General features: G+C 29.5%; 6 protein-coding genes across 7 annotated transcripts; 4 read left to right on the forward strand and 2 right to left on the reverse strand.

Annotated features, from left to right (window-relative positions):
- Positions 1-17696: 17696 nt before the first annotated feature.
- Positions 17697-18474, forward strand: LOC129293448 (monothiol glutaredoxin-S2-like). Its single transcript, XM_054931429.1, has one exon. The coding sequence runs from the start codon at positions 17841-17843 to the stop codon at positions 18147-18149; it is 309 nt and encodes a 102-aa protein (XP_054787404.1). The 5' UTR covers positions 17697-17840; the 3' UTR covers positions 18150-18474.
- A 257-nt stretch (positions 18475-18731) lies between these two features.
- Positions 18732-21216, forward strand: LOC129292379 (uncharacterized). The gene is made up of 4 exons (XM_054929943.1): positions 18732-18855; positions 19057-19087; positions 19732-19767; positions 21031-21216. The coding sequence occupies exons 1-4, from the start codon at positions 18770-18772 to the stop codon at positions 21214-21216; spliced, it is 339 nt and encodes a 112-aa protein (XP_054785918.1). The 5' UTR covers positions 18732-18769.
- Positions 21196-23212, reverse strand: LOC129293447 (pentatricopeptide repeat-containing protein At4g22760). The gene has a single exon (XM_054931428.1). The coding sequence runs from the start codon at positions 23027-23029 to the stop codon at positions 21308-21310; it is 1722 nt and encodes a 573-aa protein (XP_054787403.1). The 5' UTR covers positions 23030-23212; the 3' UTR covers positions 21196-21307.
- Positions 23213-32320: 9108 nt separating this feature from the next.
- Positions 32321-39860, forward strand: LOC129293900 (acyl-CoA-binding domain-containing protein 4-like). 2 transcript variants are annotated; one of them, XM_054932022.1, is made up of 17 exons: positions 32321-32670; positions 32883-32951; positions 33044-33128; positions 33384-33536; positions 33642-33719; positions 33863-33967; positions 34407-34473; positions 34567-34628; positions 35094-35233; positions 35384-35510; positions 35665-35779; positions 36066-36154; positions 36771-36854; positions 36945-37295; positions 37978-38496; positions 38568-38627; positions 39577-39860. In XM_054932022.1, the coding sequence occupies exons 2-17, from the start codon at positions 32914-32916 to the stop codon at positions 39655-39657; spliced, it is 2154 nt and encodes a 717-aa protein (XP_054787997.1). In that variant the 5' UTR covers positions 32321-32670; positions 32883-32913; the 3' UTR covers positions 39658-39860. The 2 variants fall into 2 exon arrangements, with proteins under 2 accessions (XP_054787997.1, XP_054787998.1); XM_054932023.1 differs by lacking the exon at positions 33642-33719.
- Positions 39861-43454: 3594 nt separating this feature from the next.
- LOC129293528 (transcription termination factor MTERF5, chloroplastic-like) lies at positions 43455-45106 on the reverse strand. The gene is made up of 2 exons (XM_054931538.1): positions 44900-45106; positions 43455-44695 (listed from the first exon to the last, which is right to left on the reverse strand). The coding sequence occupies exon 2, from the start codon at positions 44400-44402 to the stop codon at positions 43470-43472; it is 933 nt and encodes a 310-aa protein (XP_054787513.1). The 5' UTR covers positions 44403-44695; positions 44900-45106; the 3' UTR covers positions 43455-43469.
- Positions 45107-69498: 24392 nt separating this feature from the next.
- LOC129292380 (ethylene-responsive transcription factor ERF086-like) lies at positions 69499-70458 on the forward strand. Its single transcript, XM_054929944.1, has one exon. The coding sequence runs from the start codon at positions 69499-69501 to the stop codon at positions 70456-70458; it is 960 nt and encodes a 319-aa protein (XP_054785919.1).
- The last annotated feature ends 1631 nt before the right edge of the window (positions 70459-72089 follow it).

The raw sequence follows: 72089 nt of genomic DNA on the forward strand, positions 1-72089 counted from the left end.
TGATAGTAAATGAAGACTTGTTCCCATCATTTGCCACTGTCAATATGGTAGAGATAGTAACAAATGAAAAATCAAGAAATATGATGGAAGGAAAATAAAATAAGGGAATGGACAGCCTTAGAATGTTTAGAATAGAAATGACCTAGAGGTAAGACAAAGGAAATAGAAAAATCAATGCGTACCAAATCAACATCTTGAGGAGGTCTAAGTAGGATATAAATAGTAACCAAATCTTTAGGAAAATTGATAGGGGCAATGGCTTGGGCATTCTGGGCAGAAACAATAGGATAGGCTATTGCTAAGAGATATGTACAAAGGAAAATGCAAAGAAAAGAGAGCAAAGATGCTTGAAGGGCAGGGAAGTTTGAAAGCACAAAGTATTAAAAAAAATGATTGACGTGAACAAGGAAGTTTACAGTCCTAAGAGGCTCGAGGGAAAAAATGATGCCTCCATTCTCATTCAAATGTGTTATGTGGCCTATGATAATCAGCCACTCACATAAGGGGTATTGTTTGGGCCTAAAGTTGAAACAATAGCCCGAGGGGAGAAACTAAGTTAAAAGACTTACTTGGCCTAACATAGCTCAATCCATAACTAGGAAAGGAGGACGTGTCATGTAATATCCTCCTCCTAAATATCTCATAATCAAAACCAAATTTCAAGTAATTAAGGAATGAGATTATAGTAATTATCAAAATATAAAGTTTTTAATGGTTAGCAAAATAGGAACCCTAAGTTTACAAAACTAAAATATTTTCAAGTCTTGTAACTAGACAAATCAGAGTTCACAAAAATGCGAAAGCATGGGACCATTACTTATGTGACTGCATTTGTTTAAGAATTTGAAATAAGAGAATTTCTGAAAAATTTTGAGGCGTGCGCCATGGCTCGTTGAACATGCACCGTGGTATGTTTGCCTCTGTGACAGGCACCATGACTCATAGCACAATTGCATGAATTTTGACAATAAATTCTGCTGTCAATTTGATAGCATTAGGGCCAACTTCTGACGCACCCCAAATCTCTGTCCGACCTTTGAATGATACGAACTAGGTGTCCACAAAAAGCTCTTTTCGAGATCTAATTAATGACATTAGTCTTAGACCCAAATTCTTTCTAAACAAATTGGACACCCTTTTCAAAACTTTTACTTTTACAGTAATTTTTGTAAAATCAAGTGTCCAAACCAAATACCATAGACTAATAGCCATCGACACCAATTTGACCACATTCAAATCATTAAGACTAACTTGTGCAATGTACCATATCACATGAAATACTCCCAAATTAAATTTTCACTATTCAACCCCTTAAAATCAAAAAACATAAAAAAGGGGAGTTTACCTTAATTTTCATCAAGTTTTCCAAATCATCTCATAATATGCTCTACTCTTACTTGTATTAATATTTTTAGCCCTGTTACAATAACACATATTCATCAACTTACTCCCTAGGGCCCAAAATACACTTATAATTTACAATTCACATAATGTAAATAAGGAACAAATGAGAATTCCTAATTGGCAATTGAAATTGTAATACACATATCATTACTTAAAATAAAGAGGCCTACTATAAAAGGATCATGGTCCTAAGCCTTTAGGTGTTTTCCTCTGTCCACACCTTTTGAACTATTCTCTATAATATTGAAGATAATAGGGTGAGTACAACTACTCAGTAACCAAGGTCCAACTAACCCATACTAATGCATATCAATTAGTTTAAATATAAATAGTAGTTAATGTCAATACTTTAGCCCATGTAAAACATTTAAAAATAGATATTCACAATTCCACTCACATAATAGCATTTACTTAAGAAACAATGCTTTTTAGCACTTTTCACATAAAGAAAGTTGGTCACACAAATCATTGACAAATACATTAGAAGAAATTAAGACTCAACTCGTGATATCATCATTAGGGACACAATATAGACAACAGGTACCCTTACTCACAATATGCATGATCACATCTCCTTTATATCTTCCTTATTCCTCTGACATGAAATCATGGGCTATAACTCAATGGGATAGTCTATATTCCATAACTTCCCTAGTCTAAAACTTGTGAGGGGATTACCCAGCCAAGGCACACCCAACTTACTTATAGAACACGGTTTCCCCTATTTCTTACACTATGGGGTGTCATACACCCTAGACTAGCCTCCTCATTGAATCGGTGGATAGCTAGCTAGGTTTGAGTCCCTCATTGAACAAGTGAAACAATATAAATATAATCAATCTAGCAAACCATCTCACGGATGGGCCTTACAACATTGATTTTATCATTTACTCCTCTTCCTAAGAGAACTCCTACCTCTCAAGATCTTGCAATGCACATTCATGCCATAATTCACACATATACTATTCATAAAACTTCACATTATTAATTTTCATTGAACTTCATCATTACACAAATCATTGAACTTCTTAAACACATTTTCATGAAACTTTAAACTAAATAAGTTATTGTATCCCAACTTCACAATCATTGTACATTCATACTTTCAAAATCATTGAACTCCACTATTTCAAACATCATTGAACTTCTCATAAATAAAGATTCATGTTACTTCTCAATTCACAAAATTATTAAACTCCTAATAAACATAATATGAAAATCCACCTATATTGTCCAAAAAAGTTTACATCACAAGGCATAAAACTCATAAATTTGATCTAGTAGATTTTCTAATAAATCAAGCCACACTTATATTTCTTGTTAATTTACACATTTCAATGATAAATTATAAATTCGTTAACTAATAGACACATAAAAGCATAAGATAAAATTCTCTCGGTTACTTCAAATCTTTAAAAGGTGATAAAGCCCTAAGTTGCTTTAGGCCATCAATAAAAACTAGAATGTAGTTAAGAGTATTCTAGGTCATCTCTCAAGAGAGTAATGCATACAAATTTTTAGTTTAAATGCTACAAATTAAAAGGATTCAAGTAATCAAATCTAAATCTAAGTGCAAGAATTAATGTTTGTGAATTTTCTTTTTAAAATGTGATTAAGTGAATGAATGAGATGATGAGCTCAAGTTAGAATCCCTTGTGATAATCCTTGAATTTCAGAATTACAACTACACATGTAATAACAATTAGCTTAATAAAGAATACTCTAAAACTTTTAAAGTGTTATGAGTAATTGAATCTCATGGTCATTAAAAAATTTAAGCTAAGTAAATTGAAATTAATAATGTGATTCAACCTTGTTCATAGCCACTAAATTCAGACCAAATTAAGTGGTAGAAAAACCTCTCAAACCAAATTCATATAAACATACATGGATCTAATTTGAAATATAAAGAAATCTGAACAAGAACATCAAGAACATATGAACACATTCAAGAACATTTAAATGAATTCATAAATTTCAGAACTAAAACATAATATTAAATCTCAATTCAACATCCACAACTTCAATCTAATAAGGAAATGGAATCAAAAATCACTAACATAACAGCCACTGAAATTCAAATCCATAAGAAGAGTAGAAGAAATTGTAGAATTGAAAATACAAGTAAGGAAAATAAATCTGAAAATTTCAAATCACAAGTTTATCTTCTTTGAAGCTCAATGAAAAATTAGCTACTCATGCTCCTCTCCATCACGTGATTGAGTTCTTGAGCTGAGAAGCTTCCATGGATGAATGAAGATGAAGCAGTTGCAATCTAAAATCTGGACAAGAGATGGATGAAAATGTAGGCTGGAATGGAGAAGAAAGTGGACAAAAATCTGAATAGAGAAGGAATGATGATCTGGACGAAGTGTTGATGATGGAAGATAAAGAAATGAAATCTAAAAAATGGATGAACAGTATTAGACAAAATTGAATGAAGAAAAAGAGAGAAAAATATGGAAAAATTAGACAAGTAAAGGTGAAGAATAAAGATGAGATGAAAAATGAAGGATTAAGTATGTGTAGAAAATTTGAGTGGTGATAAAATCAAAATGGATGGTGATAAAAACAAGGAAGGTCTAGAACTAAAATGAGCTGGAAAAATAGACAAAAATAAGTTAAAATAAGAATAAAAATGAGGTGGAAAATGTGGCAAGGGACATGTGAACATGTGTGAGAAATGTGACTCTTCCTTAGGCTCCCAATCAGCTGCCGAATGTCCTCCCATTAGATATGATTATGTCACACCTCCTATCCCTCTTCTTCACTTGATGATGTATCCCTCAATGCTTCCCATACTCCTTTGATTTGTTTTTATTTAATTAATTCTCCTTAATTAAATATGAATAATGGTCCCACATCATCCCTTAAATAATTTTGAAATTTGTGCCTAACAGCCCCTAAATTCTTCATCTTTATTTATTTTCTATCTCTTGAATTTCTCCAAGCTTGTTGACTAGCCTTTGATCCTTGATTTTAAAATTTCCCTCACAAAAATCTGAAAATAAAAACACAAGACTACATAAATTTAAAAAAAAAGAAATAAAAAGGAATAGAAGAGAATTAATACCTAAGATCTCAAATTAGGGTATGAAAGTGTTAATAATCATCAAATAGTGTTATTAGGGTCCATAAAGTCTACATGTAGAAGACAACTAAAAACTGAAAAATAGACCCTCATATGCATAATTTGATGCCAAAAACCAAGTGTTAAATATAAAAAATATGAGATAGATCAAGAGGTCAAAGGTTTCACTCCTCAATTACTCACTCTTAAAGCTTCTAAGAAGCTTGAATTATGCCAATGATAGTTACTCTACAAGCATTTATCATGTAAAACATCAATATCCATTTTTGAGCTATTTTTCACTAATATTTTATTATTTTTTAATACTCAAGATTTATTCTTGACTCATGTAAAAGTACCCATAAGGCTTCTTAGCTTCCTTTAACTCTCATTAATAACATTGAGCTCTTAAATGATCATTAATAAAATCACATTGTTCCCAACCACCACATTTTTGAGAATTTCGAACATTTAATGTCCGCCAACTACCATAAATACCAAGTTTACTTAGCTCAATCTACTCTCATTAAATCTACTTAAGTCAATGAGTTCAAACCTATAGCTTATATGGATCAAAAATCACCATTATCAATCAAATCTTAACCTCTACTATTAAGAAAATAAAAGAAGAGAGGAAGATTTAAGTAAAAAAACTTACCTTTGATATTTAGGAGCTCTAAAATACTCCAAATACTTAGCTTTCTCAAGCCCTAGCATTACTCTCTCACTGCTCTTTCATTTCTTCATTTCTTTTCTTCTCTGACGTATTAAATTTGTGACTTATTTTAGTAGAAAAATGATCATGTGCCACGACGGACGCACAATGCGCCACGACACATGGCACAGAAAGCTTCTTCCAGGCGTGTTATCACGCATGCGCCGCGACGGCCCATCCACAAGCTGCAGTGTGTGGCACAAAATTACTTTCTTCAAAAATTCTTCCTCTTCCATTCCCAAGTGACTTGATTTTCCTTTATACTCGCATTTAAAACTGAAATTGAGACCAAACACGCCCGTTAAGCCTCTATAGCCACATATCTCACTAATACACTTAATTATTCTATTTAAACTTAATTAATCTTAATTTAAAATTGAGGATGTTATATGTCACACTTAACGTAGCCCTCAAGACTCAAGATGACTACATGTACAAGACCATTGAAGGGATATGATGTATCATGCCACAAATCTCGCAGGTCGTGCTAGTAAATCCCTGATATCGCACAAACAAGCTTCAAATTTCATAAGGGTGACGGTCTCAGCTAAATCATTATAAAAGGAGAAGAAAGTCGCAGAAACAGGACAACACACATCAACGGCAATCAAGCCTCAACATTCACTAATAATTTTTAACATTTCACTCTGTATTTTCAAATAGTTTCTAAAATCATTTTTAGTTCTGTAACCTTTACAATTCTATATTTGACATATTTATTATTAATCAAGCACTCATTTCTCCAATTTCATTACATCTTTATATTTGAGTAAACTATAGTAAGAGAGTTCGAGAACCTTTTATTATCTTTTAAGACTCAACATTTTTAGCACACCTAATAATTTTTGCTATTTGTATAGAGAACACTCACCCACAGACATAGTAAAAAATAATCGATAAAGATAGTCATTTTTTTAGTAGTGAATCAGCTTCAATTTTTTTTTACCTCCTATCCGGACGCACGGTGTAGTTAATAAAGATCTATTTTAGTTGTAATCTTTATACCCTTCTCAGAACAACTTTAATTTATTTCTTATTTTTCTTTACCTTCTTCCAATGTTCACGGGGGCTAACTTTATTTTGATATGCTCCTTCATTTTCTTTAGAAAAAATTATATTAAAATTTCACATAAAAAAATTAATTACTACAATATCTATTGATAACTAAATTAAACTACATTAACAACACAATCAATTATCAATACAGTTTAATTTAGTTGTTAATAAATGTTACAGTAATTAATTTTTTTATATAAAACCTGATTGTAATTCTCCCTTTTCTTTATTTGATAGTTGTTTGATATCAAAAAAAATATGTGCGCCGTACATATGGTAAAGCATGTGACTAGTTTCGCTGTCCATTATCATGTTCATCTCTCGTAAGTAATCTCTCCGTTTCAGTTTTTAAAATATTTTTGGAAGCTAAGAAATTTGGTATTTTAAAATATATAAGACATTTTAATAAAAATAAAATCTTATTAATTATAACTGTTTTAATGTTACCCTTTCCTACTCCTTGTTATATTTTCTCTTTCTCTATATAATGCTTAAGGTTATATTATGTGAAGGGTATTTTTTTAAATTTTAAATTTTTGTTTTAAAATATTAAGATTGTAATGTGTATTTAATGAACTTTATTAATATATATAATTTTGTTAATACAGGATACAGCCTACAGGCTCTGCCTTGTTTAAATATATACTAAATTATCTTCTGTTTGTATTTTAATAGAAATATTTTTAAATTTGTTTGCACGAAAAATATTTTTATTTTTTATTCATTTATTTTTTTAATAAAAAGTAAAGTTCAAATCATTTAAATGTATGATGCAAAGATAACGTAGACGAGAATAAATACCAATTTGACAGTTGCGTTGAAAGTTGCGTGCATGGAGGAATTACAAGAGGGAAAAAAGGCAGAGATACATAGAGTTGGTGGGTCCAACCAACTTGAAATGTTGATGCAATTCATCTTTGAGATAAATTATAGATTCATGATTTAATATATCACCGAAAAGTGAACAACTGATTAGTATTAATTAATTTGACAAGGCAACATATTTTGTAATGCGATACTAATATCCCATTTGCTTGGTGGACCATTGGAAACTAGACTACTAGAACAAGTATCATTTTTACTTGTTGTGCATGTAAGAGTGTTCATTGATTCAGTTTCGATTCAATTCGGTACTGGACAAAAATTTAAAATTGTGTGAAGAAGTTTTGAGGTCTAATGTGTTGTCATTTACAGTGGCAGAGCTAGGATCTTAAATCAGGGACAAGATAATGCAATTTAAAAATTAATAATTAAAAAAATATTTTAATTTTTTAAAATTAATTACATTACATAAAAATATAATAACATAAATAAAATTATACATATTTTTATTTGAAAAAAATTTATTGAGATTTTTTTTACCAAAAGCATGTTGAGAAGGTTGATATAAAATTTAAATTTGGACCTCAAATATTTTTTATTGAGTTTAGAGAGTTTAAAATACTAAAAATATAAGGTATATAGTTATAAATTTTTCTTACTATATATGTAATTCTCCCCATGTGAGGAGGTGCATTCCCCCTCCCCAACATCAACATAGCTATGCCAGTGGTCATTTATTTATTTTTATACATTACTTTTAATTTCCAACTTTTTAAACAGCAAAATTAGATATTAAAATTTTATAATCAAGTAATCATAACATTTCACTTTTAATAAATAATATAACTAATATATTTAATATACTTTGTAACATGATTAATCTTAAATAAGATTTAAATAATTTTAATTTTGAAAAACATTTTTCAATGGTGGCAATAAATTTTTAATGGGACTACATAATTAATATTAATGTTTAATTAGAAAAATAATAATTGGTTACATAGAGTATAAACAAGCAATAATTAATGAAAATAAGTAATTAATATGCTTATTATGGGAAAAATAATTTATAATGACCGGTTATGTATGGTATAAGTAAATATTTTTTGAGGCCTAAGGCAACATCCTTAATGATCTAGTAGCTTACATGGCCTTGAACAAGATTTGAACCAAATTAAGCTGATCAGGTAACACTAAAACAATGAAACTTGATCAATTTTTTTTTATTAAAATTAGTTTGGTTTGATTTGGCTCAAGTGTAGATCAAGTTTTAATGAATTCATGGTAAGAAAAAAAAAAGGTTAAGTACTTGTTTTCTTTCCCCTCTTCCTCCTCTGTTTTTTTCTCCAATAATTGGGTATACTTGATTTCCAAATGGTCAAAATTTACTATTAATTAATTTCTTGAATTTAGTTTGTGAAAAAGAAAAATTTTTTGAATTTGGTATAGCAAGAAAGTTCTCTCCTAAGTTACAAAATTACCCATAACTTCAAATGACAGCATGCAGTAATAGGTATGAATATTCTCATAATAAAAATAAAAAAAATCAAATCTCTTTTACAAAAAAAAAAACATTAACACACACGCACAAGTAGCATGAGTTAGATTTCACAAAACCTTGTGTTAAATAAAATCAAATTCATTCTTAATTAATTAAAAAAAGTGGAAGTTTATATACGCAAAGTTATTCAAAAGAAAAGATTATTTTTATTAGGCTTTGGTTGATTGAGAATGAAAGTGTGAGTTTAATTAGCTACTTCTAAATATTAATACTAACTAAGCATGCTTAGATAAAAAAATATTAAAAATTACAAAAAGTGTGGTTCAAGTCTAACTCAAATATTAGAGGCTCAAATTCAAAACTTGAATCAAACCAATCAATTTGAAAATGTATAAACCAAAATTAAACCTTATCAATGATGAGTTTCAATAAATTTTTGATTGTTCAGTTTAGCATAATCAGTTTAATTTAGTTTTGAACACCTTTAAGGCCATCTCTGAGGAAGCCAATTAACAAAAGATTCCTAATTCAGAATAAGCATTAACTTTAATTTATCGATGGATTGACTTAACATCACAAGCAAATCTGTCACTAAGATTTTTTTTCTTAAAAAAAAATATTAAAGACATGACAATTGATAACGTGGAACATGCTAGAGATTTGAAGGTATATTTATTAAAGGTCATGGAGGGAGGAATATATATATGTATGTATGTATGTATGTATGTATGTATCTAATGTGATATTGAAGATGATGACGACAAAGGCGTGTGATATTCACATGCATGCGGGTGAAGTGAGCTAGCAACGTACGTAGAGAATTTCAACGTTTTCGGATAAGGCCGTTATTGTAACATAATTCAGAATAAGCATTCACTTTAATTTATACTTTTAATATTAATATATATTTTCAACTTAATTTTCCAACCATGTCATTAATTACATTATCCTTACGTCAAGCGAAGAATACTTGACCTCATTATTTGATCAGTTATAATATTCTTACTATCTTCCAAGCTATACTAATGATTAATATTTGATGTATTAGTTACTCCTTTCATGAAAAAATATAAAATATTTTTAGTTAAATTTTACTCTCTAATAAAGTAATTATTTTTTTTAAATTAACTCTATCTGTTTATATTTTTTTCTTATTTAATAGGGTATTTTACCCTAAAGAAAATATAAAGTCATCTATTTAATAGAGGACACTTGTAAAAAATAATTACATCTTAAAAGGTTAAAAATATCTTATATTTATTAACAAAGGGGTATATATATTTCAAAAAAAAAATATCATCTATATCTACTTCATTAAGCAAGTCCAATTTTGGATTAATAATTTTTGACACTAGCTAGCTAGTCTATTTATGATAACATGTTTCTTTGTAGTTTTTATACACCCAAAAAAAAGAAAGAAAAGAAATTGATACGAATTCTTGATAGGAGGCCATATATAGAGGCATCATCTAATCTAATTAGTTTGAAAGGCATGGTTAAAACACAAGATATGAGCACAGACAACGTCGTATATGATGTCCAACATGGCATCCAAGGTGGCATCCAGGATGATATCTTATGTGGCAATCAAGATTTTTTTTTTTTATGGCATATCAAAGATCCAATGACTAGAAGCCTAGTTAAGAGTGGGAGATTCAGGCCTAAATGTGTGCTTTTATATTCAATGGAAGTTGGAAAACGTGGCTAGACATGAAGATGCATGACAAAGTTGGCATAATATAAGCATGGAAGAGATCTCATAGCATGTTACGTTGGATCAAGTAACAAACCCATAATTAGAATCTACTTGGTTTAATTAATTCGAAATTTTTAATATTGTTAATGAATTTTCATATTTCTACTGAATTTTTAAATATTTATTATAATTATTTTTATAAGTTAAAATATATTGTCAAATGATAACTAAATTTAATACTTACTGTTTTTATTTAAATACGTAAATAAAAAAGGCGGTTGGTCCATATATAAATACACGATACACAAGGACCAATGTGGGTCCTCCTCTAATGTAGGATGACTTGAAATCTCAGTATTAAATTAATATAATCCTCTTTTTACATGCATGTGTTATCACATTAAAAACATATGATCAGGTATTAAATATAAATTTTTATATTAAAATTTTGTGATGTAACCATTTAAAAATAAAATCAAATAATGCAAATGATTAAAATGAATACATATATATATATATATATAGAATAAAATACATTGCCTTCATCCTAATTTATCTTATTTGTAGATACATCCCTTCTATTTTTTAAACATATATAAACCTCTCCTTGAATCAATAGTTTCAAAACATAAACATCTCTTCTATTTTAAAAATTTTATTCTCATTTACTTAATTATTAGTTCATTGTTAAGTCTTATATATTAGATCAAAATACCCTCTTTAAATATAAACGTTATCTAAAAGCTATTCAAGAAATCCAAAAAAAATTCAATGCATGTATTTTTTAAACTTTAATCATACTTTAATTTTTTAGTTTTGCAAAATTATTTATTTGGTAATTTAAAAAAATAAATACATAAGTTGTCAAAAATAATATTTCAAACACGTATGTACAAACAAATTTAATTAAATTAATCAATAAAATTTATATTTATTTTTCTTTAAACTTTATTAATTTGAAGTTTGAACACAATATTTTTAAATTATTTATTTTAATATTTTGATATTTAATTATTTAAAGTTCCTTAAGCTTAAAGGAAAGAGACTAAATAATTAGACTGTAAAGACAAATTAGTAACTTTGTTTTTCTATAAGAAGTAAGTTCTACCAATAGAAAATACATCTCCTTCAAAATATTGAGAGCAAATGAGTAAATCTAGTGGCAGAGCTACATATATGTGAAGCTACATACATGCTCCCCTTACTTTCAAAAATTACACATAATGAGCATAGAAATTTAATATTGTACCCAAATTTTTTAATATTTTGAACATTAAATCTATTTGATTCTTTCTCTACACTTGGAATCCAAATTTTTCAAATTTTTAACTCAAAGTCTAATAATATAGTAAATATATTTAATTGAGTTTTCAATTTTAAAATTGTTTTTAAAATTATTGATTTTAAAAAAATTGCCCCCTAGCCCCAGCTCCTAGCTCCATGAGGAGGTAGACGTTTTCTAACCACTTGCTTAAATGGCAAGAGTCTTTACCATTTATATTAATTTTAGTTAGTTAGTAATTTTAAGTTTTTAATATAATTAAAAATAAAAATTAAAGTATTTTAAAATCTTTATTGAAATATTCCTAACAATATTAAAAGTTAGACTAGAATGTCGGTTTTGAAAACATATGAAAGGTCTCTATAATTAAAGCAAAATTGAAAGGAAATTATTACATTTTAATTTTCTTTTATTTTTCACGAGTATATAGACGATTTTGTTCGAAACACAATCAAAATTAACAAGAATTTGAATATTTATTCATCATGTTAATTTTATATAGTAAAGATTTTTTTTTTTAACAGCATAAGAGTTTAAGATTTTGACATATCCACGAATGTCCAGAGAAAATGAAATTGAGATTCGGAGGACGCACAGTTGAGAGGATTAAGAGATGATTAAGTGCACGTGTTAAATGCGTGAGGATTAAGGTCGGCTAAATGATTATGTTGTTTCACCGCACAAGATGCCAAATGCTCCAAAACGAGAACGAGGATAACAATAAATATAAATAATGCGTCTGGGAATCACTTCACAAATCTGCACAATATCATCTTATGGGCAGGAATATTTACATATTTATACCATATTATAAACAACTAATAAATTAAATAGTGTTTTTAATAACTTTAGTCCTTTAAATTTATCTCAATTATTGATTCAATTTTTAAGTTTAATTTTTTATCAATCTAACCCCTAAAATTCTTTTAAATTATCTCATTAATTCTTTAAGTTTCAAAACACAAGTTAACCCTCAAATTAATCTTATGTAAGGTAAAGTATATTGATGATTTAGCTATATATATAGTTAAATGAAATAAATTAATATTTAAATTAGTTTAATTTTTATTAACATAATATCTTATGATGTGTTTTGTGCTTTGGTTTCTTAACATTTGAGTTTGTTTATTTGTCTATTTAAACAATCATGCTACTTTTTATTGATCTATATATATGGCCGCCGTTGATATCATTATATTTTAATAATAGTTACCTCTTCTTTAAACAACAAAGATCCAAATTGCTAATTGATCCAAATCTTAGAGGACCAAGTTGATAAAAAAAAATTTTATATACTTAAAGGATCAAACCAATATATAATTGAGACAAAGTGAAAAAAATAAAAGTTTAATAATAATTGAATATCAATAAATAAATGTATAAATTAAATATTCTGTTGTGAGAGCAAAATTGGGAGAATTTTTCTTTATAGGCCATGGCGCTTTCTTTTAGGGTTATCTGGATATTGAATAACAGAGAGGCTAAGAAATATATATATTCTATCTGTCTCGTATCTTAAAAAGCAATCCCAAAACATGACGCTGCATATATTATTATTACTATTATTATTATTATTATTATTATTAAATTACATTTTTTATGGTTCTTTTGGCCTTTTCCCTTTCTCATTCTTATAAAATATTTAAGAAAAAAGCAATAGTTTTTGTGCTTTGAAATAATAAATAATAGTGTACAGTAATATGTATGTACTTCACCAACGACTGAAATCTGAAACCCTAATCTCTCTGCACTGTGTGATGCCAGGAACCGACATCGCATTCTGTTCGCGATCGAATTTTCCAGCTTATAAAGTTCTCATTATATTCCTTCGCCAACTCGCGCCCACCATTTGTATTTATAATTTTGTATATATTCATGAATATACATACATACACACGTATGTCACACACAGTCATACATACGTATTCGATTAATTTAATTAACAGATTGATTTTGCTGTTCATTATTAAGATTTCTGACTGACTAACTAATTGAGTTGAATAAAAATTGTGTTGATCAATTTATTTTTTATTTTTTGGATTACAATGGCAAACTAACAGTTTAAGATAATGAATAACAATGTTCACAACTTGTTCATATATAATAAGAAGTGTTATTTAATTTGTTATAAATTTTATTATATATCATAAATAATAGAGGGCAAGACTTATATACTTTTAGCCTTATATACTTAATATATTTTTTATCAAATCAAATAAAAATAAATTATGTTTTCATTTTAATAACAATATATTATGTATTTATCTTTATTTGTAATTAATTTTTTTGAAGGGGGGCTGGATATGATTTTTTTTAATAAAATTGACAGGAATCTTGGTTAAAAAAAAAATTGACAGGAATAGTTCCTGCGTGCGTGCATGCATATATACAAATTGATTTTGAAAAATGTTAATTTTGGTGTGCAACTTTATGTAGGCTTTCAATTTACCCCATCCTAGTGGATGAGTTTCTAGATCCGTCCTTGTTGGTACATGTACTTGCATGAAAATAGGTTGACACAAAAAGCATTAAACTCAAGCAGCACATTCGTTGCTCATCACTCTAAATCAATTTGGACCATTTAAATTTAATATAGATGATTTAAAGTAAATTACTTTTTATTTTTTATTTTTAAATAAAAAATTGTAAAATTTTAAATAAATATATTTATTATTAACATATAGCATTCATATTTAATCCGATGAGTCTAAATTTAATATTAATTTTTTTATAATTTTTTATACATTGATCATATAGATTTAGTTTGTATTGTTTATATTCAAAATTTTTAACTTGTTATAATGTTAGATACAAAACAATTCATAGTAAATCTATATCGTCAATTTATAAAAATTAATATTAAATTTTGACCGGTCTAATTAAATATAAATGGTACATGTTAATAATAAATATATATATTTAAAATTTTATAAATTTTTATTTTAAAAATAAAAAAGTTTAATTTGGATCATCCAAATTAAATCTGGACGGTTTTGATTGGTTCAGGGGTGATGCTCATCACCCTTAATGAGCACTGAATGTGCTTCCATTAAGCTCATGATTTAAATTGGCCCATTTAATGAATGTGATATGTATTTTTTTAGTCTTATATATAAGTCATTTTTGACTATTTTACTAAAATCAAAAAATGATAGTTAAATTATTGATATCATATATGTAATTTTTTTTTCAATTTATCCATATTAAATGTATTGTCCATAAAAATAACTCTCTCTCTCATATAACTTTTTACTTTATATTCATCAATAATTGTGAAGGGATAGGATTTAAAAATAATAATTAATGATTCATAATTTTATGCAAAGTGACTTATAAAAAAATGATGAATATAAGATTGGAAGAAGTATTATCTCTGCAGGCATGCATATATTTTTGGGAGAATGACAAATAAGGATGTTATAACAATATTAATATCAAATTAGGATTTTTTAACATTGACATTCTCAAATTTGAGTATTCATTTTATTATGTTTTAATATTAAAATTTTCAATTCAGCATTAATGTTATTACAAGGTCCTTACTTATTATTCTTTCTATATTTTTTTCAAAAGAAAAAAAAGTTAATCAATGATGTATGCATGCACTTCATGAAAATGAAAAAGATTAAATGGTAAACTAGCCTATAAACTATAGATTTCAGAATGTTTGAAATTTTAAACTTATTTTTGATATAATATTTTTCTTTAATATTTTAAAATGATGCAATATGACCCTTACCATTAACAAATGCTAATTTTAACCAAAAAATTTAAAAAAAGGATCAATAAAATTTTTGTAGTCATTTTCTATAATTTTTTAGCCCTTTTCTACAATTTTTTGTCCTAATCTGTAGTTTTTAGGTCCTTTTTTTAATCATTTTTTGGTCAATTAAATGATAATAAAGTTAACTTTTGTTCACTATAGAGGCAACATTATACTATTTTCAGAAATTGAAAGAGAATGTTGTATAAAAAATAAATTTAAAATCTCATACGCTCTTAAACTTATAATTTAAAGGTCAATTTGCCATTTTGCCCCAACAAAAATGCTAATGACAATATATATATATATATATATATATGCATGCATACTTTTGATGATGTAGATATACTTATCTGGTCCTATTTATAAGTTATTTTTAACATATTTTGTTGGAATTAAAGAAAACCTTAAAATCATAAACTCTATCTAAAAATTTAATAATTTTTCAACTGTGTCTTTATTAAATATACATATTTTAATAACATATTTTTCTCTTCAACATTTAATAGAGAACAAATGAGAAAATTTGTAATAACAATTTAATAAGATAACTTATAAATATGGCAAAAAAGAAAAAAAAAATCTTCTCTCTATCCTATAAGTAGGACAAGAGGAAGTACTGTGGTGGAAGCAGCATATATAACATAAGTGGCCCTTAGGGAAAGCATAGAGCCGTTTGATTGTGGGACACTAATACCTTAAACGTACAGTGGAGAGGAACCTTATATTACAACAATAGAAATGGTATTTTTATTTGCTTTTGCAACTCCTCCTCCTCCTCCTCCTCCTCCTCAAGTTGCTATCATCAGACGTGGCGCCATGTGAAAGTTAACAACCACACGCACACAACACACGGACAACACACAGAATATAAAGTGCTCATAGTACTGCAGAAAACAACCAAGATTCCCTAATCACAGCCACACGCAACACAGGTCGGAAAGAAACTAAAGGCAAGTAGCTTTAGATTTGTCCACTGCATTTCCTTTTTTTCCAGACTGTTCCTGATAATACTACCAGCTACTATGTCTTCAATCCAAATCTTATTTGGTTCTTTACTATATCCCATTAAATGAATCTTTCTCATCAATTTGTGCTTAGCACCCATAGGTCTGTCTGCAAATATATAACTTCAAAGTTATTCCATTGGCCGAAAAGAAAAATAACTATTAGATTTTGTCAAGTCATTTTAAGTTGGGTCTCTAATGGTATTCCTAACATGTCAATGGTACTGTGATCAACAGTACAGTATTCCCAACACGTTATTAATGCCACTGCTCAATCGCATTCCTAACATATCAATCTTAACAAAAAGTCTTATCCTATTAGATTGGCTCATGCAAGTAGTTTGACAATATCAAATGAATAAAAAAAAATGTGTTCAAGCATGTAATGGATGTAATGTTCATTTAACATACGTACCAAAACTTTTAATCACAGTTCCACATTTCCCTTTCTGGAATTGGATGCGCATCTTTGATAGAGGTCCCAATTGGATAAATTCAACTTTTCTTCCACCTTAGCAGATGCTTCTGTTAAAGGTAGAAAAGCCAGAAACTCCCAAACATAGATTTCTTTTCCTTTTTTTTTTTTTTTGGTAGAAAAAGTTGGTGTACACTGTACACAATCACCAAATATTTATACACCCTCTTAAAAAAGTATTTTACCGTGATGAAATAAATCTAGTTAAATGGGTTCATTAATCAACTCATTCCTATCCAAAATTTTCTCATCAAACAGGGATTTCAATCATCTCCAAACTTGGAAACAAGTTAACACTGTAAAATTACTTAGAGTGTTAAATACAAATAGATCAGGAAAAATATGACACATTTAATCAAGTCTCATATAGATCTCATCTCCTTTCTTTGATAAGTTTTCAGATGATTCATGAGCTTGGCTGAAGCAAAAAAATGAAAAATCATATGCATTAACAGTAGTAATTGCTGACAAGAGAGTTGGCTGATTTAACGAAGTAACAAATTTTTATCTTGTTCATTGAGCCAACTCTCGCTAGAACTTTGTCTTGAGGCTTCTGTCTTGTATAAATTTTGAGGCTTCTGTCTCGTATAAATTTTCCTGTTCTTCAAACAGAAAGAAAAGTAACCACTAGGAAGGGATATGCATATAAAAATAACTCAGCCGTACCAAGGACACACTGGTATTTCCGTATGCACATATAGATTCGTTCTTGTGAAGGAACTTACTGATCAATCACTTTCAAATAAATGATCAAAAGAGAGAAATTTAGAAACAGACAAAGCAAATAATATCTAATCGAACATTCCTTCTATACCCCACCACCCCCTATCATTTTCTCAATTAGCTTGCTCAGCCATGCCTATACTCTCCCAAACACCACTATATATACCTGAAGGAGCCTCCCTCCTCCTCATCTCATCCCACACCAATTCCTACTTCAAAATCTTCATTGAATCCATTTGGCAATAATATATACTTCTGTCCTCAACCACTCAGGCTACATTTGAGCATTTCTTAGAGTTTCTTGTGCTTAGTACTGTAAGTCAGAAATGGACAGGGTGACAAAGATGGCATCAGAGAGGCCTGTGGTGATCTTCAGCAAGAGCTCCTGCTGCATGTGTCACACCATCAAGACCCTCTTCAGTGACTTTGGGGTGAACCCAATGGTTCATGAGCTCGATGAGATGGCTCGAGGGAAGGAAATTGAGCAAGCCCTTTTGAGCCTTGGATGCAGCCCATCGGTGCCAGCTGTATTCATCAGTGGCGAGCTCGTGGGCGGAGCCAATGAAGTCATGAGCCTTCACCTTAACCGCTCCTTGATCCCAATGCTCAAAAGAGCAGGAGCTCTTTGGGTATGAGAAAGTACTACTGACCTTATCAGTCATATCAGGCAATAAAAGTCATGTTTTTTTTATAATAACTATATATGAGATTATAATGCAGGCATCGGATATAGAGTGACATATATCCATATTAGTGTTGGATATAGAGTGATATATATCCATATTAGTGCATAGCTTATGTTACTAGAGTTTTGTAATAAGAAGGCTAACATGATCGACTGAGTTGTAATGTAGCCTTTTTCTTTTTTTTTTGGGGTACTTCAATGTGGCTTTATGGCCTTGTGGAGTTTATAACAGTGTGCTTTAGCCATCATGTCAGCTGTGGCTTGTTATCAGCATTTATCATCTCCAACGTGTAGAGCTAAAAGCCAAAACATAGAGAAAAGAAGTCAAGTTTCTTACATTAACCATTTAAATAACAAAGGAAACTAAATATGCAGGAAGCTGGGAGAAAAATTCTTAAGTATATTAGCTAGTTGAATAACAGAAGAAATTAAATATGCAGGAAGCAGGGAAAAGAAAAATTCTTGAGTAAACTCAGTCTCAAAAAAACATATCAAACCATCTATACATTGCATGTGAGTATCTCAAGAAGACTTTCATGGGATTTCCTTTTGACGGTTATATATTTGTTTATGATTTGTTTGAATTACTTATCATTAATGGACTGGATTTACTTCAGATTCTCTCGAACAGGAAAAGTGAAACCACCGGTAGCCATGTAAGATTATTCCCACTACCCTATATGAGATAAAATAATTGGTTTTAATCCTTTGTCCTTCAACCCTTTTAGCTGGATTTGTAGTTTGTAATCTTCTAAAAACTATCTAAACAAAGTGGCTTATTATTATATTTTAGAAATAGCAACAAATATTAATATAGGACATTAAGCATATATTGTTCTTCCACTTGGTTTATGCAGGACAAAGGCATCAAATGAAATCACGATGCAGGTAGGCGTGCAAGTGACACATGCAACCATTTTAATTCCTCTGTCACATCAACAAATAGATGCAAAAATGAAAGAGAAAAAAAATAATAAAAAACTAAAGGAGAACCCAAAAATGGACAAAGTTGGGTGGCTCACAAAGGAAAGTGTGATTTAGGAACAAGCAAGATATTAAAAACCAAATCGGTCAGAAACTAGTTCAAGGGTTAAGGATCAAAACCATAATTGAACTATGATCAAACCGGTTATAAACAAAGCATTTATTAAACCAATTAAAACACTAATTCAACAGTTTATTAGTTCAACCGAGTGGGTTGATCCTAGATTTTCGTACTATGGAAACAAGCATAATAAGATGACAACTATATTTTTTCACTTGTAAGTTTTAGAAAACTCTGTTTTTCCTGAATCGTCCTTGTTCCAAATGAATCCAACTTCCAAAGGATTACCCACGCACATCTTCAGTCTAAGAAGTAAAGAAGGAAACGAATTTTAAATACAGAGAACACGAATCAGGACAATGAGTTTTTAACTGGAAGCAGACAGATTACTTGAAAGCCATTACTGATAATAGTGTAGCCAGAATTTAAATTGAAGTGACTCATTACTATAGTTGTTGACTTGAGGAGTAGAAATAAATATATGCAGATAGAAAGACATACACAGATTAAGAAGAGATGCAAGGTAGGAGCAGTATCTCCACATTAAAATATGAGGCTCAGTTGGCTTTGATATAACTCCAAGGTCCATCATTTACACTTGGAAAATTGTCTTTCCCGCTCTAGTATTGAACTGAGTCGAACTGCTGAAGATAAGCCAAATGAAAATGACTTATATGCAAGCAGCAGTAATCTTATAGATAAAGGCAACCGATATACTTTTAACAAATGAAATGATGAGTTAACAAAATTTACCTTGACTTGACCACCATGATTTCTTGCATATATATCAATTTCTTCTTTTTATGGCCCTTGCACTTTCCAAGATATAGTGACACTGCCTTTTTGAACCCACTGCATGACTGTCATCAGTTTAAAAACTCAGATTGCAGAAAGTCAATCAAATTGGTAAAGAAGTGGCTATATAGTAGTGAGCCCTGCTCCAAATATTAAAAAGCTGATCTTCTCAGCGTGCGTAATATTCCTTTCTAATTTCCTCCATCATATGTACGACAAAATTAAAGAATCTCTAGTTTCTTTGCGTTTTTTTTTTTTTTGGGGAAAACATAGTACCTAGTTGCATTCATAAGTATCAAATACTAAAAAATTATACATTAACAGATCATCTTTAAAAGACTTCAAGTTTAATTAGATGACTACTCATTCTTTTATGAGAAAATTAATCTTATGGTCCTTGTAGTTTTGATCCAATTGCAACTTAGTCCCTCAACTTTGACTTATTATAACTCAATTCCTGAAGTTTTGACTCAATTGTAAATTAATCCCTAAACTTTGCTTCTTGCAATTTAGTTCCTAAAATTTTAACCTTTTAAATATTGATCTCTGTATTTTAGAAAATAAAATTATGAAGATTTAAAATATTTTGAAATTTATTACTAATATTTTTATATTATTAATACCTTTTAATCTTTATAAATATTATAAATTTTAAAATTTTAAAATATTTTTAATATTTATAATTTTATTTTTTAAAATAGATAGACCAATATTTAAAAGATTGAAACTTCAAGGACTAAATTATAAGAGACAAAGTTCAAGGATTGATTTACAACCGAGTTAGAACTTCAGCGACTAAGTTATAACGAGTCAGAGTTAAGGGACTGAGTTACAATTAAGTTAAAACTATAAGGATCAAATGATTAATCTTTCCTTCTTTTATTTTATGAGACTGATAAATCAATTTGCATCCAGCACTACTAAGATTGTCTTCCTCGTTCAGTTTCATTATTGCTACAGCATTTTATCTGTGATAACTTCAGCCATACAGGTTATACATGATACATCTAAATGCTTCAGTTTTGGGCTTCATCCTCCCCAAATATGCATTGGAGCTTCCAGGACACTACATTGGGGAAAAAAGAACTGTGGTTGCTACCCAAAAGCTTCTGTGCACAAAACCTATGTCATTTTTTCATTCTCAGTCTCAATCAAGTTGATGTATAATATAGATTGAAGGGATAGAAGATGGTAGAAGCTACTGGAGCATCAAGGTACTGTCATAAATACCCATACATTTTTGTTCTTCCAGTCATGGAGGAACCTAATTAAATCCAACTACATCCAGGTATTTTGTTGAGTTTCTTTCCTCCCAAACCCTTTCTCAACCTCTCAGCATCATCCCATTTACCAACAGAAGCATATATACTTGAAAGAAGAGAACAATAACCGCTTATGTCACTCTCCAACTTAAGGCAATGCTGAACAGCAATTTCCCCCAATTCCACATTGTTGTGTAATCTGCAAGCAAGAAGCAGAGCTCCCCAAAGTCCAGAATTTGGTTGCATTGGCATATTGATTATGAGCTTATATGCTTCATCCAACCAGCCCACCCTTCCTAAAAGACCAACCACGATTCCATAGTGATCAACTGAAGGCGCAAGTCCATAATCTTTCATGGATTTGAAGCAGCGGTATCCTTCTTCAACTAATCCAGCATGATTATACGCAGTTAAGAGGCCAGTGTAGGTAACTAAATTAGGGCAAATACACTCTGTAAGCATCTGTTCATATAACTTTATTGCATCGAATGGCCTACCATTTATTCCACACCCATGTATCATTGCAGAATATGCAACCAAATCCCTCTTTCCCAGACCATGAAATAGCTCATATGCAACGTCAATGCTTCCAAATTTGGCATACATGTCAATTAAAGCAGTAACTAAATGATCATCCAAAACAACTCCAAAGTCTTTCATGCATGACTCAATCCAGTGCCAATGTCTTATATCACCTAATTGCGAACAAGCTGATATAATACTTGCCAAAGTCATCTTATCTGGATGTATATTGACATCTGGTTTTAGCATGTCATTTAATAGGGCGAGGGCTTCCTTTGGCTTGCTATTCTGAGCATAGCAAGCTATCATAGCATTATACGAAAGCAAATCTTTGTCATCCATCTGATCGAAAAGCTTTCGAGCAGACTCAACATCCCCAGTTATTGAGTACCCAGAAATCATTATCGTCCAAGAAACACTGTTTCTAACTGGCATTGTATCAAAAAATTCTCTTGCAGTTACTATGCTCCCGAAATCAATGTAGCCACTGATCATTGTATTCCAAGAAGCCAAGTTTCTCTCAGGCATTTGTCGAAATAAGAAATGAGCGTGGTCCATATTTCCTGTTTTTGCATACCCTGAGATCATAGAGTTCCAAGACACGGCATCTTTCTTAGGAATCTCATCAAAAAACAATCGAGCCACCGCCAAGTTCCCATCTTTCAGATACCCAGATAACATAGAATTCCAAGAAACCACATTTTTCTGGGACATTTCATCAAACACCTTACGTGCAGTTTCTGTATCACCCACTTTCGAGTACAAATCGAGAAGGGCCGTCTGAGCATAAACACAACTAGAGAATCCATAGATGTGGACTTGCCCATGAATGGACATACCACCAAGTTTATACTCCAGCCTGGCACATGATTTCAAAGCGGAGGATATAGCATATGAATTTGGACACAGTCCAATTTTCTGCATTTGAACGTACAGAGAAATTGCTTCGGTGAACTGGCCCTTCTGAGACAAGAACCGGATGGTGCAACCCCATGAGAAGGAATCCGGATCACGCAAATGCCGAAGAATTAGTTGCACATACATGGCTATACTTTTATAGTTCCTGACATCCCAGAGAAGAATGTGATGTACTAAAAGAGGTTCTAGATGATCTAGACCATTAAGCAGGATATGGGCATGGATTTGTTTAGCCTGCTTCAGAGTTGAACAACTCTTTAGCAAGGCGATCAAGTTAGGAACAAGCATGGTGCACTTTTAACGAACTTGAATCATTTGGAGTGCTATTTACATTGAATTAGTGGAAGTCAATGCTTTTGGAATGGCTCCGATGTTTGATCAATTGATACAAATGGTAAATTCTATCAACATGTGGAGAAAGGAGCTACATGTAGGCGTGGAGCTCGAATCCAAGTGTTCAAGACATTGTGTTTTACTCAATGTCTTCAGACTAATATTGTATTGAAAAAATTAACGGTTTACAGTTCGCATGGTTCAACTGACTTAGATTAATGGTCAAATCGATGATGTAATAATTAAATTAAAAAAATTATATATGTATATAATAATTTAAATATAAAAAATACATATGAAATTGCTATTTAACTTAAAAAATCAAATATTTTAAATTTATCATGACTTAAGAAGCCATATTATACAATATAATATCAAATGATTAAAAAAATTAATTATTTTAAAAAAATTGATAAAAAATAAAAAAAGTTTTTTTTAACAGTTCGGTTTTTAAAAAACTGAATTCGATTCTCGATTCGATCGCTGGTTCAAAACAGTTCAACTTCTAAAATGGTTTTCACAAATGAACCAAATCGGAGTCCAGACCAATCGACAGTCAGATTGGTCTGACCGTCCGGCTCGATTCGGTTTTAAAAACACTAATTTTAATAGAATTAATAATAATAATAATTAATAATACCAACATTTCAAATGATACAATTACACCACCATTTGCTGATTGTCTTTTATGTTTTTCTTTTAATATTTGATCCATATTGCAAAGATTTAACACAATTTCGTGTCCGCTGTCGAGAATCTAATATAATCTTTACTTAGATCCACGATTAGTTATAAAAAAAAAAAATTGCCCTCTCCAAATTGACTGTAAGCAAATTTTACTAAAGTCACACAATTTAAGAAATAAAGTTGAATAAGCATAATAATTGTCTATGAAATTTTTTTTGACCAGATTGTATATGAAATTTAAAAGAAAATAAACTAAATTATCTTTATATTTTAATAATTGTTGTTATTTAGGTCTCTTTCACATTGCTTGCTTTAACGGGATATCCCGATCCTTGATAGGATGACAATGAGACCATACATAAGACAAAAAATTAGTCTTCTTCATTTTTTAGCATAGGTCTGTGACATGGCTATCCCTATCATATCGCATTCCATCTCATAAATACCTTTAATTCAAATATTTCAACGATTAGATATGAAATGGTGTTAGTCAAAAAGGACATGCATTCTTTACGCACATTATATCACATTCAAATATTATTGAGCTCAAATCTCAAATGAAAATGACTCTCTTAAAAATAATGTCTATATATCAAAATGTTGAGATTATGACTTAAATTTTTAAAATTTTTTGTGATTATTTTAATATATTATTTTGATATGAATCTATCATATCCTTATTTAATATTTTAGGAGATATTTATTATCATCCAAGACAATATTTTTAGTTAATAAAAAGCTTTATATATATCTTATCTCTCCATCTCCTATATAAAATACAAGTATTGCAATTCTTATTTTTTATAGTGAAATTACTCGCTCATTATCTAAAGGTATTTTGTCCCTCAAATTGAGAGATTTCTCACGTTAAATTTCTTATATTACCTTTTATTACTTTTCTCTAACTTCTCTATTATTTTGTATTATTTTATTCTATTCACGCTCACTTCCTAACACAAACTCATATTCAAGACCTCTTATTTAAGTGGTCATAGTTATTACCCATACTTACTGCTAGAGGACATGTATTTTATAAGAAGATGAATTTCTTGAATTACAAACTTTAAAATATAAGAAGTGATATAGGTGAGAGATGAAAACTCATATTTTCATGACACAACAAGATCGGCATCCCCAATTCCACACATAATGTTTATATTCCTAGCAAAAATAGATTATATTTGCAGTCCCAAACTCCTAATATTGCGTACAATTAGAAAAATATATCACATGTCTCATGTATTATAAATAGCGTAAATATATACAAGATATTTGTTTGATAAGAAAATAATAAATCACACTATGTATGAGTAATAATTAACGCATTTATTTATAAAATTGGGATGATAAAATTTTTAATCTCTTAAATTTGCTCGATTATTGATTTTAGTCTATAAAATTTAATTTTTATTGATTTGGTCCTTTGTAATTTCTTAAATTATTGTTTGGATCTTTTAAGTTCTCAAACACAAATTGATTATCAAAACAATCTAATGTATAAGATATATTGATAACTTAGCATGTATATATAGCCAAATGAAAACAAATTAATTTTTAAATTAGTTTAATTTTTATTAATATAATTATCAATATTATGTTATATTATATTGTATTATTATAAAAATGGAGAAATTAGCATATAATGTGATAACTCATTAAATGTGCATATAATTATGATTATATTCATAGTTATCTTTAAAACCAATTTGAATGACGTGGCATGCTAATGATGAGTTGATGACCAATCAAAAATATTAAACTTAAAAACTCTAAAGCTGAGATGTGTGAATTTTTATGGTTTTTTTTTAACATTTTTTGTCATTTTATTATTTTTTATAGGGTTAAGGTCAAATTTTATCTCTATACTTATTTTCTAAAAGCATTAAGCACTCTATATTTTTAAGTGGGGCAATTTTATTCCTAAAGTATTTTTTTGAGGAGCAAAAAGTTTTCTCTATTAATGAACCATTAACTCTACTCTTATATGCTGACATGATATGTCCATGGGGCTCATATATAGTAACAAGTAAGATTCTGAGTATGTCTTTTAATATTAATTTGCCCTAAATTTTTTTTTTCAAGAGCAATTAACACCTTAAAATTTTTTTTAGGAGCACTAAGTATATTAAAGTCTTATTAAAATAAAATTAAATAAATATTTTTAAAATATTAAATATTTTTATATTTAATAATTTAAATATTATTATTCATAAATATTCATTCAAAATTTATAAATTACTTCTTAAATATTAATAACTCAAACTAAAATTTTATAAATTTATAGATAATTTTTTAAATTTTTAATATTAGTTAAGCTTCTTAATTTTTTGTCAACTAATAATTTTCCTCTAAAATATTATATTATACAAATTTAATAATCTCTGTACGTTGTAGCGTTATGAGTAAAATAAAAAATATGACAATCAGGACCAAAAAATAATAATTTCAATATTATGATTTATAAATATTTTTCAAAATTTATAAATTATTTTTTAAATATTAACAACTCAAACTAGCATTTTATAAATTTATAGATGACTTTCTAATTTTTATATATTAATTTTTGATCTTCTTTTTGAGGTAGTACTCAAATCGTTACTCTTTTTGTGCTTGTCAAAAGTTATTTATACTTTTAATATTGATTTAGTTTTTTAATTTTTTTAGTCAACTAACAATTTTTCTCTAAAATATTATACTACTTAAATTTAATATTCTTTGTATGTTGCAGTGTTAGGATTAACAAGAAAAAAATGGAAAGATGAGAAGAAATAATTTCTCTATTAATTTTGAGGTTCATTCCCTTTATTTTTAATACAAAATTACAAAATATTAAAAATATTAAAATATTAAATTAGGTGGTGTAATATTTTAACTAATAATATTTAAATTATTAAATATTAAAATACTTAATATTTTAAAATATTTATTAAATTTTATTTTAATAAAATTTTAAGGTGTCCAACAATCTTAAGAGTTTATGAGCAAATTAGTAAGAAAGGACATGATCAAAGTTTTACATATTACTATGTGTGGGTCCACGCACATGCTACGTCAGCATATAATAGTAGAGTTAATGATTTATTAGTGGAGGAGGTTTTTTGTTCCTTGAAAAAATAATTCAGGGATAAAAATACCCCACTTAAGAGTATAGAGTGTCCAGCGCTTCTAAAAAATAATTATAAAAGCAAAATTAGACCTTAATTCCTTTTTCTAAAATGACAAATTTTATAAAAATTTTCATATCTCAATCTCACAAGACTTAAAACTTAAAAATATTATTGGTAGTTTAAATTTGAGGTTAAGAATTATTGAATATGTGTGAAATATTGGTTGCATGGCCCTAGTAAAAAAAGAAAAGGGAGAATGAGAAATAAATTCTTTTGAAATAGAGAAATGATAATTTAGTCTCACAAAATGTGATAATGCCTTCTAAACCTTAAAGGATTGAATTGTCATTGAATTTTTGATGAACGACAAAAATATCCTTAATTTAAAAAAGTGCAATAAAATTTTTTTTCATTCACAACTTTAATTCAGCAAATGATTAAAATAATTTAAACATTTACAACTTTTTCTCATCATTTTTCTTCAATAAGTAAAAGTGTAAAATGTAACAAAATTTCTTTTGTTTACAACTTTAGTTTTGAAATTTACAAACCTAGTTTAATAAATTACTAAAATAGTTTAGGCATATATTCACAACTTTGTCTCATCATTTTTTTTCATTTTTTTCACTTTTGTAAATTAAGGTGTGTTTTTATCATTTCATTAAAACTTTAATTATAATTAAATCCCTTGAGACTTAGAAGACATTTTTATATTTTATGAAACATGTTATTGTTTCCTTATTTTGGAGAGATTTATTTGTCATTTTTCCAAAAAGAAAAGATATGTGGAATTCTCACCTCTAAATCATTTATTAATTTTAATGCTATTTATAATGTTAAGCTTTTGCCCTTGTCAGGATTAAAACATATAGATTTTATTAGTATAATGAAACTTTCAGTCCTGTAAAAGAAAGTTTCATAAATTTGTCTTATTTATCATCGTTTTGGTCCTTCCAATTTAATTTTTATCAATTTAGTCATTTTACATTTTTCTTAAATTATTAAGAAGTCTTTTAAGTTTTAAAATATGAATAGATCAAATTAATCTAATGTTGATGACTTGACAAAGATATGTAATTAAATGAGAACAAGTTAACTTTTAAATTAATATAATTTTTATCAATTTGTTCCATTATGCCTTGTTTTGTTCTTTTTTTTCTAAAATTTCTTAACATTTTTCCTACGTGAATAATTACTCTTCCCTTCATTAATCTATGTAAGTATCATCAATATTTTATTATTCATATTAATAAATTTTAATAATGTTGCCTCATTTATAAACAAAAAAAAATATATTAAAAAAATTAAATTTCAGAGACTAAATATTATTTATCTTGATTTTATTTGGATAAACAAAATCCTAACCTTGACTCGAACATTCAACAACCTAGTTGAACACAAGTGACAATGAAGCTTCAAAGACATCAGTATTCTTGTAAATATGGGTTTATGTGTCCTCTTATTCAACGACATTCATAACTGTGTTGGAGATTTTAATTATTTTTTATTTTAATTAAAGTGACCCGCGCAAGTTTCACATTATCATTGGAGCTTTCTTTGACTTTTCATGCGAGAAGAGACGATGACAAGAGACGTTGGCTTTTGGTCTTTGTTGATTTGTTGAATTGTGTGTTTGGAACAAGACTAGACATAGACACCCCACAAAAAATGTCATAATGTGACAAAACCAAAATAAGGTCCACCAAATTACGCAGGGAAAGCTCAAAATTTCATTAGTCCAAAACTTTCAAATCAGGTCATCACTTTTAACTTTAGCAGTGAGTTAGTCCCTCTTTATTTTTTTTTTCTTCTTAATACACAAACAAAAAATTGATGTGATTTAATATTATGTGTTCAAACACACATGTGACGACAAACTCATACTATTCATGTGATCAGGATAATGCCAGGGTTAATTAAAAGTTCAATCTTTCGTATGTAACATAAAAATGTCGTTTGCTTTTGGAGCTATGCGTTATTTCATATTCTTTCTTACTTTTTGAATCTAAATGTTGGGCATCAATTTCATCATCAATTCACATATAATTAAATATCAAGAGATCGAAGTCATCTTAGAGATACTGCGGTGGAAAAATCACAAATAAATATCTCTGAATATCTCAAATAATTAATCAAAACAACGGAATTATGAAATTACATTTTAAGATCATGGTCATTTTTTTTATAATTTTAAAAATAATACTTTGACTTAAACACTCTCAATTAAAATGTCATTAAAATTCGTGAGTGCTAAAATTACTTTAATTAAATTAGAAATTTAATTGAAAAGAGTTATAAAATCACCTTATTTGAATTGAAAACATTTCTACTCCCGAACTTATAATTGGCCAACTAAAATTCATTGGTATTGAAGTCATTTTAATTGAGTTGGAAATTTAGTTGAAAGGGATTATGAAATCGCTTGATTTGATTTGGGAAAGTTTTTATTCTTAGACTTGCAAATTTGATCATCAAACAAGGGTATTTTAATCAAATTATTATCTTTAAAATTACATGAAAGGACCATGGTCTTAAAATTCAATTTCATAGTTTCATGGTCTTGATTAGTTATTTGTGATACTTGGAGATCTTATTTGTGATTTTCTCCTATTATCCAACTATACCATATTTAAGTATTGTTAAGCCTAACTAAGGATGGCTCTTTATAGAGTTTGAAAGTTCAGACATGTGAATGAGAACAACGAGTTGTCAATTTTAAATGAGAATCGATTGAGATGAGAATGAAATTGTTAGGTATTAAAAACAACAAAATAAATAAATATTAATAAATACATATACCATAAAGGATAGGACATTTCAAAGATGATTTCTAATCTTATCTTATCCTAAGATGATCTATAGTCTTGTTCTGTCTCAACCCTTTTTTATTCCATTTTTTAAGGTCTTATCCTATCTTTTTTGATTTATGATAGACTTGTCATGACATGAGTGGGATGAAGTTGAGTCAATTATATATATATATATATATATATAACACCTCACCTGTATTGAAAATATGAAACGAAGGATAAGAGAAATCATTGTCATTTCTATTATCTCCATCCTTTATTCTTCATCTCTTTACTTTTAAGGGTTCTTAGAAGTAACAATAATGCTTGGCAGGTTCAAAAGAATATAAAATTCCTTTGTAGGCCTAAAACCCTTCATTACCATTAAATTAAATTTCTCGCTAAAATGATGCTAATACCCTTGCCTTTTTTCCCCTAAAGAAAGAGAGCCATTGTTGCTGAAGTCACTATGCCAACTATCAAAACATCGACTATCAAATATGGTCAAATGTGTCAAGGGGTTAAGGGAGATTTGAACCCTTAATTTCTTGATCGTCCAAAATGTACATTACCACCCAAGCTCTTTAATTATAAATTATAAAATAGAACATATATTAAAGCTTTTGTTTTCAAGTATTTAAGTGAATTGTTATTAATTATAGATGAATTGTTAATATTTTAATAATTACTTATAAATATTTGAACATGACTTGTTAATATATATATTAAAAGTTATCAATTTTTTAAATCACACTTGTTCAATTTCTTACAACTTATATTTTTAATTTTAATTTTAATAAGTTATCAATATTATGTTAAATAAGAAGTTAATCACTCAACTAGTACAATCCAGATTTACAGGGTCATGAATTATAATTATAAATTGCCATATAAAATTTATAGTCATTGTAAAAATCGCATCCACTTATAAATCACAAATACATTACACACATTACACCACCAAAAAAAGAGATCAGAAGTACATTTAGGAATGTTCAATCTGGACTCATCCTGATTGGTCTGGTATCATCCCGATATGATCGGGACGGGTCTTATCCCGGCCCGAAAATAATCGGGACGTGACTTTACGAGACGGGACAGGAAAGGGGTTCGGGACGGGACAAGACACGGGATTACCATCGGGACGTCTCGTCCCGTTTCGAATATTATATATATTATTTTTTATTTTAAATATATTAATTATATTAATATAATTTGTACTTATATTAATTATATCAATTATAATTTTAATACTTACAATTCTTATTTAAAACTAAAGTATTTTTATATTGATAATTTTAATGGCATGGAGTAAACATGGCGATATCTTTTTTATAATATATTAATTATATTAATATAATTTATTTTTATATCTATCTATTTAATAACTTTTATTTCTAACATATTTCTTACTTATTTTTAGAAGAGTAATTAGCTTAGTACATCTTCACTAAAGTAGAAGAACAATTATTTAATGTTGTGTTTGACTTGCCTATTGTTGCTAATCTTATAGCATAAAGATTACTTGTATTTTTTATTATAATATGTAGTTGTGATTAATATAATTCACTAATTGATTTTAAATTATTGTTATTTATGTACTTGTGTTATTTTGATTTTGAACTTAATAAATTATATAATTTATAATTTTAATGAATATTATTATCTAGATCTTTTTCTGATACTATTTTATTTATCGAGACGTCGGGACGTCACGATCTTGTCTCGGTCCCGTCCTGACTCTTAACAGGATGAGACGACTTTCGGAACAGGACAGGACACGGGATCAAAATTTAGTCTCGATCTTTTTTTTGAGACGGGACACGGGACGGGGGTGTCCCGGTTCCATCCCGTCCCGTGAACACCCCTAAATACATTAGTTATAATTTTTTTAAAAAAAATTGTAACTCTCAAAACTTGACTTGTGAAATGTATGTTGTAAATAAAAATAATATTTAAATTATTATATATATTTTTGAAAGGGAGACAATTTATTTATATAAACATTAGTCTCTTACAAATAAGATATTATTAATATATTAAAGTATTAACATTTTAATAATATATATTAATAAGATATTATTAAAATAAATATAATACTTGTTAGTTATTTACTGGCATTGTCAACAAAAGTGATTCGATCGGTAGCAATTAAAGTGGCTAATTAAAATAATATTTTTGCATCTTTGTTTGTGGATAAGAAATATAATTTATCTCTTAATATTTATTGTAATTTAAAAGACATAAATAATATTAATTTTTTCTGTAATTTTTAGATTATTTTCTTAAAAAAATTGAGATTTTTTTAATAGTTGTTGGCTAACTAATTGCCAAAATTATTATATTTGTTAATGGATTGCGCCACTTTTTAATATAGAGGGAAACAGGGTATCGAAAAATAATTTAGAACGCCAGATCGTAAATAATTTAGACAGGTAAGGTAACTCTTTATTTATTTATTTTTTTAAAAAATATTTATATATATAAATAAATAAAGCTGAAAACACGTGGGGCAAGGATCCGATCAAACTTTTGGGGTTATCACCCAAGTCCCGAGAGAAGTGGGCCCACAAAGCGCCCCCAATAAAGGGTAAGTGGGCCCCAGCCCCCCGTACCTTACCACTTTCTGCAACTCTTGAACAAAGATCACACTCTCTTTCTGGCTCTCCATGGTACGGCCTAAACAGTCATTTTCTACTTCGCCATCTATTTCTTACACAGTGCACATACATGACACCCCTCGGCGCAATCTAGAATCAACCATACATTTGCACCCCGTGTCCACAATACATCATGCTCGTTCGACGCTTCACCTCACAGCGAAGAGTCAGAAAAACACGCGCGGACACAGGCTAATCGCTCTACTCTTGTCTGTGTGTGTTTCGCTACTTTATGTTTGTCTTTGAGCTGCTTCGCTAGTACTGTTATCGTCGCAACAAAGGCCTCGGTGATACCGATTCGGTGCCGTTTGATGTTCCTTTGCCTCTTTTCCCAAACTAATTTCGTAGCTGAGGTGAGCTTTTTAGCAGTCACTGAGACAATATCTCTATCTTTTCCTGCTTTTTTGACTTTGAGGTTGCTAATCATTGTACCTCATTTCCGGGAAATTGGAAGCTCTTCCCTAGAAGAAGGCTTTCTGTGCAATGTGGCTTTTCTGTTAGGGTTAAATTTTTTTTTTCTTGTTTTATTTATTTATTTATTTATTGTTTGTGATTTCTGCTTCAGGAGGTCTGGTTTGATTTGAACCTGGAAAAATATGTTTGGATTCTCTCGTCGTCGTGTTAAACATGCAAGGTGAAGCTTTTTCGTACTAAATTTAAACTTTTGTTATGTTCCCAATTAAGAGCACCTCAAGTGATTTGAATTTCGTAATTGTTTTGCCTCAGGTTGAAGGCCCAGCTTTCGGACAACACGCAGGGAACTAGGAGTCCCGTAAGGCAACCCAGAAAAAATGGGAAGTCTGGTTCTAATGTAAGCCTTCTCAGCTCCATGCCCTGTGGGTTTACACCGTGTGAATGATTGATTGAGAATGGAAGGGCGGACAAGTTTTAATGTAGACATTATGTTTTATCTAAATTTGGATAAGCATGTTATTTGTATTCGTGATCTTCAATTCTGACGAACCCTAAAGAGTGTTTAAATATTAAAACTGTTCTTTCCTTCCCATTTCTTACGTTTACATCAATTACACAGTCAGCTTTCCACTGATTTTGAGTTTCCTTTCAGGGTGATGGAGTTGTTTCAGGCACAAATGATCAGTCTGACGAACTTGATTGTCAGTGTTCTTCTGCGCCTGAGATAAGTAATTCTACATTGGGCAGCTCAGAGAACTGGATGGTGCTGTCAATTGCAGGAGACAAGCCCACTCCTAGATCAAATGTAGATAGTTTATCATTTTTCTTTCATTTTATATCTGTTCCTAAAGTTGTTGTACTAGTATATCTATGCTGGCAAAAGTCTTATTCTTTTTTATTTTTTTAACAGCATGCAGCAACTGTTATTGGGAATAAAATGATAATGGTTGGCGGTGAATCTGGGAACGGACTGTTGGATGATGTGCAGGTTGGATAGTATTTATTGTTTTACAAGAGTGGGATGTTGCTTTGAAGTTCAGCAGTGCTATTAATATCAACTAATTCTGTGGTCCTTGCCTCCTTGGTTTCTCTTGCAAAATATGATCTGGATGCTCCTCTTTTATTTTTCAGGTGCTAAATTTTGACAGCTTTTCCTGGTCCACAGCATCCTCAAAGCTTTACTTGTCACCGAGCAGTTTGCCATTAAAGATTCCAGCATGCAAGAATCATTGTTTGGTACTACTATTTATCCTGCTAGCAACACAAACTAAGCATATTCTTGTTGTTTCTTGGCATTTCTTCTTTTGTTTGAGACAATGAACGCTCGTATGTCAAGTTGAGAAATCCAGAAATGTAAATTTCTTAATAAAGTTGAAAAACCTGCTCGCCCTTATGTGGTCATGCATAATAGACTTAAGTAAACTGTGGTTGCTATAAATTTGCTGCTTGATAATAAGATAAAAACTTTAATAATTTTGATCACGAGCTTACCAAGTCTAAGCCAAAATTTGTACCTATATATGTTTGGTGTAGAAACATGAGATTTTCTAATAACACTGATTATTTAGAACAACATTGCCTTGCAGATATGGTTTTGTCAAATTATTCCCCTTTATCTTTGTCAAAAAATTATTCTTGATAATGAATGCATCTGGTTTCATGATAATTTGACCAGGTTTCCTGGGGGAAAAAGGTGCTCTTAGTTGGGGGAAAAACAGACCCTGGAAGTGACAGAATTTCAGGTTGAATCAGACACTGGCTATCACATTATTCGCACAAACATAATGAATTTGTGTTCAAATGTAACGCTCTGATTATATTTTTGTTGTTTGTAGTTTGGGCATTTGATACAGAGACAGAATGCTGGTCACTCATGGAATCAAAGGGAGACATACCGGTAGGAATTCTTGGTAGATAAAAGTGCAAATGCACTTGCAGTAGAAGTTACTCGGGGAATTGTTTTGTATCCTTACAAAAAATCCTCATTTGGGGGAGGTTGCTATTAGATTACGTAATTTGAAATATAATATGAATATGTTGTTCTACCATGATGGTAATCTATGCTCATTTATATTTAACATCTGCAATAGAAAGTGGTGTTGGACTGTGACTGTGCTGCCTGGTGGAAATAGCAGCTTTATATCTTGGTCATGTTAGTATTTTGACACATGACAGGGGTGTAAATTCACAAATATGGCATGTTACTTTATTAGGAATTAGTGAGCATAAAAAATAGCACGAAGACACTTAGTAATTAAATCTGTAATAATACATTACTGAAATTGATATATTATCCTTGATTTACCTAGAAGTTCGTATCATAAAACTACTCAATAATGATGCAATATTTTGTTCTTCACAGGTTGCTCGGTGTGGTCACACTGTTGTTAGGGCAGGCTCTGCTTTAATATTGTTTGGGGGTGAGGATGCAAAAAGGAGGAAATTGAATGACCTACATATGTTCGATCTCAAGTCCTTCACTTGGCTTCCCCTTCACTGCACGTAAGCATGCTGCAACTTTTAATATGAAACAAAAAACGAAAAATTTTATATCAATGATTATGTATTAAGAATTCCCTGTTACTGATGTTGCATTGCTTTTCAAAGGCAAGTTTCTCCCTGCCCCCGGGGTTAATATCATATATTTTGCAGGGGGACAGCTCCTTCTTCAAGATCCAACCATGTGGCGGCTCTTTATGATGACAAAATTCTTTTTATATTTGGAGGAGCATCAAAGTCCAGGACCTTGAATGATTTATGCTCACTTGACTTTGAAACTGTGAGTGAGCTCTCTTGGTTTTTTTTTTTTTAATTTTTTTTACTGTCTGCACGGAAATCATGAAATATCAAGCTTTGAAAGTGCTTTTTTTCTGTCAGAAGCAGATCATATCTTCATCCACTATATAATTTGACAAAAATATCCGTTTTCTCAGATGGCATGGTCAAGGATAAAGATAAAAGGCTTCCATCCATCGCCTAGAGCTGGTTGCTGTGGAGTTCTATATGGAACTAAATGGTATATTGCAGGGGGTGGAACCAGGAAAAAACGTATGTTTCATAAACGAGGAAGTGTCTGTTTATAGCATAAGATGACTATTTTTTCCCTATTTCTTGAACCCAGGCTTCTATGCTTCAACTTTGGAGCAGTAATATGTGCACATTTTAAATTGCACGTGCATGATATGATGTGTATAAATAAATATGTTAATTATTTAATTAATTAGCGTGTGGCACTGGAGAAAGTCCTGAATTCAAGCTAATTATGTATCCTCCATTGTATGCTACTACAGCCCTTTTGATCACGCATACTTTATGAGCCTTTTTTATTTTTCAGGCTGTGGAGAGACTTTAATATTTGATATTTTAAAAAGTGAATGGTCTATGGCAGCTGCATCACCTCCATGTTCCATCACTAACAATAAGGTGAGCTATGCTTTTCTTCCCTATCTGTATTAGCATTACTCCTCTGCTGCTGACTTCAGGCTGTATGAGCTTTTGTAATTTCAAATTATAGGATATTGGTAGCTATTTATAATTATACAATAATTCCATTTTATAAGGAAAAGTTCCTTGGGTTTTCAAACATAACTTTTGGCTCGTGTAGTCTCCTGTTTCTTCATTATTTGTAATCAAGTGCAAGCACTTCCCCTTTTGTGTTTACATTAGTCTCTTGCACCTAGAAATTCTTAGTTCCAGGTTTTTAGCACGGTGCTTTGCAATTCTTTCTAGTGGTTAGTCTGAGACTGAATTTATGTATTCAATCTTTCTGATGAATTGATGTTTTCTTTTATGCTCTTTTTGTTTGAATGGGAAATTTTTAATGATTATATCAACTTACGTGCTGTAAATTGCATCAATGCATACACTATAAGTATGAAGCTCCCAATCTAGATGCCTTATTTTTTTGGCTGTAGGTGTCCAACTTATGTGTTCCGTCCCTTTATACTTAATTTCCTTCCCTTCTAGGTTGTTGTTGTTGTACATGACTAAACTTTCTTCTAGATTATCTAGATGCATATTATGTCTGTTGTGTTGCCAGGGTTTTAGTCTAGTGCTTGTGCAGCATAAGGAAAAGGACTTTCTTGTTGCATTTGGGGGATCCAAAAAAGAAGCATCAAATCAGGTGTGACAAAAGAATCAAGAGTTAGTTTATGAGTTAACTCTTGCACTCTTGCTTCTGTGAACTTTGACCTTTTCCTTCCTGAATGTACAGGTGGAAGTGCTGATAATTGAAAAAAATGAATCAGCGGTGGGAAGACGATCAACTCTTACTAAAGCTCCAGGATCTTCACTATTTGAAAAACATTCATCATCTGCTGGATTAGCATCTCAATTTAATAATGATTCTTCCCAGCAGCGTTTAATTGAATCTGCTGCTAGACAAAATCTAGGATCTGCAAGTGAACATGGTTCTGGAAGGAAATCTGTGTCACAGTCCCTACTTGTTGATCGCAATTCTCTCTCTAGTGATGTCTCTTTTCGGAAGCAATTTGATAACAACGAAGAATACAGCACAGATGTTAGGGTAGACAATAATTCAGAATATGACAGTTCTTTCGCTCAGGTTAAAGTCAGAAGCTTCTTGAAATCATATTTTATACATAACATTTATTTGACTCCTTGAAGACTATGATACTATTTTTCTGTACTTTAAATACTACATGATGGCCGCACCATAGGCTTGTCCGCACCTACTTGCACGGACTATGTGATTGAGTTTTTATGTGACCTGTGCTCTTATGTCTTGGTTGTCTCGTTTTCCATCTTATGAGGTCGTGTAATTGGTTTCTGTTGGTCTTCCCAGATCTCAGTTTCTTGGGGATGAAATCTCTTAACCTTTGGCTTAATTGAAGGGGTGAGCCAATGAATGTTCAATTTTCATGACCCCTTCTCCCCCTTTGTAAAATTACGGTGAAATACAAATTTGTATGTACTTTTCAATGGTCAGAAGTTAAATTCATGTATTGAAGATTTTAGAATATTTCAGCACTATAACATCAGTTGTCTTCATCCCTTTATGTGGTTGCTGGTAACATGTTGCCTATGATGCCTGAGTAAGGCATGAAACGTGCTGTGTTTTACTATGGGTTCCCCGACCTCATGCTTCATTGCTTGTCAATGAAAAGTGTTAATTATTTTTTACATGTATTCTACCCATATATTTTGAAGCTCAAATATTTCAACTTTTATCAAATTGTTATTGCTATTCTGATTTCTGATCCTATCACCAAATTTATGTGTTTCAGGCAACAGACCATAGGATTAATCAAAATGATGCTGGATATCAGACGAACACAAATAGAGCCAAGAGCATCATGGAGGAACCACTAGTGTCAGTACATGGAAATTCAAATCAACAAAACCAGGCATTTGGAGATCTCTCACTGGAAAGTGATGATGTGCCATTCTCAGAAAACAATAAACCAGGATCACTGTCTAATCCTTCAAGTATTTATCACTATTATGAAACAAAGGTGGCTGCCCTATTGAGGAAAAATGGGATTCTGGAGGGACAATTGGCGGCTGCAATTGCTGGCAAGGAAACTGCTGAGAAAAGTTTAGCATCAGCTCTTAAAAGCAGGCAGGATATAGAGAAGAAACTGGTTGACATGATGAAGGAGATGGATATGCTTAGAGAGAAGCTGGCTGGTGTAGAATTAGCCCAAGAAGAGGCTAACAGCCTATCAAACATTGTCCACTCAGACAATGTAAGGCTGGAGCATGATGTTGCTTTTCTCAAGGCTGTTTTAGATGACACACAGAAGGTACTAACCACAACATTTATTGAAATCACTTGCATACTTGGTCATTATTGGCTGACTTGAATTCTTTGCAGGAGTTGCACTCAACAAGAGGTGTTCTTTCTGGAGAAAGAGCCAGGGCATTCCAATTACAGGTACATTTTTGGGTTCATTACTAGAGTAAGGTTTGCTTTAAGGTGAGTTTGGATGGGGGGATAAGGTAAGAAAAAATTTCAATGAAACTCTCTTTGGAAGTTTGTTAACGAGGGAGTATAAGAGAAGAAAATCCTTGTTCGCAAGTTCTCCCAATCTAAAAGGTTTTTTAGAAGAATGTGTTACCAAACAAAGAAGTGAAGTAATCATTTAACCATCAGTTGCCCTTATGTTTTTTGTTGAATTCTTTCTCTTTCCTTCCTAACTTGACTCCCTTGGGTACTCTTCTCATCCAATGACTTAAAATTAATTTCTGGAAGTTGAATTTTTGTCTAGAAAAGTGTCATCTCATATCCCCTAAATTCACAAAAATGGATGTACGTATTCGGGAGGGAAACAGAGACAGGAGATGATGAGTGAAGCAATGAAATGTGGACTCCATACAGTCATTTTCCTATGTTACCTGCCCCCGCCCCCCTCCCCCCAAAAAAATAGCATGAATGTAGGAGATCCTTTTTTTTCTTGGGCAAAAAAAAAAAAAAAAAGTTCAGCTCAGCCAAACTAATCATAAATAAGACATGTAAGCATGTCCAAATCAAGATCTCATTGAGAAATGCATTTGCATGCTCACATATCTCTTGGATGATTAGTTTGATCTTTATGGACATGAGAATATTATCTATCTGAAATGCTGGTGTAGCTTTGGAGTTTCAGTTCCATTCCATTCAATGCTTAAGTTCAACTAGACGGTAGGATCTTTGTATTGCATGCATGGAGCCTCATATAATTAATCATACTATCCACAGATTATAAACATGTAACTTTCTTAGGATTTATAGATTATGGATTATATTTATGACGAAGTATTTCATTGGCTTCATATAGTTAATCATACTATCCAATTGTGTTGCCATGTTAGAAAATCTGAGACTTGTCTTGCGGGGTTGTCAGGTTGAAGTGTTTCATCTGAAGCAGAGATTGCAATCAATAGAGAATCGAACACCGACTCCCAGGAAACCCTTCCATGTGTAGTGAAAGTACATACATGAATTACTAAATGTAGAGCCTGGCTTGAATAACCCCGGTTTGTCCAAATAAAACCGGTTCTAGTCTGAATTCACATCCCATGGCTCCTTCATTTGTAGTAATCTGTAATTGTAATTACATGTTAAAACAATACTGTTTTGGCATTCTGTCATTTGCATTACTTCAGTAACTTGAGATTGAGAGGAAAATGGCTGGAATCACACATTTAAAGGAGATAAAATACAACTTCTGGGTTTGACTTGGAAGGATGATTCTTCCCTGTTCTTTGTCGAGTAAAAGTGAACCAAAAATGAAAGATACAATGACTAATATCAAACTTGAATCTTTTGCCTGTTTATAAAGGTGTTTGTTTTTCTTTTTTTAATATTATCTAACAACAGTAAAAAGTTTTATTTCCCTAACTGAAGTTAACTGTATGGATTATATTTTGTCAACTCCGGCTGGTGTCCCTATTAAATTTTTTTTTTTTTCATATTCAAATCATTTAAAATGATTTTTTTATCTTCTTTTCCTAGATAAATACCATTTGAACTTTTTTTTATATATGTGGTCATTATAAATTTTATCTTTATAAAGTATGCATTCTTCTTAACATAATCGTTTTTGTTACCCCTTCTTTTTGTCCATGTTTTTTATTCCTTTATTGCCCCTGTATTATAGTATTGTCAGTTTTATAGTACTTCGTTAAAACTTTCATTTTATTTTTCTATTACAAATAACCCTTTTTTTTTTCATCATTTTAACCGTCTAGTTTTATTCTATGCACAATCTTATTAGTTTCGCCCTCATTTGTGGTAAGATATGATCTCCAATCTAACTTGCCTCTCATTGAACTCAAGTCTAGAACTAATTTTTCTTGGCTTCCCACTAAGGATTATATTATCTGGGAAAATACATGCACTTAGAGATCTCTTTTTGTCAAAAAAGTTTATTTTTATTTTTATTGTAATCTAAACAAATTGTTTTTATTCTTATTATTTTCTCAATGGACGCAAGAAATTCCAACATTTGAAAAATGCCTGCGCTGTATATATTTCTCCGAATATGCAAAATATTTACGTCAATAAGCATTGAAAGTATTTGCGACTCAAGATTAATGCGACAAAGATGAGTTTTTGAAGTTGATAAGGTTGAATTCAAAATATTCATATTAAGCATAAATGCGCTTTATGCAGTTAATCTCACCAATATAACAACCTTAATTTCAAAGAATTCATATATATTTTCTTCTGGTTAAAAAATATAATTTGTAATATATTTATTTTACATCTCTTTTAATATGAAGGGTCCAAACTTTGAACACAAGTTGTAAATTAATATAGATAAAATAATTATAAAATGTTCACTAATTTAAGGATGAAAACAATGAAGGAATAATGGCAATTGGGTGTAAAAAAAAAGTGAAATTAATGACTATTAACTTTCAAAAAATTTATTGAAAAGTAAATTATAAATGTCAATACAAATAATTACATATATGAGAACTTTAATTGTAAATCAAGGATTTAAATCTCATATGTTACTTTCATGATTTGGGACCAAAAATCATATATTTGTAATTATTTAAAATAATATTTACAACTTACTTAATTGTCATCATCTCTAGTGAAAATGTTCTCAACAATAAAGTTATATATAACCTAGCATTTAGTTGATGGTTGATAGAGGAATAAATTTATTTTAGAATTTTAAGTTCAAATCCTGAAATATATCACTCGTGTTGAATTAAAATGATTAAGGCATATCAAGGCACCTATGGGATCTTTGTTGATCAAAACAGTCCCAAACAAATACAACAAAGGTTAGGATTAGTTTGAGCTAACGAAAGTAATATCTTCATATTTCCCACAACGCCAGGCAATGAAATAAAAAATAATTCATTTATTAACTTAGTTGCCTCAACAAGAACTTGTCACTCTTCAATTCATATTTCATTGTACTAAAAAGTATCGTTAATAGTTATGTACAAATGCATTTTCATGAGTGTTACAGGTATTGAATAAAAAATGGAAGATTATGTACCCATACTTGTTCGACTATCATTTACAACCCATCATTTAGTTTAGCATAATCTCGTCAAGTAATCAAGCAACGACGCAATTATGTACCCTGTCAAACATAATTGTTTCAAATTACATAATCATGTCAACCTAACTATGCACATTCAGAAAACAATATGCAACTTTTCACAAAGAAACTTGAGCAACAAACATCTGAAGTGTAATAGACAAGAAGATAAATCCTCTCAATTGCTTAAACGCTATTAATCATCACCTAGGTTGCATGGATATAATACGCCGATACGTGGATATTTTAATTTTTAAAAATATAAGATATGATACGTTTATAAGATGCGTATATATATTTTATAAAAAATATTAAAAATATAATTTAATTTAAAAAACATTCAAATTTGCATACATATATAATCCTTTATAACGATACCAAGTAAAATATAATCATTAATTATATTTTTAATTTATCTATACCTAATTGTCTATCACTTAGTCCCTACTAATAAATATAGTATTAATATCTCTTCCTCCCGAACCATCATAAGATTACATTTTCACATTTTTATAATTAAAAAAATGTAACATTTATTCTTTTATTACATCCAAAGCTTTCTTTAAAAAAAAAAAAATCTAACATTTGACTTTAAAAGCAAATCAAAAAATGACATTGGTAATAAAAAGTTTAATATTACAAGTTTTAATAAATTTAATTTTTTTTAATTTTTGGTTTTCTTGATTAACAATTTAGAAGTATTAGATACATATAAAAAAAATTTAAATTAAAAAATATTATTTTAATACTTTATGAATACATATAAAAAAGGTATCAATAAGTATCGATATCAGACACGATACCAATACGAATATGTGAAACAATTTGAAGCATCAATGCTTCATATATCATCACTCTTATGACTTGTGTGAGTGAGACCCACCTTGTGCAATTAATAATCACTCTTATGACTCCAAAATTACTCTAATAACAAATTATAATTTGTAAAGTACTATTTTTGTCAGCAAGAGATATGAAAGGAAAGTAACGAATTACAAAGAGAATACACATTTCACTCGGTGTCCATTTCATCTTTAGAGATATTTTAACTTGAAAAATCCAGATTACTCCATCAACAATTTACCCACCGCACCAAACAAAAAAGGATGAAAAAAACGATAAAACCAATTGGGAAAGTTCTCTATTGAACATAGACTCCCAAAAAATGGGCAGCAAATGAAGAATGCCAACTCAAAATGTTGAATAATGGAAATCCCATTGTCATGAACACCCTGCAAGTATCCAATTCAAAGGTTTCAACAGATACCTGACCATATTAAAGTAAACCATCTATGGCAACATCAGTTTAAAAGGATTGTTTAATACGCTTAAGCCTTGTAACTTATAAGCATTGAAAGCTTCAAAACAGCATTGTAGTAATATATATTTAAGGCAAAAGGACAAAAAAAAAAAAATACAGCACCCCCAGCTTCAATATACGTTTTTGCCAAACCATTGTAGGAAGAAATGGATCTTTGTTCACAGAAGAGGGTGATAGACAGTGATCAAGCAAATGTGGGGAGACTATAACTCTGAAGACTAGTTTTGTTTCGGTTCAGTTTTTTTTAATTCTCTCTCAAGAATTCTCCTTGCCCTGTCAACTTCCAAACAACAATGATCAAGTAGCATAAAGTTAATGGCTATACTCCCAGATGAAGAAAACACAGTAATAGAGGATATACGAAGTAAAAATTCTACAAGTTCAACACACAGAGTGAAGCAAACTAGATTCAAGTTTTTTTTGAACGATTCATTGTCTCTTGATACAATTTCAATAATTGAGGAGATTCATCGTCAAAACGATTGACATATCTCTCAAGGAATATGTTTTCAGTAATATAATAAGGGTATACGATACAAGCATTCTTAATTAAACCTCTTGAATGAATATATCGCAAGACATGAGCCCTTGGGATGATTCTTTTCTCCAAACTCATTGAAAAAAATATGGGATTATTGGCAAGCACACAGGAGTCCCAACCCATGTCATGCACAAAGAACTCCATCACTGCCTTAATCTTAGATTCAGATTTTAGCATACAATGAGGATGCAGTGCAAATGCTTTATCAATCTCTTCTTCAGACCAGCCCCACTTCTTATAGAATTCAACCTTCCTAATCCAAATGGATTTGCTCAACTTATTTGTGGCATATAATGCAGGAATGAATTTTGATTTTGAAGGGTCAAAACCTCTCTCCTTTACTCCCTCAACTGCCACTCTAAATTTATCTAAATTCATAGTACACAAGCTAGGCCACGCATGAAGCAATCCAGCAATGCCAGATTTAGGCACTCCGACGTCAAGCAAGAGTTGAATGTTAGTTTCCAGGAAATTACAATACATTATTCTATGACTACGCCGGATTGAGGTGATAGTCCTTTGATCAGATCCAACAAAACCTTTAACAAAATTATAACTAGGTATTAAACGATTTTCTAAGCTTCTGAATAAGATTCGAGGGCTTCTGGTCACGATGTCAACAAGTTGAGAGCTAGACGCACCTTTAGATAGTAAAAAATCAAGCTTAGGCCAAATAGTCATCCCAGGATCACTCAGAAGCAATCTCGGTGCCTTCTTGATGATATTGCGAATCTGCGAATTTGAAAAACCACATTTTCTGAAAAGGGAGAGAACGAAGTCTGGCTTTTCCGATGACTTCATAGTGATGCGATTGGAAATCTTCGATGCGGTTTGTCGGGAGAATCCACATTTACTAATAGGTAGTTCAACGTGAAAGACATTTTCTCTGAAGTAGGTGTAGATGCGGCTGTGCTGTACATTGGAGCAAAGGTTGATGACGAAACTTGTTGAAGAAGATTATAGAGCGACTGAATCGATGGGGTTCTTGTAAAACCCTTCATGAAGAACATGGATTTGCAATGGAAATCACAAGAAGCTGGAAACTGGTCGGAATCTGAATGACTGAATCTTTACTTCCACAAATGGTGATTCCTCTCTGCATCCAGTGCCAAAACGACGTCGTGCGAAGCCATTAGATGGTATAAAAAGATGAATAAAAAACATGAGAAATAAAATAAGTAAAATGATATCAATTCAAACTTCAATTTGGAAGAAAAGTTAAGTTCAAATTTCAATTCAGAACAAGAGATTGAACAAGCTAGCTAGTCAGTATTTGGGATTAACAAAACCACACTCACCACCCGCAGATTTCGACTGAAGAAGAAACTGGATTGAAGAGATTGAAGAAGCAAGTCCTCAAAGTCGAGTTCAAACCCACTATCAAAGCCTCAGCCTGACGTGCTTCCCTCACGCGCCGCCGTCGAACCCGCGCTGCATTTTCACCGACGCCTCCGCTCGTCCCTTGTTGAAGGGTTCCGTTAGCCGAGCATCAAGAAGAGGATGAGTAATTGATTTTATGGGGCTGAAGACAACGGTTAGGATTTTTTTTTTTTTTTTTTCACCAGAACAGTTAGGATTAGAGATTCTTATAAACGGCTCAGATCTGGCTTATATTAGTTAAACGGTGCGTTTCATGTTAAGTGCAAAGGGCTTCTTGCATCCATTTTGGCACAGCAGGCTGGTATCCGACTGGCGGTTTAGTTCGAGAAAGAAAATCAAAACTACTATTCGTTTTTATGTTTTTTAAAAACTTTTATAAAATGAATTTTAGGACAAGTTTTAGAAATAAAAAATAAAAAAATAAATTTGATTGAATTATTATTTGAAAAACATATCTAAATTGATAAAATAAAAGATAAAAATAATTTATTTTATTAACATAATTAACATTAATGAAAACATGATATTTTATGACTTTGCTTTAATTTTGCAGGATAAAAAGTAACAAAATATTTAAAATATGTTTTGATTTTTTAGTTTTTTGAAATAACTTTTAACCTTTTTGTTTTTCAAAACATATGGCAAAAAAAAAATATGTTCAAACATGTTTTTATATTTTAAAAAAACTGTTCTAAAAATAAGTAATTTAATAGATTATTATTTAGAATTAAAGTAAGAAATATTTTATATTTAAAGATTTCAAATTTTCAAGGGAGAATGACAAAAAAATCCTCTCCAAACATGAAAATAATAATAAAATAATGCAAAATGTAATGATTATTATTTAGATCCTAAGGGCATGTTTGTCATTTGACTTTTAACAAAAAGATATGTTTGCCCACAATGAAAATTATGAATTGAAAAATGACTACTTTAATTAAACTATTGACTACAATAAAATAGAAAATAACTAATGTTTTTTGTAAATTTTGTTTGACAATTAAGTGTAAATGCTAAAAAATTAATATATATACGTTGAAAAATGACTATTTTGATTGAAATATTAACTAAAATAAAATAAAATAAACTCATTCCTTTCTTTAAATTTTTTTTATTTATAAATAAATTAGAAAATGAATACTTGCTTTTTAAAAATGACTATTTTTTCTAAAAATGACTAATTTAGTTGTCCTTAATTGACAATAGCCCAATTAAAATAGTCATTTCTCAACATATAATAATTACTAAGGGCAAATATATCATTTCATCAAAAATAAAATGTCAAACAAGTTCTTAAAACTAAATAATAATTATCATATCTTGTGATATTCAACAATCGTATCAAAATCAAACCCTTGTGTCGTATCAAAATACGGTTTCACAAGAGAAGAGGATTAATTATTGTCGTATGGTTGTATGTTTCTGTTCCTATGAGGTTCCTGAGTCTATTTTTGGGCTGTATTTTGGGGCTTCTGGTGTTGGTACTAATACCCCATTTGTTGTGCTCGTTTTATTTATATAATATATATGAATTGGGGAAAAGAACAATTAAGGATCCCATAATATCATTAATTACTATTAAAGATCCTAAATTATTAAAATTTTAATAATAGACCATAGTCCTTACTTGAGAATTAAAACATCTGATTGAGTTTCACTTAAAAAATTAAGAAAAGAGACTATTGAAATTATTATTATGGATTGAGACAATTGTAAATTTTATTTGAGAAAATCAAGGTCCATATTTGAGAATGTGATTACCAATATTCCTAACTCATAATAATAATTTCATTAGTCCCAATTCATAACATTTGATGTCTTGATTTTTCTAATTGAAATTAACAATGGCTCTAAGCTATGATAATAATCTCAATGATGTCTTTTATTGATTTTTCAAGTAATTTAATTACATATACATTGATACACATAAAAATTCAAAAATGATTGGCTTCATGTTCAAGTGACTTTGATAAATTTTTAAGTAATTATTGTATATTCACAAGTACTTTCTAAAAGTTTTATAAATGAATTTTAATTTCATACTAGAAAAAAAAAACTCATTCCCAAGTGTAAATCCTAATTTTCTCATTTAAAATTAACAATTGTCTCAACTCATAATAATAATTTTAGTAGTATGTTTTTTTAATTTTTCAAGTGATATTCGAAGGCAATTTTGTAAAATTATATATGCTTTTAATTTCAAGCAAAGTTTATGGTCATTATTAGATTTCAATAATTCAAAATTCTTAATTATAGTTGGTGCTTTTATGGGGTCCTTAATTGTCATTTTCCCTCTGAATTGTCTCAGTTGAATAAAAAACAGAGAGAATTAGAGGATTAATTATTGAGCTACATCAGATACTGGTTCCAGGTTTAGTAGTTGAACTTTAATTGAATTGTGGGCTTATGGTAATTAGCTTTCAAGCAAAAAAATGTAAAGAAACGGGCTGCTTTCATAAATAGTCGGAACCAATGTGGGCTATAAATGGATTGGGCTGTTTTATAGCCCCATGTTTGCCACGTTCAAACATCAACAAAAATTGGGGAATTATACCAAGAAAGTTAGATATAAAAGAAGTAGCCAATTCCTTACGACTTAGTAAACCAAGTTTGAATTTGCATTAATAGAAATACCCATATTTAGTGCTCAATAGTGCTTTGAATAATATAACCTCTAATAGAATGATACATGTGATTCATCAAAAAAAAAATTAGGAATTACAATTTAGGGCGAATAGATAAATTAAATTTTATTTTGGGATTAGTACACTATAAACTTGTAAATTAGGACTTTTTTCTTTTCATGTTAAAATTCTGATCATGAGTTACAAATTCTCGCATCTTAGTGTCAATTTTAGGATGGTAATTGTCAAATCATAAATATGAAGCCAAAAAAATAACTATCATTAAAATACAAGTAAAAATTATTTGAAAAAATTACTATAAAATCCCTTACTTGGAGCGATCAAGACCCATTTAAGGACCAAATGCATATTGGGCTTACCCTTTTGCACTCCAAACCTATAATCTGAGCTATCATCCTGAAAATGATGGACTGCAGGAAAAAAAAAGTAACATTAATAACAAATTGTTCGAAACATAAGCATGTAAATTACAAGATATTTTTTTAAGGCTAATATGTAATTTTGTTGTGTAAGGTTATAAGCTTGATATGCAAAAGAATATGCTTGGGGTGAATGCGACCTATAATAGGTTTTGTGATAAAAGGTGATAGATTTGATGTGCAAAGTGATATGTTTGGTGTGCAAGGTGATAGAGCTAGTGTGCATTTGATCTTTAAATTGGTCTTAGTCCCTCTAAACAATTTTCCTTCCAAGGAGAGATTTTATGAATATTTTTGAATATTATTCCCTCCCTTATATGCTGTAAGTAAATCTATATATAATATGTTAGAATATAATTTTAACAAAATTTTATTAAAAATATTAAAATTAGTAAATATGATTATAGGGGCTTGTAGCCTAGCCTATTTAAACTTTGACCTAACTTGTTTAACAAAAAGGCCAAACTTAAACTTATAATTAAATCTATTTATATAAATTGGTTAGGCCTGTTTAATCAAAATTTAACTTGATCTGATCTATTTCTATCCTTAATCATAATCTAAGTGTAAGATTTTATGAAAAAAATTAATCTAAGATTTTAGATTTCACAATCACCTTTCACAAGTTGACAATGGAATGTGAGAATTTGCAATCATGTTTCAAATTTTAACATGTAAGAATGCAATTTGATTTTGAGATGTAATAATTTCCAATTCGTTCCAATTATTATCATGAAAGAGTTTTAAAAAACATGTTTAGCCAAATATATAATATTGGTGCAGAAATTTTATAGTTACCTTTCAAAATTAAACAAATTCCAGATTTTAATGTTATGATTTGCAACTCATATTCCAATTATTTTAATGTAAAAAATTTTTGTTTTATTTATTATTTTAATTTTCATGTAAAAATGAAATTTCAAAATTAATAAAGGAAATTCATATTAATTATATTTTTATTTATATATTTACATACCACATTACATATATATATATATATATATATGTGTATATGTATAATTGTATATTATTATGTATACAAATATAATATAAAAATATAATCAGGTAGGCCTAATTGGCCTACAAGCTAAGCTTTAAATAAATAAGCTTAACCTCTCTACTAAAATAGTCTTAGCGATGAATTAGTCCTCGTTTTTTTTAACAAAAAAAGAAAAAAGTTAAGTCAGGCTAGGTTTTGATTAGGTCAGGCCATAAACTCATGATAAACCTCTTGAAGAAACGTAATTTTCGATGATGCAAATTTGCAAGGTGATGAACTTAAAATAAATAATTAAAATTTGTCTCTGGGTCTGTCATTCAATTTATTTTCCTTCCAGAAACATTTCATTCAATTTAAAAAAAATCGAAATGTATGAATATTTGTTATATTAATATTTTATTGAATAGAAATTTCATTTTTAGTTTCTATCCTTCATTCGAGGGTTGGGAAGAATTTCATATCTAAAGAATTAAAATCTTGTTGCATTATTTGTCATTTATAAATTATAAATAGTGTGACTCATTTCTACTCTAGGATCAAGGCCTAACAAAATTTATATATTTGAATTACCCATATTAGTCAATGATTAAGTGACATGTTAAAGTAGGCACAAGCCAATAAGATAATCATAATGGATTAGTTAAGCCTTGTAATGCTCAAAGTCTAAACACTCACTTGAAAATATAAGTATATACACTTGCACACGCCTATAATTAACAAAATGGGTGTTAGAGAGTTCTTTTTTTAATAAAAAAGCTTAAATTAATTAGGCTCTGTATTGAAAAGATTATTCCTTAATTGTTAGTTATAGTCAACCCTAGCCCTATTTAGTGCTTTGATAAGCAATAATATAACCAGTACTAAATCTAGCTTCTTAATTATCCGTTCCATTAATATATATATATATATATATATTAAAAATCTATATAAAATTGTTTTGGCGTGTCTTTCTTCAACTTCCCCTTGAAACATAACATTATGGGGAAAATTGGATAAAGAAGCTAACCTTATATTGGGAAAATATAACTATTAATTCTTATATTTTTAATAAATTTTGGCATTAGTCTCAACATTTATTTTGGTTGCTTCTAGTTTCTTAAGTTTTATTTGTATGTATCATTAATCCTTATCGTCACTAATAGAGTTAAATTTGTCAATGTGTAATAATTGCTACTAAGTTGGTAAAATTATAATAAGTTGAACATTGTATAAGTAAAATTAAATAACAACAACCTAGTCATCATATCTTCTTTCTTCCAAAGTTTTGCCTATGGCATGTTTAAGAATTTTGATTTAATGTACTACTTTAATTTTAATTTTTTTCCCCTTTATACTCTTTTTTTTTTACAACTTATCATAATTTTAACAATTAGCATGTGAGGTACATAACAGAGCTTATGTATATAGAAGTCACCATTAAGTCCTTATAGTCAATTTTAAAATATAGAAACTAATATTATAGAAAGATGAAACTTGAGAAACCAGGAGCAAGGAAAAAAAAAATGGGTTAACACTAAAACACGTATACTAAAAGTACATGAACTAACAATTTTTTTCCCATTATAAAAGTGTGTGTGTGTGTGTGTGTGTGTGTGTAAAGCGATATATACCTCTCATGATCTTGAAAGTGAGTTAATGTAAATTGGAACCAAGAAATAATCAAAATGTAGGATCGAGATTGATATGTTGATTGGAGCTAAATTATTATATATAATTTCATAACAATAAAGTTGTGTCTTGATTAAAATGAGCTTAATTATGGAGAAATTATTACATAAACCAAATATATCACATTATTTATATTCTATCCAATAAAAGTATGTCATATCATATAGTTGTAAATATAAATTAATTCTATCATTAATAATAAGAGAGAGAAATAAAAAATAAAAGAGACAAACTGTTCCAAAAATAAAATAATTAAAAGTAATGATAAGTAAGATTTTATATTATTGAACTGATATAACATGGTGTATTTTTATTAGATAAAGTATACATGAATAATGTGACATACCAAATTCATGCAAGAATCTCTCGTTAATTATGTTCATATATGGTGGGAGACAGGTGTCTAATTAATATTGACATTAGTTTATATGCTTTTCATAGAAATAAAATGAGCTTTTGTTGTCGCTAATCACATGATCTTTAATTTTCAAATTCAATGTGCCACTTTGACCGAATCATCGAGTGGTCTTTACTCAAGAATTAGAACTGACCCACTACATTGAATTAAACTAAAAAAATAAGTTGTGTTGTTCATAACATAGGTAAGTAGTGTAATTTTTTTTATAAATTATACACACACACTTCAAATAATAAGATCACTTCACACATACACCTATGTATGAGAAAGAAGACGTCAAGTTTAATTTTCGTGCAATAAATAATAAGGGACTTCATTTATTTTATCCTAAACAAAGAGAAGTTCCATATACTCTCACCCCAGAAAAAAAAAACAAAAAAAAAAAAGAGAGGTTCATTGGCTGATTTGAATTTTAAGAATAAATTATCATATAACTTTAGAAAAATATAATTGTTAATGCCTATATTTTTTTGCATTGGTCCCTATACTTGTAGGTTCCATTAAAAATAAATAAATGTTAGTCCTTATGCTTTTAGCTTATTTTGATATTAGCACCTATATTTTTTTTGTTGCTTCAAGCCTCTTAATTTTTATCTGTCAGTAATGTTAACTCTTATATTTTTAAATATGATCATAATAATTTAATGGTAGTTAATTTCTGCATAAGCTTTTGACAATTTTTGTGCTAACTTATTAAAATTATGATTAGCTATATAAAAAATTAATAATGCAAAAAAACAGGAGTTATATACAAATTAGTATAATTAACTCTATTAGTAACATTAACATTGCGTACCGATAAAATTTAAGGGATTTAAAGCAATAAAAAAGAATATAAAAAACTCATATCAAAACATGCTAAAAGTACAAAGATCAATAATTATATTTTTCTCTATAATTTTTATAAAAATAATGATAAGATTTAGTAGATAAAATTCAAATTATAAGTAGAGGTTGTCTTTGCCTCTAATTAACAAATGTGACTTTAACTTTATATAAGCAAAGTCTCATCATCTAGTCTATATATAACTTAAACATTCTAATCAGCTAGATAACTATTCATGAGACATCAACAATACACGCTACATACATTTTTCAAATTTCGATAATAATAATAATAATAGCATGCGAGACACTAACGTTAGTTTTTATGATTCGATATAAAAATTAAAAATTCAAATTAAAAAAATTAGTGAGAAGAAAGGAAGAGAGAAGAAGAAAAAGGAAGAAGGGTCAAGGTTGAATGAAAAGAAGTGTGTCCCTATATTATAATAAAAACTCAAGAAACTTTTGTGTTAAGCACACGAGCAAGAGTCTAAAGTACATATATATAGAGTCTAAAGTGAAAGATTTATTATATAGAGTGATAATGTTTTCCCCAGATCCCGGACGACCTTTAACACAACAAAAAAGTGTGTGCCACTTTTGAAGAATTTGCACCATTCTCTTCTTAGCCTTCAAATTACTTCCATCATGCACACAAAGACCCTGCAATAAACTACTTTTATATATATATATATATGAGAGAGAGAGAGAGAGAGAGAGAGAGAGAGAGAGAGAGAGAGAGAGAGAGAGAGAGAGAGAGAGAGAGCTTATGTGTTAGTGTCTGGTCGATATGCAAGAGAATATTTATGGGAATAAGCTAAGTAGCTTGTCAAAGCGTGTACTCCTTGACCATCCCAACAACAAACTCATCTTTTGAGACATGGCCTTGACTATATCAATTTTCATAAAAAAAAAAATAGACAAGCTGGATTAAGTGCTAATTAATTCAGGTCATAACAAGGTTAACAACTGATCAAAAAATATATACAGTCATGTATATACATATTATCTATCAACAAGATTCTCATATAGTCGACAATTACATGAGTGAGGTAACCCGAAATATTTACTTATCAAAATCCAAACACATCTAGTTGTAAAATATAGAACAATGACTTGCATTTACAAAGCTATCTTACAAGTTGACCTGTCAAAATATGATGTACCAAACTTTAACATGTTAATACTTGTTAATGCAGTTGAACATGTTTGTACATGAATTAATTTTCTCATCGTCTTCTTCTTTCTCCTCTGCTTCTCTTCTACTCCAGTTTTGTTTCCTTCCAAGTTCTAACAAAGTGAAGAGGAAGTTACCTTAGCTTCAATTATTGCTTCTGAGCAATGGAGGTTCTCTTCTTTTTTGTTTCGCGCAGGCTCGGATTTTCTTTTTCAGATCGATAGGGGTATTTTTGTCATTTGATATTGAAATTTATTCTCACTTCAGTCCTTTGAACTTTCAAAGCAAAGCAAATCAAGAATCCTTTAAGCCTTGGCTGCGATTATGTTGTTTCCAGAAAGTCCTGATTGATATTGGAACAATGACAAATAAAGAGCTTTGAATATTGCAAATAACTAATCATTACCATGAATTATGGAATTATATTTTAGGACCATGGTTCTTGTTTATAGTTTTAAAAATAATACGTTGACTAGACCGTTCTTGTCTGAAATGCTAATTTAAAATTCAATAGTATTAAATCACTTTAATTGAATTGGAAATTAATTGAAGGACTTTTGAAATTACTTTATTGGAGTTGGAAACATTTTTACTCCTAGATTTGCAATTGGCCAACTTAAAATTTATTAGTGTTCAAATAACTTTAATTAGGTTAAAAATTTAGTTTAAGGAAGTTATGAAATCAAGTTATTTGAGTTGGAATTTTTTTTTTTAATCTTAAACTTGCAAAATTGACCACCAAACTTGCAATCGGCTACCTTAAAATTCATTAGTTTTGAAATCATTTTAATTGGATTGGAAATTTAGTTAAAGAAGGTTATGAATTTACTTTATTTGAGTTGAAAAATATTTTACTTCCAAACTTGCAATTGGTTAACGTGAAATTCACTAGTACTGAAATCATTTTAATTATATTAAAAATTTAATTTAAATGGATTATGAAATTATTTTATTTGAATTGAAAAATGTTTTATTCTCACACTTACGAACTCGGTCATTATGAGATGTTTTAGTCAAATTATTATTTTTAAAATTAGAAAATAAGGGACCAAGGTCCTAAATCTCAATTTTATAATTTTGTGATTGTGATTAATTATTTGCCAGATTCAAATTTTCCCAATTTTTTTTATATTTTAACTTAGGCTGGTGCACACGTGAAATCATGATGATTCACGGATTACATGCTCTTCTCTTAATATTTTGAATTTTGATCTTTCAGTTGAGAAAAGGGCCCAAACAGAGCAAAGTGAATCTCATCTCTCTCATCTTTCTGCTTCTTTGAAAACTTTTAGTGGAACAGTCAACGGTCTTCTTCACTTCAAAATCAACATCCCATCAATTCTAAAGACAAATCTGATGACTAATTAGTTAATTAATCCTAAAATAATAATAATAATAATTAATAATTAATAATAATGTTATTATGAGTATGCACATAGTTCAATAAATTTTGAGTTTCATTTGTCAGGGAAGCAAAGTCGGGGCCACTGTGTATAAATTTAGATGGGAAACATGCAATAAATAATGACAAAACTAGTTTTTGGCAATGGGCAATATGTCAGCAACGGCTTGACCCACTTTGTTATCTCTGGCTTTATGTTATTTCCAACGTCATATAGCTACTAGGCATGTGGACGCTGACCAATTTTAAAAATAAAAGTAACATAAATTCATGTATCATATCTTGATCAAGATTGTTAGATACATGTATGCTGAGCATTAAAAAAATGTAACATAAATGCATGTATAGTATCTCGATTAAAATTATCTTCAATAAATAAATGCATGTATGCCATAAAAAAAATATTCATCTATATTAAATTATAAAATATTTTTAAACAAAATTATATATGTAAATAAATATCATTAAAGACACTTTACAACTTTATTTTTTTAAAATAAAAATTTAAATGTTTAAAAATATTTTTTATTTAATATTTTATTTATACAAGAGTATTAAAAAGAAAAAATATAATAGAAAAGATAATATTAAAAAAGTATCATTAATAAAATTTTATTTTTATCAAAATATCTTATATTTTAGGATGTATAATTTAATTTCTTTCAAAAATATCTTATAATTTGAGGCTATGAGAGTAATACAATACTTCTCATGTTTTTTATTTATTCAAAAAAATTATAATTACTATTATTATAAGGTTTTAAAAGATAAGTCGCATTTTTCATGCCTCGTGCGATATATGATAGTTTTTTGTAAAGATAATAGGAAACTAGAGGAAATTTAAATTTCGTAAGTGAACAAAAAATCTTGTATGAATAAATTTGAGATGGTTCATTAAACAAATCAATTTAAGTATATTAAATTAATGAATGTAAGAAATAAATGTTATTATAAACTAATTTAATAATTTTATACATATATCTATTTTAATTAATTCAATTAATTTTTTCAAATAAATGAGTATATTTTTTAAAAAATTAATGTCATTTTCTTGATGGAGATTAGATCTAATGAAAATATGCCCCACTATTAGTTTTGGCTTTTTGGGGAGGTTTAGTTCATGCATCTTAACGTCAAAGTCTCCTTTAGGCCATCCCCCCCCCCCCCCCTTTCTTTCCATTGACATATTGACATTTTTTTTTCTTAAAGGGAAATTTACGCCCAAAGACCCTAATATTGCAATCCCAATTTATAATCCCAAATTTTACAGATAAATTTTTCATTCACTCTTTTTTTTTTAATAATTCGAAAGGGAAAAAAATGAACAAAACAAAAGGAAAAAAAAAAACAACGAAACACCAAGTCACATGCCAAACATTCAGCAAAGATCTTAAAGACTCACCTGAAGCAGTTGAAGACCCACTACTACAAAGAAGGGCATTTACATTGCTATTCTATGTCGATTAATTAAAAATTTGATGCAAAAAAAAAAAATAGATGGTTACACTTTTGTAATTATGGATGAGAGTTGTATATTAAAACTCTACTAGGTTTCAGGAAAAAACACCATCAACCAAGATACCATTGCTAGCTAAGTGAATGTGGCACAAATAATAACGGTCTGAGCCCCTTAAGCATCATTTTAAGGTTTAATTTCTGAAGATGTGTATAAAAATAATTACTTAAGAGAAGACAATCCCTTGAATGATGTTCAAATTTGTTGAGGGATTAATTTCACAGCTACTTATTGTGAGGATACTTTGGATAACAAAAAAAAAAGATACCACTGCTATTCAGTATTTACATCACCATTCAGATCATGCTTAACAGTATTAGGTTTTCAGAAAAAGCACCATCAACAAAGATTTCTACATCATCAACAATTTTAAAATTTTCAGGTCAAAATATATTTCTAATTTTATAATAAAGTCTAATTTAATTGCTTAACTTTATAAGGTTTCTTTATAATTCTTTAGGTTTTAAAACATTGTTAAAATGTTTTCTTCTGTGACACAGTTAGTTTAGTGAAAAATGCTTCCATGGAACTAAATTAACTCATCTATAATAATTTTAATTAACTAATTCATGATACTTAAAAAAATATTTCATGTTCCATTTAATCACCATATCTTTCAGTTAAAAAAATTAAATTTCAAATGTTAAATATTTGGAGACTCTAGAGGTCTTCTAGAAAATATCATTTATATGTTATCAAAAAAAGGAAATATCATATATGATTTTTTTTAATTGAAAAACATAGAGGTTGAAAACAAAGAAGAAATATTGGGCGTGTTTTTGGCAATAATTTTCTGTTTTTTAGAATAAAAAAATCTGTTTGATAATGTATTTTCAAAAAGTATTTTAAAAAATAAAAAAATAAAATATTATTTTAAAAAATAGAAAAATGAAAACATTTTTTAAATATTCTAAAATTATTGTTCTGAAGAACAAGAAAGAATAAAAAAAACACCTATTTTTATTATTTTTTTAATTTTAAAATATGTTCTATAAAACGTTAATTTTTATAATAATAAAATAAAAATAGCTTCAACAAGGCTTATTATTTTCTTTGCTAGGCATCATGATACGGTTAAAATTATTATAGGTAGGTTAATTTGGTTCAACAAAACCATATTCCGTTAACTATCAGAACGGCATTCATGCATATAAATTTTTTTCTTATATTTAAAATTTACAATTAAAACTTAAAATTCTTAATCAAGTCAAAGCACCCAATTGTAATTCAATGAAAATTAATTTTACCTATTTTCATAACAAAATATATTTACTAAAGAAAAAATTTATTTTTTAGATTTTGAAAATAATTCAAGACTTTTAAGATGAATACTATAATATACATAAAAATAAAAACACTTGTCAATATATACATATATCATTTTATTATAGATAATCTTGTTCAAAATAAAATTAAATACTAAATATGGGTATTTTTTTTGATAGAGATTCAAATATTGATTTACTTTTTATCCAAACAAGTGTTATTATTCATAATACCTTTTATTTACTTTAATACAAGTGTTTCATTCAAATTTAAATAGCTTTTCGAAATCACAAAAAAGAACTTAATTCTATTTCACTATAAAAAAAATTGGAGAGGTAGATTTCCTTGTAATTTTAATTTAATTTTCCCAACTTTTGGAAATTGGAGTTGGGGGCCCAAGTTTCTGAATTTTTCCAAAAGTTGTGTCACCTAATTAATAAAAGGCAATTTGAGAGTAAATCACCTTATCATCATGCCTAAAAAGGGCAATTTGCAAGGGCATTGTTTTCAAATTGAATGAGTCCATTTGTTTGTATTTTTGCAAATTGTTCCACTTGTTAGAAGTTTTGTGCTTAATGTCAATATGTTGGTTAAGACATTGAAAAAACACTAATTATCTTAGCAAGATATTAAAAATATCAATGTAAATTAAAATGTTCTTAGTGGAGTGATTTTCAGCTGTCATTATCTTAGACTTTTAACCATTTAAATAGTGTAATTGACATATACAAAGAGTTAAAAAAACTACTATTTGAAATCATATAGCCAGTATTACATAAGTAATGAGTAGTATCGCTACAAAAAAAAAAAAGAGTTTTGGTGGCAACAAAGTGTCCAGAAAGCACCATTAAAAGTTTTTAGTTGTGACTTTTCATAGCTAAAAGATCTCCACTGTAAGTCCCATTGCAAAAATCATACTTTTAGTTGTGACATTTGATGCCACCAAAAATTTTTTTGCTGCTAAAAGTTTATTGTAACATCTTGAAAATTAAATTCCTGACAATTTAGTAATTAAGTTTGATTAAGTAGGATTTACATGGTAAGTGGTCCGAGAAAATTAATGAATGTTTTTAGTTAAAATTTCAAATATAAATTAGGCCCAAAGAAAAATTAGGTCACTTGAGCATCAAAAAGTGGACAAAAATAAGTAGAAAAGCTTCTGTGCCACATGCTGCAGCACATGTGTGGTGCGTCGCAGTGCATAATGCCAGAATTCACAAATATCTCTCTCTATACCACATGCCGCGGCACGTGGGGACAAGCATTGCAGTGCACAGTACGTATTCTGTAGAAATAAGTCGCAACCTAATGCGAAAAACATAAAGGAAAGAAAGGAAAAATGGAGCAGCTCATCTTTGCTTTGCTAGGACATAATCTTGGGGAGGATTTGAGAAGGTTTAAAGCTCTTAATCACCTAAGGTAAGGTTCTTAAATCCTTTTCCTCCATTCCTCATATATTTTCTCAAGGATTTTAGTTAGGGTTTAAATAGGGATGATAATTTTTGATCTATATAGATTATGTATCAAAATTCATTAACTCAAATGGAATTAGTGAGAGTTGTTTAGAGTATTTAAATATAGTTTTAATGGTTTTAGAGGTTGTTGGTTGGTGAATGTTATTAATGTCTAAAAATGGGCATTAAATCTGAAATTTATAAAGGTTTGAACCATTAATGACAATATGGGAGTTTAATGAAGCTATATAATTTTAAAGAGAGTTAATAAATCTAATGAGTAAGTCCAAATGTGAAAAGTAAGGATGTTGGGTATGGTAGAATTGAAAGTGTGAGAGAGGAAATTTTGTGCTTAATATTGATAATGAAGTTTAAAATGGATTACTTGTAGATTGAGCTCTTGAACACCATTGTAACTTGAAAAATCAAGATTGAAAGTTATAATATAGAAGGTAAACCTTTGACCTCTCAAAGGTTTGAGATAGTCGGGGGAACCCTACTTTGGATAGTTATATGTTAATTGATTGGTAATTATGAATTGTGAATGTTACATGCATGAATTGATTTTTATTGTAAAAACATGTTGTTAGTTGTCAAGTGTTTGAAATATGAATGTACATAATGTTATAATTGATTTGAAATGTGAGATTAAAGCCAAAATGAGATTTTCTAACTATGAACATGTATATGATTTGAGATGAGAAAATGTGATGTGTATGATGGGATAAATGTGTATGGATAGACTATGTAGTATATATGAAAATAATTTTGATGCTCACTTGGGTAGCAAATTTATGTGAGCCTAATATGTTAAATAATGAATAATGAGATTATGAAAAGGTAAGTATTGTACATGGCATGATCAATGGGCGGGAGTTCGCCTAAGGATGGGAGTAGAGAAAATTCATATGATATTTCAACTAACTTCTGATGCACGAGGATATAGCCTTGTCTCATAATTTGTTGAAGGACTGTCTTATTATTTGTTGAGGGACTAAAACTTAGCTATCTCTACCAGTTTATTGAGATTAGTCTAGGGTGTACGATACCTTAAAGATTCGAGCGTAGGGAAGCTGTGATCCGAGAGTGAGTCATGTGATCTTTAGTTGGATCACACCTCATGATTGGTGAGTTTGGGTAGTCCAATCATATGAATGGAGCCTTATTCGGTGTTATAGCTCACAGTTTTAGTCGAAGGAAATAAAGAGGCTATAAGGATAGTTGATCATTGCCTATGTAAATCTATAACATGTCTCATGATTAAGTTGTGGCAAATTGTGTTAATATCGGGTCATGATTACATGTCTGACTGTCTTGTGGCTAGATACCATGTGATTAAAATGAAGTGAATTGGTTGAGAAGTGATGTGTTATGGAATATGTGAAGCAATGTGATAATGCATGTTTTCAAGAAAATCTATTTGTCATACTCTTGTATGTTATGTCAAATGATATATAACTACATAAGGTAAGTTTTATCTTAGTTACTGAATGGCTAGACTTACCCTTTTACTTTAACATTTTACAGGTTTTAACTTTGGTGTTGAGACGGATAAAGCTCTTGAGGTTTAGGAATCTGTGCATTCCTTTTTATATGCCTCTAGTATTCATTTATTTTGTGTAAATAGTATATTATTGCCAATTTAGGATGCACTTGGTTACACTTTGACTATATAGTTTATTCTGATGTCTGAGTTATATTTTGGGCTCTGAGAAATTATGTATGATAAGTTACATATGTTAATAGGGCTAAAATATTAGTGCAGGTATAGAAATGTTGTTTTAAAAATGATATGATTGATTTTGATGTAATGCAATGAAATCACCTTCTCTTTTTATTTTTGGTATTAAAGGGATTGAAGAGTGATTTTATGCTATTTTAGAATTTAAATGTATGTGGTGTGTTGTACTAGGAGTTTTAAGTCTAATAAATATGGTCTAGGTATTGGAAATGGCTTTTGGCTTTTGTTTTGGGTTTTGGACACCGCTTTTATATATGAAAGTTATGAAAAGTGGTACAAATATGTTTGGATCTTTAATTTCTTGATGTGATACGTTTTGAAAGTGATACCTATGCTATTAACTAGTTTATGAAAAGAGCTTTCCGTAGACACATAAATTATGTCATTCGGACGTCGAACGGAGATTTAAGGCAAGTCAAAAGTTGCCTAATTCTGTTGTTAAAAACGTGCAAAACACCGCGGTGTAAGGCGCTTGAGTTAGGGAGTGACTTAAAAGGGTATAAGTTATGTTTTTGGCACTTGGATTGAATGTTAGGCACCTAAGTTGTGTTTAAAATGTAAAAACGGAGTGACTTGAGAAGTGGGTGTCCAAGGCGTGCCTTTATTTTCTATTGCACAGTTTTTGGTTTTCAACTTTATTGCAAATACTTTTATTCGTGTAAGATCCCATGTTTCCACATACATCTTCAACTCTGATTTTTGAATTGATAATGGTATTGACATATTTTAGACCTTCAAAACTTAGAATCCTATTTTGTAAACATACAAACTTGGTGATTCTTTTGGGTTAATTCTTTAATTACCTTAATTCTTAGAGTTAATGAGATATTAGTAAGGGAGACCTTACAAAATTGGCATGAGAATGAGTTTAGTAAATAGACATGTTATAGCCTCCACTAAGTTTGCGCACAGTGGTTAGTATATTTGATTACTCATATACTTAGTATTGCCAACAACCTATGAGTGTGGCATAGGTTAGGCATGACACTTAATATCATTGATCTTGGACTGCACAATTTGGGTCAAACAATATATGACACCTTGAAATTCAAGTAAAGGTAACCCATAGTCTAAGAAAAAGTATGGAAACCTTTGGCTGGATGATCCCTCACAAGTAGAGGGCAAGGCTAGCTTTAGTCACTTAAACTAGACCTATATGAATTAAGAGATAATTGGTTATATTAGATTATACAATAAAGGATATAAGGTGCTTGCATTGGCCTTAAAACATTGTATCATATTTATCGATGATTATAAGATGAATTTGGGTATGTGGTCATTTGGTTGTTTTCTTAGTATTGTTGCACTTTAAAATACTTTCATGATGAGGCATGTACTTTAGTATGAAGCAAAAATATTTATGTAACGGTCACTATATAAATTTAACGCTATTAATTCAATTCAATGCCTCTGATATAAATTTGTTGGCATATTATTATGCTTTATTTCTTTTTATGCACTGAATTATTTGATTACTGAAATTTTTGTATCTCACATTAATGGTGTTTGTACCTTTCAAGTGTTTGTGGGCAAAAAAGGAAAGGTGTCGTATAGGCTATGGACTAAGGTGATCATGTTATAAGCCTTTAGTCTATCTCGTGTATTGTAGTAAATTTTATTTTGAAATGAAAATAATTAAATATTTTATTTATTTATACATATGCATTATATTAGCTTATGTTAAAGATATTTTTACTTATATCTTTTCCATATTTTTCTCAAAAGTTAATAAATAAATTATTAAATTTTTATCTTTTCCTAAAATGGTTAAATGTTCCCCCTTATTTTATTAAAAATAAATTTTATCTATAATTTTTGAATTATCTTAAAAACGTATTTTAATAAAAACATTAATTTTAGCAATATAAATTTTGATAATAGTCATTTTCAATAATTTTAAATTTTTAATAAATACTAATAACTTTTACAATATAAAATAATTACAAAAATCTCATATGTAATTAATATAGCTCACTTCTAATCATTCTCCACCCCACAACAAGGCAGGTTTGAAATAATTGTTCATATTCTTCTTAGTAGTCATTAAAGCTCAGCAGATGGCAGAGTTGATACCATGTGTATACCAGGCTAAGCATTAGATGTACAATGTGTCAAATAGTCTGTAATGTCATTTACATCTCGCGACATCTGCACATCTTTAACCCCTAATGCCATTTATGTATATGCATGTAACTAAGTATTTGTGTATAACTTAGCTTGATTATAATTTAAAGTAATCACCCATCAAGATTTTATTATTTCATATTAAAATACTAGCTTAGTAACATCATTCTTAAAAAAAGATGAGCTATATATGTTTAAAAAAGATTATGAATAATAAAAAATTAAAAACATGATTTAATAATTAAACTTAACACATCTTCATTATTATTTCTTTTGTTTTCTGATCTTATGTATCATTTATTTTTTATTTTATATATAAAATGAGATATTTAATTTCCTAAATATCTTTTGAATGATTTCATTTAATTTTAAATTTTTAAAATAATTCAAAAGAAATTTGTTATAATAATTTAAATGATAATTTTATACTCCTACGTTTAAAAATGTAAGATATTTTTTGAGAAGTTGTATGTTAAAAAATGTAAGATATTTTTAGTCTTTTGTGGTGTAATCATTACCTTTTTTTTGAAAGTGTTCCTATTAATAATGAATTTATATTTATTGTAGGGTATTTAATAGAAATAAATATAGAAAGATAGGGTTAATTTAAAAATAGGTAACTACTTTACTGATGGGTGAGATTCAGTTAAAAATGCCTTATATTTTTTAACGGAGGAAGTATATTATTTTATATAATTTAAAATTATTTTTAATTTTTTAAAAAAATTAATGGTCACAAATGTTACCTTCAGAAGTAATTATATAAATTATTTTTATTTTTAAATTATTTTTTGTAATGTCACCACCAAAAATTACTATCAAAAATATATTTTTGGCTACAACTTTTAAATGTCACTGTTAAAAGTGAACTTTTGGTGGTGATTTTTTTTTAACCATCAAAAATTCTTGTTTTTTTGTAGTGTATCTTAATATTGGGGAAAAGCCAATTTTATTGAATTTTATAATGTTGCATTTTTAACATGAAATATACATCTCTTTGTGGATACCTCTAAAGGGACGTTTTCTGAAGACACAGTTGATGAGGTGATTCATGATGAGGTTGAATTTTGGGAGATCTAGGTTTTTTTTTTAAAAAAAAAATACTAGGGAAGTAAAATTTCTGTAATTATTTTGCCAGAAATAATTTCTCTAAATTTTACAAGTGAAGGTTTTGTTTTTTGAGCTGAACTTTACATGCCAAGTTACTTCCATAGTTATTCACTCATTTGGAACATTGAACTTTTAACTTCTTAACATACAACTCTTATTTAAACCAAGCAAGAGCAACTAATTAATATGCTTGTTTAGGACGTCGGAATTTTTTGGCCAAAAAAAAAAGATGTTGAAATTTCCACTTCCAAATTTTTTTTTGGAACTCAGCAATAGTAACTAACATAATTTTTTTAAAAAAATTAATGTTAATTAATTATACAACCCTTGATATCAATTCATATTAATTATATAATTTATATATGTGTAATTTTTGCGGTTTTATTATTAAAGCCATTTCAAAAAAAAATCACAGCACATTTAATAACATCTTATGATTCAATGCCATGATACTGTTTCATAATAATATAAATTATTGATTTTTTAAAATATTAACATATAATTTGAAAAACAAATTCAATATGTAACATAATTTTCCCAATTTCATAATATTTCATGGAAATTGGCTTGTAGACTTTTTGATATCTTTAAATTTAGTAGAGTGAAGAGACTTTCTCCGCTTGTTTGCATTACAACTTCCATGTATGGTTATATTTTCAGAAGATTAAGAAGGATCCTTCTACTGCATTTGCTGAGATTCAACTGATTCTTGAAATTAATCAGATTGCATTCATGCCTGCCACAGAGAATATTGTGAAGATCAATCTACAAAGTCTTTATTTGATTGTAATGTTATTAGGCTTTTCTTGTTAGTTATTTTTTTTTTAAGATTATATTACAGCAAAGGATTATATTACAAGAAAAAGATTAAAGCACAAGGTTAAAGTATGTAAGCCATGGTGAGAAACTAAAAATAGAAAAGAAATATTCATTAGTTACAACTTGGACACTGAGATGTTGAAAATTAGCAAGTAAAGAAGTTACGTCTGCCTTGACCAAAAAAAAAAAAAGATGTTATGTCTGCAGAAACATTGTTGTTGGATGAGTTCATGGACATTAGGTTCTATGTAATGAGCTTTTACTTGAAGCAAATAAGTAGAGAGGAAGTTGATATTATAGCCGTTACAAAAGCTTTTGATTCACCAAAGTATGGCTTTAAAGCATACCCACTTTTATCCTAGTTATAAGTCACTTTAATATTTTCACTTTAATTAAAGAAAATTTTAAATCTTATTAACTTTAACATTTAATAACATTCTCAACATTTAATAAAAATAAAAGGATAAAAATAGACAGAATAATTATTAATGTGCTTTATAATAAATACCCCCTCTCTGCCTTATACATAGGACTAAAGGAGTAAGAGATGGAATAGAACTAAGTTGTGACTCCTATTCTTTATGGTTGTTAGATTCAATGATATAGATAAATGAATCCAAAAGAAAAAAGAAGTCGAGTCAAAGTCTTACCAAATCCAAACATCATAAAGTCTTCCCAAACACCCACACGACAATAAACTACCAAAGCTTAAATTGAAGTGCACAACGGATGCACCAAAAGAGAGAGAGATTCCAAAAATGAGAATGGCTCATTTTAGCTTCCAACTTAAGTCTCTATTTATAAACTTAAGGACCCCTGTCACCAAAAAAGGAAGAACTTATCAGACATTATTCCCTCATCATGGAGGAAATAAACTGATTGGAATCATTGCCATTAATGTGAGGATAACTGTCTCATTAGCTACAATATGGATCAAGATATTAACACAATTTAATCCTGATTTGATTTAGCTCATAATGACATGAATATTTCCAATCAGTGTCATCATGGATATAATATTCATACAATGGTAATGGCATGCAGACAATCAGAATCCATTGTATTAGGATTATGCACAAAGTCAGATTCTTTGTTTTTATCTTCTTCATTCGGATGCTAAAACCTGACATATAACTCCATCGTGGAAAGAAGGATTACAGAAAAAATTATATAATGTTAAATACATGAGTCACAAGCCTTTCCTATCTTCGCTTAAGTACAAGTAAAATATTTTTAGAAAAAAAAATAAAAGAAATGAAAAGTGATGATATCATCATGGTCAACAGAGATAATGAATTGTGAATAAAAATTGATTTAAACAAATGCCACAATTGATCTGAAAAGTGCAAAATGGGACAGACAAGTAGATTTAGAATTTGACCAAAAGGTTGTTCCAATGGCAAGTATTTTATTCTTTGTGGGGTTGTTTGTGATGACATAAGACAAGTGGATTCTCACACCATGTCTTAATATTCTAGTGCGTACAATTATTGTTTTTAGCTAGTTTGTAATTTACACATAATTTTAACTGCTCCGTTTGAAAATCACAAAGCAAACAAGAGCTTGAGATCTTATTGATTGATTTCGTTTTGCACAAAAGACGGATTCACATGTTGTATACAACAAAACAGCCGGAGACTGACATTAATTCTCGTCACATTCATAATTCATTCATTAATACCTTCAAATTCAAATGTTTCTGACTTCTCTCTATCTATATGCAGACAAAACCTTGCAGTTGTTTTCCATTTCTGGTTCCTTAGTAGTTAGTACCAATCATTCAATCATTCATGTGCTTCTTCATCTAGAAAGTTAATTCAAAAACCCGATTGATAGTTGAGTCAAAGCAAAACAAATTCAATATTATTTTTAATACAAGGTCGCGAAAAAATTATGTTAGAAAAAAGAATTGATCAAGTGATCATATCAAAGTAAATAATGTTTCTACACCTAAGAGGTTGCTCATTGAAGATTGTTATGTTTAAATTTTCGCTGAATACCTAATGAGCAAACAAATTGATACATTAATTTGTTTTTCTAAATTTGTGATTGAAAGTGATTGTCTGATCTCTTATAGTAAAATCTTTAATTTTCTTAATGGATTTAAAGTAAAGATACTTTTGAGAGAAATTGCATTAGATGAAAGATAGAGTTTTAAAAGAATCTGAGCAGATGTTAACTTTAAAAAGCTTATAATCCCAACAAAAGTTAAAACCTTTTCAAATACTTAGGAGTTCTACTACATTACTTAGGTAGTAGTCAAGGTATTTAGAAAACCTCTTAATCATTGAAAGGCATCAGTTGATTCAATTAATCAAAGGAAATGAATCAACCTATCCTAAAATTTTGAGTTCAAGTTTTGGAATATGCAATCATGTCAAGTAAATATACCAAAGGTATATCTAAGTACTTATAAAGCCATCATTAATAATAATGATCCCACACAAGTGGGCTTCAAATTAATTTACAAAAGAGGTAATAATATCCTCAAATTTCCTATAATATCAGGCGATTGAATAAAAAAATTAAAAAAAAATTCTTAATACAATTTCCTTGGCTGTCTCACATGATACCTCCACAAGCTGTCATTTGTACATTGATACTCATTTGTGAGTGTTGAATCTGACCCATTCTTTTTTAGTACTCTAGAACTCGATATCCTTTAAATAAGAATTAAGGAATACAGATAGTTGGTGCTGATGATGAAAAATGATAATTTATGGGTGAGGTTTTTCATGAGAGTGTCTGTCTTTTTCGTTATTTCGACAGCGGCAAGTGTAGTCCAATAAAGTTTACCAAGTCAATTTCTGGGCAGTTTATTGCTTAACCTTGCCTCTTCACACGTGAACTACTATGAGTCAAGATTGCTTTGGCCAAAGATGTTACTCAAGATTCAGCTACCCTCTACTGTAACTAAAGTTGGATAGTCAGTGACGGAACCAGAACTCTTAACTTAGGGTGCGAAATAATTTAATAAAAAATTATTTTTTTAAAAAAAATAATTATATTAGGACTAAAATTATAATAACATAAATAGTTTTATTATCATTTTTTTATTTTAAAAAATTATATTAAACATAATAATATGACCTTTCATTATAAATATGTTCTTCATATTTTATCTAAATTATTAAAATATTATACATTTAATAAGTTTTTGAGCCTAAATATTTTTCATTTAATTCAAAGGGTGCACAATATCAAGAGCAGGGGATGCAAAGCTGTGAATTTTATATGCCCCACTTATAATTTTTCTGCCTTCAACCCAACATGGCTCCACCACTGTGGATGGTTACTGTAGTACCTTTTTTATTTCTTTATACTAATTTTTTTAATTATTATATATTAAATAAAAAAATATTACAAAGATTTTATAAAAGAAAGAGGTTGACATGGGACTCAGGAAAAATAAACGGTGAATATTGAATCACTACTAAAAACTATTCCTCTTGAATTATAATATAAAATAAAAATGTCAATCAAGATTCATTTCTCTCAATTTATTAACAAATCCCCTGATGTAATAATTAGCTCACCAAGTTTCATATAATTCACTCAATCTTTTCCTAACTTACAAGTTTTTCAAGTACAAATTGGAGAGCAATTTTAAAACCGTGTTGTTTCACTTTGCGTATCGGATCAATTAGTTTGATGACGGTCATCCCATTTATATTGGGCTAATTAAACTTAGTAATATTGGATACCAGATAATTTCCCCCATAAAAATTTGAGTAATTTAAAAAATTTACTTTTAAACTATAAGTTTTAAATTATAAATTAAAAAACATTTGAAACCTTAAACTCATTTTTTTAATAATATTTTTTAATTTTTGAAAATAATACAATCTGACATTTGTCATTAACAAAAATTAACCACTGAAAAGAGCCAAGAAAATTTTATTAATCCCCCTTTTTTGTAATTTTTGGATTCTTTTTTTAATCAATTAATAGTTAAAATTAACTTTTCTTAACAACACAAGTCAGATTGCATCATTTTAAAAATTAAAGAAAAAAATTGTATAAAAAATGAGTTTAGAACTCAAGAATCATGGACTTATAATTTAAGAATTAATTTATTTATTTTTTACTCCTAACAACCTATTATACAAGATCCATTGAAAAAAAAAAAAGAATGTGAAAGAATGTTTCTTTCTATTCTTCTGTCCCAGCGCATAAAAAAAAAAATTGTTTAGTATTTACACTTTTTAGTTATTATTTGGATCTAGAAATTGCATTTTGACTATTGTCATTGGAACTAGGAAGAAAGTGACAGAAGCAAAGAAATAAAAACACCAAAGTGCAGTTAGAAAGCCCTATTTAAAGTACTTGACTAGTGAAAGGAATCTTTATTTTCACTATTTGGTTGTAACTCTTCAAGTAACTAGGATGAAGAACTGGGCATTTAATAGAAATAAGAAAAAGAAACATTTTTAAAGCTTGACTCAATAGTCCAATCGTTTTACCAGCCCACCCAACTTCTGCTTTGTCTGAAAAAATTGCCTGAAAAATCAGATGAGTTAAGGTACTTGTCCAAGTTTAATGATCAAAATTACAGTCCAACTGTTACTAAATTGATTATAAATAAATTATTTTATTAAATTTATCAAGACACTAGTTCAACTAATAAGAGGATGATCCGAATTTCAAAAACTATATATCAAGATAAAATCTTTACTCGCATGTTTGAAAATTAATTAACAAAACATTATATATATATATATAATATAATATATATTATATCTCTCCTTGAGAACCAAGTTACTTTTGGTCAAGGCTCTTCAAAGTCTGAGTCTTTAAAAGACTCCGCAAGCTCTCTCATTCTTAACCATCTTCTTCACTTCACTGAACCTTCTTGAAGCCTCTTTGTGTGTTCTATACTCTCTCACTCCTGTGTCTTCCTTAAACCCACTTTTGCTTTTCCATTTTTGAAGCCATGTCCACCTCTAGAACCCTAGATTCTTCTTCTTCATCATCGTCATCATCACCGTCCTTCAAAGGCTATGAAGCAAACCAGACCCAGATGGTTCTGTCTCTTCTTCAGAGAAACACATCTCCTTGTGGTGGTGAGAAAAGAGGAAGAAGGAAACAATCAGAACCAGGAAGGTTTCTTGGAGTCAGAAGAAGACCTTGGGGAAGATATGCTGCAGAAATTAGGGACCCCACAACAAAAGAAAGACATTGGCTTGGAACTTTTGACACTGCTCAAGAAGCTGCTCTGGCTTATGACAGAGCTGCTCTGTCCATGAAAGGAAGCCAAGCTAGAACAAATTTTATATACTCTGACACTACCACCTCTTTTCACACACTTCTTTCTCCTTTGCATGTTCAATCCCTTTCACCAACCTATCAGACCAGTGCTAGTTCAGTATCTGATCTGTCTCATCAGAATACTTCTAATAATTCCACTCAACTTCATCAGATTCAGCCTAATTTTCCCACTGCCCAGATGAACAATGATATGCCTGTTTCTTCAGCTGAAACTGAGAACTTGTTCTCGTTTTCTGGTGATTCCAACTCTGGATATTTGGAATGTGTGGTTCCTGATAACTGTCTCAGAAGGAACAATGATGAGAGTTTTGCTTCAAGTGACCACCCGAAGTTCCAATCTCAATCTCATCAACAACAAGGCCTCAAGATTCCAACAGCGGCATGCGAAAGTTCAGATTTTTATTCATACCCAGATGAAATCTCTCAGGGACTGTCGTGGGATTCTGATTGCAGTGAGCTTTCTGCTATATTCAAGAACAACCCAACGAGGGTTGAAGAAGATGAGCGCTTCATTGTGAATCCTCGGATCAGTTCAAGCTATGATCTAATGACTGAGGAATTTGCTTCAGCTTCAGCTTCTTCATATAACTTTGGAGATGTTGATATGGGATACTCAATGTCCTAAGTTGGATTATCAGTTTTCATGGTGTAGTGTAGTATATTGTGTGAATTGCCTTTTGTCATCGTGCTTTTTGCTATCTTGCATTACATTTGCATGCACTTGTACGTTTTTTTTTTTTTTTGGCCCTTGTAACTTGGGTGTATCTGCAAGCCTTTTCTTCTTCTAATTATATAATTACTTTATTGCTCTTTTGGGGTGATTACTTTTGCTCTTTACTCAGATTCTAAGGGTGGAAAATCATACTCCTTTTTCCTGCCTATTCCTCTTAGTTTGACTGAGTCTATGTTGTCCTTTCTAATTGTGGGCGCGCGTGAGAGGGAGGGGGAGAGAGAGACAGAGAGAGAGAGAGTGTGTGTGTGTGTGTGTGAGGGTAAGTTACATGGTAAGAATGTGGGACAATGACGATTTGAAAAGATTACCACAGTTAGATTTTCAACAACATAATCTAAAAACGTGAGTTAAAAATATTAATCCAGAAATTTTGAATGTAATCCTTCGATTGTAGTTGAGATTTCTATTTGTAATTGTCTAAATTAATATTTATAATAAATTTTTAAAAAATTTACAAGAATTTAATTATTATTAATTCCATATTTTAAAATCTAATTATCATCCTCCCTAAAAACTTTAGCTCCGCCAACTTTAAATAGAGATGCAGTGGAAGTAACAGGAGAATTAAATAATTTTTGCTACCGCAAAAGAAGAAGCGATTATTTCACTTACAAAAGTGATCAAGGGAAAGTGATTTCTAATATTATAAATAAAATAAAATACAAAACAGATTGATGTAATGGTTTGATCCATCTTTTAGGGGTAGCTGCTCTAACTTTTTGGGTACAAGAAGCATAGCTTCGCAGAAAGATATGTTGTCCATCCAATTCTAATCGATTGCTTGCTTTCTTAGGCTCTCTGTGCTTTCTTTCCATTCTTATTGACCATTATTTCTCTATTCACTCATTGGCTCATTGTCTTTTCCCCCCTTTTTTCTTTCTTCAAGAACATTGGATTGTGGGACCCACTTCTAGCTAGAGTTTGAAATCAGTTACATTGAGTTACGAACAAATAAGTGAATAAATATTGGTGATTGATGATGAAAAATTTACATTAAAAATGATGAATTATTTATAGGTTTCAAATAAAAAAATTAATTACTCATAAGTCCTAACTACTTGTAAATACAAGAATTCAAGATGCAAATACAAAAGTTTGACTTGTAATCAAATAAGTTTTGGTCAAAATAAAAAAAATTATAATAGCTAAACTAAACACAAGATCTCAAGTTGGTCTTTGTGTAAATATATAAAATGTCTCTAAAAAAATTACTTTTAACTAAACCCTCACAGTACTTGAATTTAATCCAATTAAATAACAATATAAAAAAAGTTTGATTTGTAAATGAAATTGAAAAAATAGTTATTATTTTGGGACCTATTTGTAATTTCTCCTAGATACTATTAAAATGTCTAGTAACGTGATTCTTATATCAACAGTTGAATTTCAACTCAAGTTCTTGTGAGGTAGAGTTATATCCTTAACAGTTATGCTGACTTTTTTATAAACTGCATTAAAAAAATACTAAATTTTATAAGTGAAACTTTTCTTATAATTTTAATTTTCTGTTTGATTCATGTGTA

This window comes from Prosopis cineraria, unplaced genomic scaffold (genome assembly GCF_029017545.1).
Source record: "Prosopis cineraria cultivar Desert tree isolate PC_DT_omini unplaced genomic scaffold, ASM2901754v1 PC14, whole genome shotgun sequence".
NCBI lineage: Eukaryota > Viridiplantae > Streptophyta > Magnoliopsida > Fabales > Fabaceae > Prosopis > Prosopis cineraria.

Coding starts and splice junctions, on each gene's coding strand:
- LOC129293448 (XM_054931429.1), top strand. CDS start 17,841: ATGGACAGGGTGACAAAGATGGCATCAGAGAGGCCTGTGGTGATCTTC.
- LOC129292379 (XM_054929943.1), top strand. CDS start 18,770: ATGATTTGTTTGAATTACTTATCATTAATGGACTGGATTTACTTCAGA. Junction 19,088..19,731: donor CAAATGAAATCACGATGCAG/GTAGGCGTGCAA, acceptor AAATATATGCAG/ATAGAAAGACATACACAGAT. Junction 19,768..21,030: donor AGATTAAGAAGAGATGCAAG/GTAGGAGCAGTA, acceptor TCAGCCATACAG/GTTATACATGATACATCTAA.
- LOC129293447 (XM_054931428.1), bottom strand. CDS start 23,029: ATGCTTGTTCCTAACTTGATCGCCTTGCTAAAGAGTTGTTCAACTCTG.
- LOC129293900 (XM_054932022.1), top strand. CDS start 32,914: ATGTTTGGATTCTCTCGTCGTCGTGTTAAACATGCAAG. Junction 32,952..33,043: donor CGTCGTGTTAAACATGCAAG/GTGAAGCTTTTT, acceptor GTTTTGCCTCAG/GTTGAAGGCCCAGCTTTCGG. Junction 35,780..36,065: donor GGGTGGAACCAGGAAAAAAC/GTATGTTTCATA, acceptor TTTATTTTTCAG/GCTGTGGAGAGACTTTAATA.
- LOC129293528 (XM_054931538.1), bottom strand. CDS start 44,402: ATGAAGTCATCGGAAAAGCCAGACTTCGTTCTCTCCCTTTTCAGAAAA.
- LOC129292380 (XM_054929944.1), top strand. CDS start 69,499: ATGTCCACCTCTAGAACCCTAGATTCTTCTTCTTCATCATCGTCATCA.